Genomic DNA, 64432 nt, shown 5'->3' with positions numbered 1-64432 from the left:
TATTTATCTTTAAAATATTTTAAATTTAATTAATTATTTTTTATACTCTCCCGATTGATCGTGGTAACGGGAGATTGGGGTGTCTTCATATTCCTCATAGAAGATTCACAGGGAATCAATTCAATCTCTTTGTACATTGGAGAACACCCAAAAATCCTTTCTTTAAAAAAAAAACAAAAAAATATCCCTCTCCCAAAAGTTTTTTAGAACCCATAACTCCAGAGATTCTTAACCCCAAAAGAGAATACAGAAGGAATTTCTTGTGGTGGTGCCTTTCTTGGATTAATGTAAGTTTTGGAAGATTGGTTTTTCGTGGTTGTTCATGACCGAAGAGGGGATTTTGTAAAGGATGTGAGTTCTTCAAGGGTAAGTGATTTCTAAACCCTAATTCATTTTTTTTTCTCTCAGCATGCTATAAATTAGTTGATTTTTGGTCCTGTAAGTTTCTATTCTATGAAAATTAAAAAACTGGGACGATCCTACTTCCGCAATGGAACTTCACCATTCTTTCATCAAGCACACTCATCTCAAAAGTTGAGATTACCTCGACGTAGTGGGAGGGTTATGAACAAACCTGTTCACTACATGGGTTTAAGAAAAGCCCAAGACATCATATCTGATGATGGGGTTGTGGAACCTTTATCTTACAAGTAAGCAATGGAAGATGTTGATAAGGATGAATGGATCAAAGCCATGAATAAAAAAAATGAAGTCTATGTAATTCAATTCTATCTGAGAGTTTGTAGATCAACCTAATGGGGTAAAACCTATAAGTTGCAAATGGATCTACAAGAGAAAAAGAGGTGTAGATAGAAAGGTACATACCTTTAAAGCTATACTAGTGGCAAAGGGTTAGGTTAAGGAAGTGGACTATGAAGAAACTTTCTCACTTGTTGTCATGCTAAAGTCTATTCAAATTCTCTTGTCCATTGTCACATATTATGACTATGAGATATGGCAAATTGATGTCAGACTACCTTTTCTAATGGTAATCTTAAAAAGACCATTTACATGAATCAACCAGAGGGATTCATTGAGCAAGGTGAAAAGCAAAAGGTTTGCAAGCTTAATCAATCCATATATTGAAACAAACATCTCGGTCTCGGAATATTATATTTGATACAACGATAAAATCTTATGGCTTTGATCAGAATGTTGATGAACCTCGTGTTTGCAAGAAAATCATGAACAGTTCTTTAGTTTTCTTTATGTTATATGTGGATGATATCTTACTCATTGAAAATGATATAGGTTATGGTTAACCGCCCAGCTCCAAATGAAAGATTTGGGTGAGGTGCAACTTGTTTTAGGGATTCAGATCATCATAGATCATAAGAACAAAACACTAGTCTTGTCTCAAGCATCTTATATTGACAAAATGCTTGTCAAATATTCGATGCACAATTCCAAAAAGGGTTTATTACCTTTCAAGCATGAAATTATCTTATCTAGGGAACAGTGTCCTAAGATTCCTCAAGAAGTTACGAAAATGAGACGAATTCCCTATGCATCGACTTTTGGCAGCCTTATATATGCAATGTTATGTACTAGAACTAACATTTGCTATGTAGTAGGGATTTTTAGTAGATATCAATCCAATTCAAGATTAGATCACTAGACAACGGTAAAAACAATTCTTAAGTATCTACGAAGAACGATGGACTATATGCTTATGTATGAAGCTAAGGATTTAATCTTTTTAGGATATACAGACTTTGATTTTTAGACTTATAAGGATTCTAGGATATCCACATTAGGATCAGAATTCACTCTTAAGGAGGAACTATAGTCTGATGAATTATCAAGCAAGGATGCATCACAGATTTCACAATGGAAGCTGAATATGTAGCTGCTTGTAAAGCTATTAAAGAAGTTGTCTAGCTGAGGAAGTTCCTTATTGATTTGGAAGTCGTTCCAAATATATATTTGCCCATCACAATTTATTATGATAATAGTGGTGTTGTGGAAAAGTCAAAGAAACTTAGAAGACATAAAATAGGCAAATACATTAAGAGGAAATATCACTTCATCCGGGAGATTGTGCAACGAGGTGACGTGATAGTCATGAAGATAGCTTCGGAGCACAACGTTGTTGATCCGTTTACAAAGGCTCTTACGGCTAAAGTGTTTGAGGGTCATCTAGAAAGTCTAGATCTATGGGATATGCGACACATTTGTCTTGGGCAAGTGGGAGATGTTATTGGGTATAATGTATGCCCTAGTTTATTGTATTGTGTACTCTATTTGTATTGTACACTCCACTCCATTAACTTTAGAACAAGTGAGAGATTGTTGAGATTAGTGTCTTAAATCTCTGTATTCTTGTAGTTTGTAAACTTGTATAAATAAATTTTTATTATAAAATAAATGCTATTTTATATGTGCATCAACTCAATCCACTAAACTAAGATCCTAGGGTATTTTATGTAGTTTAAACATGTATGTGGTGACATACAGGTGGATCATGTTTAAGTAATAACCTAAATGGTCTGTAGTATATGGATAAGGTTGGGTGCCTTATCCTGGCGACACTACGGATACGACCCACTTTGTAATTGTTACAATTGTCGTAAAGTGTTACAAATGATCTGATCCCGATCAATCATGTGGAGACATGTGAGTCGAGACATCCTATACAAAGAGTTTGTATAAGACCAAACCACGAATATTAGTCTCTTTTTGTAACTTCGTTACTTGAAGAGACTTACATTTTACTAGGATGACCATAGGTGACTTGATCTTAATCCTAAATAAGTTGTGAACTCCTGCCTATGAAGGCAGTCCTTTGATTTGCATAATTGAGAATGGCCAGATTCATCAATTTAATATGCCTACTATTTTGGAGATTCATTTGAATGGGAGCTGAGAACTCAACTAAATAAGATGGAATTCACTCATTCTTATTGTTAGAGTAAGTAGATGAATTGCTCCCTTAAGGGTTAATTCTGAATCTTGAACAATGAGAGCCCTCACCCTCTCACTGGCTAGAGAGAGGTCTAGTTATAGTGAGACTATGAATAATTATTCATTAGAAGGATCAGTGGTACTTAAGGAGTTAGATGTAACTACAAAGGTAAAACGGTAATTTTGACGCAATTGTACTTACGAGCAATTTGTGAAGAGTCAACACACTATTGATTGGTTATATTTAATGGACACAAAAATATATCTATAGTACAAAAAGTGTAATTGTCGGTCTTTAGTGGAATGACCGACAGTTAATGAACGAGAATTAATTTAATTAAAGATTTTAATTGATTAATCTCGTATCATTCAATCTGTAGATCCATAAGGTCCCCTTGTTAACTCAATATGGATTAATGAGAATCAAACTAATCTTGGATTAATTTGAATTGTTCAAATTAATTAAAAGAAATTAATTGTATGAGATATAATTAATATAATGTATTTAATATATTATAATATAATGTTTAATGAAAGAAATAAATATTTGAATATGATTCAAATATCAATTATATGAATGTGATTCATATAAAAACCATAGGTTAAAATCAATATGAATATAATTCATATTAAAATTATAAATTATATGAGAGAAAATAAATTATAATTATAATATATGTGATATAATATAAACTATAAGTTATATATTATATTGGATATAATATAGTTTAGATTTAATTATACTAAATTTGTTAATATAATTAATATTAAAATTTTTAATTTTAAAATAACTCCCTTGGGAGTTATTTCACATTGGTGGAGGGGGTTATTCTACAGTTCCCTTCTATCTCTTATATGGTGGAAATTAGATAGAGGGAATACTTCACTTTTAAAAATAAATTTTAATTGGGGCAGAAAAAGTTCACTTTGAGCTTCATCTTTTTCCTCATTTTTTTCTCTCAAGGAGAACTCATTCACTTCACCGAAATTAAAAAGCAAGCTCACGAAACTCCGCAGTGATTCTCACCTTGAGAATAACAAGGTAATGTTGTGGTCATGTCCTCCTTGCCAAGTTTGTGATCTTGTTGTGGTGTTGTGTAGCTATGAACGGGAGAAGTAAAGGAGATATGTTCATGAACACTCATTGGAGAGGAAACGTGAAGAACGACTCTTCAAGGTTAAGTCCAATTTCATCCCTTTACTCTCTGTAATTTACCACATAAAGCATACTTAAAGGTGTAAGTTTCATCCATAGTTTTCGTCTCTCTGTTTAATTGAGTTTCATAAACGAATTTCTAAGATACTTGACGTTTTCACTCCGGAATTCCAAATCCCTTCACTAAGATGGGTACTTCGAGACCACCTGGGGCATATTCGTATAGCTGGTTTGAAGTTCGTCCCCCATTGCAAGGAGATGAAGAATCTGAAATTTAGAAATCAGATTGAAATTTGCAAGGATATGCTCTAGGCTTGAGAGTATTTCTTCTCTCTCGATCGTGAATATATTCGCTGAATCTGACTATTTGGAGATTTTCAATCTGATAATGATGGAGCTATTGATTTTTCTAAAGTTCCTTTTCGTGTTGCTCAGACAAAGGAGCGTGGTGATGCTTTATGGAGTGGCTGCCTTCTCTTATGTTTGTCGTTACCAAAATGTGTTACCTCATCATGTTGCACATATAGCTTTTGAGGTTCAGGAGTCTAGTGTTATCCAGTCTCCTTGTCCTAAGTGGTCTATACTACTTTTAGCTCAAGATGTATTCTTTTAGTCTGTTTGGGTTCATATAACAAAAAAAAAAAAAAAAGTGAGAAAGAGACCGAAAGAAGAAACTTTAATTTAAATAATATCATTTAATATAGGGTAATTGTTTTAAATGGTAAAACTGTTGGAAATATTTTCAAGTATAGCAAAATGTCACTGTCTATTAGTGATAGATCGTGATAGACATCTATCAATGGATGTAGGGATGGCTCGAGATCATATGAAGCCTTATGTAAAACTTTGATAGAAAGACCTTCATATATAAAATATTATCTAAAATTTATTTTTCTTGGTTTTTATGATGCAAAATTATATATTAACTTTTGATAATCTAAGCTCATTGATATATCCTTTTCAATGAATAATATGACCAATTTATTTAATCTTTCTTGCGACATTGTTGACCTTAAATAAAATCTAATTAATTTCAATTTTGAAAATCTTCTTCCAACAGAAGCAATCGTTACTGGTTTTATTAATAATATTCTATAAACAATATATGCATTTAGAAAAGCATTTACCCTTTTTTATATAATTTAATATTTTGATATGACAATTAATTTCATTTTGCATGACTTCTCTTAACATTTTTAATTAAAAAAATAAATCTAAACTGTTAATGTCAGAAAATGTATCATGCTTTAATGTATTTTCAAGATTAATACAATATCTTTTGAAATTATCATCATTTAATGATTTTAAAATTTTCATATCAAATAAGAAGTTAAATATATTTTCGTATACTTGAAATTGTTCAAATCTATTTTTAAGTGAAGAAACTGCTTGATCTATAATGTAGTAAAAACAATCAATTCTAAAATAATCTTTAGGTGATCGTTTTTCTTCAATGTTAGCATTCTCATCAATTTTTTTTTTCTTTGAGTCATTCTTTTTTCATGAAATATTGGTTGTGTTTCCATATCATTTGCAATTTCTTTAGCTGAAATCATAGCATATGTGAATCCATTTCTCTATATTTTTCTAAAAATTAAACTAAATTTTAATGTGATATAAAGCAATATCAATATGCATATCTTTATGTTGTAAGACTTTACTTACAGAACTCACAACAAATAAGATATCATACCATATAGTCATGCCTAACAAGAATTCAAAATTTTCAATTTCATAAGTAGCTAAACAATTAGCTTCACTTTTCACTTTAGGATCTTTATTAGTTTCTTCTAATTTTAATAAAGTGTCTCTTGTTTGAGGCACTTGAAAGCTTATTGTTGTAACACTTTCAATTTGACTTTTCCATTGTGTTTGTGACAATGGTTTGATAGTCAAGTTGGTTATCCGTTATGTGATCTAGCAAAAGTTTCTACCATTTGTAAATGAATAAAATAAAGAATAAATAACGTTGCACAACTCCAAAAAATGTCATAGCTCTATGACATGAGCTAGCCATGTTAGAAAGTACTAGATTGTGATTATGACAACCACAAGGTGTATAAAATGCTCTAGGATTTATTTCCAATAATTTTTTTTACACCTTGTTGTTTTCCTTTCATATTAGATCCATTGTCATATCCTTGTTTTCTTATATTCAATGTGTTTATAAGTACATCAAATAAATCTTTTCCAATAGTATCTTCAACTTTTAAAAATTCTAAAAAATATTTTTCCATTTTTATTGGACTTGTTGAAATGTGAACACACTTCAATATAAGAGATATTTATTCTTGATAACTTATATAAGGTGTACAACATAATGTAACCAAAAAATATTTTGCTTCTTTAATTTTTCAATAATTATATTATTTTATTCCAAGTCCTACTAATTGTATGAGTTCATTTTGTATATTATATCCAAGATAATGATAATGGATTTCTTTATTTTGAATACGATGAACATGTTCTTGCATTATTGGATCAAGTTAGACATTCATTTCAATTAACCTTAAAAATTTTCCATTATTTCTTGATAAGTTTTTCATTACTTCCTCAAAATTCTAAATTATTTTTAGCAAGATTTTTAACAACGACAATAATTCATGTTAACACTTTATTCCAACGTTTCTTTTCTTATTAATTAATTTTTGAACATCTTCATCAATTGTTTTATTTTTTTAACAATCTAATTTGTAAATCAACCCAAGCATTCATATTAGATATGTGTTCATTACTAGTTTCATGACTTTTAAGCCGAGAACTAAGATTTTTCCAATCATTAACTCCTTCATTAACTAATTGAACTATATTAGATCCAGTACTAAATAACTTACAACAAAAACAATAAACTTTATCAAAATCCTTTGAGTAAACTAGTCATTTTCTATTATATTTTTCATCATGAGATAATTTTTTACTATAATGAATATTAGAAAATTTTCTAGAATTTTCATCTTTTGGAAAAATTAAATGACTTTCTCTAATGGGACCTTTTTCTACCAATAGTCAATTAATTTAGAATCAATATTTTTCCATCTTATGAGATCATACATAATATTCAAAATGCACCATGCATGTCTCATTATCATTACTAATATCATCATTGTTTTCTTTTTTTTCACTTTCCTCCTCGCTCTCTATTTTTTTTTCCGTTCAAGTTTATTTGATTACGTGCTTCATTTTCAACCATATAATTATCTACTACTTTTGTTTCACCTTTCGATTTTTCTATACCTATCATTTGTTCTATTATTTCATCAGTCTTATTGCTTTTACTTTCAATAACAAATTTATCGAAAGCACCTTTTTGAGATTAATCAATTTTTCTACTTTTCTTTTCTTCTTGAGCTTTTCTTATCCAGATTCATATTTTCTAGTAGACATATTGATATTCTAAGTATGCAAATATAAACAAATCTTAGATGTTAAAGATATTGAACAATCAATAATATCAATACAAGAATGTGACTTCTCCCGACGTCACATTTCGTCAGAAAAGTGTGAAAAATTCGTCGGGAGAGCCTCTCCCGACGAATAAACGGTCGTCAGGAGTTTGATAAGGAGAAACCCGTCAGGAGAGGATCTCCCGATGCACTTCTAACGACGTCAGGAGTTATAGGGGAACTCCCGACGCACATGTAGTGCGTCGGGAGTTTCAAGAACTGCTGACGCCGACCCATAACTCCCGACGCTGTTCGGGCGTCAGGAGTTCTCCTATAGCCCTCGACGTCATTTGTGCGTCGGGAGTTCCACCATAACTCCCGACGTGGTTTTAAAGTGCGTCGGGAGATCCTATATGCGTGGGGAGTATTAAAATTTAATATATCGTTTGTAATGTTTTAAAATTACATCTGAAAACCTGTAAAACATATTAAACCAAATAAAAATTCACATAATTAAAAAACGAAAATGAATTCCATATTATAACAAGTAAATAAAAAATTATAATATCCACACGAAATCGATACTAGAAATTACAATATCCAAACGAAGTCGATAAACATTCATATCACAAATACATAAAAGAAGTAAAATCAAAACAACATCTAGAACACGTCTCAAACACAGCATCTTCAATAATTGTTCCAGCTCATCTCCGAATAGTATTCTACAATAAAACAAAAACATTGAAATGTTATATCGATAAACATCCACAACACGTTCAAACTTCAATACGGTACATCAAACTTCGTAAATATTCATAAATACACAAAATAGCCAAGTTCAAGGACAAGACGGGTGTAATGAAACTCTACCCACCCCCCACGACAAACATGGAACCTCCCGGACATAAAAAACACACAAAACGATGTGAAACATATGACACACATATAAAACTGAAATTCGTCCAAAAATGGTTTATCTCAACCCCTCCCCCCTCCCACAACAACATTAAACTTCATAAACTTCATAATACACAAGATAGTCAATTCGAAGGACAAGACGGGTGTAATGAAAACTCCACCCATCCCCTACGACAAACATGGAACCTCCTGAACATAAAAAACATAAAAACGCAGTAAACAAAAACCAACACACATTAAAACTCAAATTTGTCCCCAAAATGGTTTAACCCAATACTCAACCTCCCTCCCTCCCTCCCTCTCACAATACATTAAACTTCGTAAACATTCATAAATACACAAGATAGCCAACAAAAACACATTAAAATCCAGTTGTTTGGCACCATAACTGCAGGATAGCCAACAATTATTTAATTATCATAAAGCTACTTAATACATAATCAAACTTTGCTACCATAAACTGCAGGATAGCAACATATTAGACAACTAAATAATGTAAGTAATCATAACCTAATTTGATGGGTCTCCTCTATTTGATCGTATCATGTCTTCAATCAATATTTTTTCATTTCTTCCATTTGTCTTGCATGATCCTCTTGCATTTTTTTTCTGAACGTCTTCAAGTTCCTTAATCCTCGACTGAGACTGTTGGAAATTGGCTCTCAATTCCTCCATTCCCGCCTCTTTTCCTTGAGTAGATGACGAGCTTGATGAGATACTACTCCTTCTTGACTTTAGGCTTTAGGCCCCAACCTAGGCCTTTTAAATATCCAGGTCGTCTACCCCAAAATCGTCTCACATATTTCATCCCCTGTTAGTGGTTGAAAACCTTCTAGAGTGGGGCTGGATTGTAAACATTTGATGCTAGACATAATAATAATGGGTAAGAACAAGCGACTAAAGTTAAAAGTGAAAAAAAAAACACGATAGTAAAGCAAAAAAAATGTTACATGTGCATTTTCAGCTTCTTTCGTTCACAAACTTGTCACCTTTAGAGTGTGTTTTCCCTAAATAGGTCAACACGTCCTATTTCTCGACCCTCTTTTGCCTGCAACTCTGCCTGAATTTTCAGGAATGACTTCGATCCACCTACGTGGTCGAACGGTAATTTCTCTCTATTCTTCCTGTTCGTCACAGACATTTCCTACATTTGAAGAAAAAAAATATGTCAATAGTGTGATGTATTAGTAAATGCAGCAAATGGTACACGTCATAAATATTCTACCTGAAACGCTTCACTCTCGAAGCTGTCACACAAAAAGTACCAATCTTCTGGCCTATTTTTAAGCCAACTAGGCAAATTGGCATGTGCTTGCTTAGGACCTCCACATTTTCTGTAATGTCTGTGCAAATTTGCTTTAAATTCTTTGAAGGAATTTTGCATTTGATGTTCTATAAAACGGTTAAGTCGTTGACTGGACAGATCAAGTTCAAAATGAGCCTACAAAAGAGGGAGGGAAGAATTAGCATAGATGATGTTCATGACTGTAAAAGAATAAACTTATAATTACTTACCAATAATTGAATTTTATTCAATTCTATGAACTCGTTTGGAACCTCAGCAAAAGTACGACAACATACTGGAAATGTATATCTCACGGCGATGCCGATCGTATTACTAAATCGTATCGAATGTTGAGATTTCGGTTTCATCTCCCCCTCATTTATCACGATTGTAATTCTCCCGTGTTTTTGGACATATTTTTCCAACTCGATGTTCCGTGAATGCTCTCGCTTTTTCCAATTGGATGCTGAGCTACTATCGGAAGAATAAAAATTTTAAAACAGTTTATGATGTATTTCAGTTAACAGAAAATATTTCAAAATATATTAACCTGAAGTATCACCCACAGAAGATACCGTGTTGCCTAGATATATCTCCTGGAATTCTTCATCAGTCTCTTGTTGCCTATTAGGGGTTGACATCGTATCTATACAAACACAAAAAAGAGAAAACAATATTAAATTAACAATAAATACGTGTAAGCTAGAGAAAAAGAGAATTGAGTAGATACATCATTACTCATCATCGTAATCTAATTCAAATTATTCATCAACACTTAAACTGTTATTGAGAGATAATTATTCTTCATCATCGTTGTTTATGAAGTCATGATCGCCATGTACAATAATTGGTCTTTCCATAATTGTAGGATCAACGTCAATTCTGCATAAAATAACCTCCTTAATGGTTTCATCCACTCGGACACCACCAACAATTTCTAGTAAATCTAATTGTGCGTTTTCAACATCATCCACTTCCGGTACATCCTATATTCGTTTATTTTGGACTACTTGAACAACTTTCCAATTGCTACCATGTTTGATGTCATCAATGTAAAAGACTTGTTGTGCTTGGATAACAAAGATGAAAGGCTCATCGACATACCAAAAGTGTGATGTATTGATCAATTTGTATCCTAAATCCACATGTGTCCTATTACTTTTGTTGTTATCTGTGTCAAACTATCTACACTTCAACAAGAAAATGCGTCTTCTGTTCGCATATTGGAAATCTAATACTTCATCTACAACACCGTAGAAATTGTTATCCACACTTGTGTTCTCACTGATCTCCCCGGCCACTAGGACTCCACTATTTTGTGTAGCTCGGCAATTATCACGCTCTACAGTGTGAAACCGTACCCCATTAACAATGCATCCATTGTAAGAATGCACCTCAGACGAAGATCCCATTGCAAGTGAAAAGAATGAGATATCTTCTCTCTCGCGTCGTTGTAGAACCTATAATTAATTATACATTAAAAGTGACTACGAAAAATGAATCATCCCTCAACTGTTGCCTACAAAATGACTATGTATACCTGAGATTTGAACCAATCAGGAAATTTGCGTTGATGTTTTATATATAAGTCAGAGGTGCTTTGAGCTTCACGTCGAATTAACCTCAAATGTTGCCTACAAAATTGATCATTTTAACCTCTTCGAAATATTAAATCATGCATGCTTAGGCTCCAAATAACCAACATCATATGATATGTTTGTTATAAAATTACTCTAACAATTTCAGAGAATTATAAAACAAATATATTCTGCAAAAGTGACAGATATTAATGGGCATGATTTGTACAAAAAAAATCAGAGAAGATTTTAATGGACATGATATTAATGTGTATGATTTTAATGGGCATGATTTGTACAACAATTTCAGATATTTAACAAAAGTGAATACAATATTGAAACACATTTTAATGGGCATGATACTAATGGGCATAATTTGTACAACAATTTTTGAGTATTAACAAAAACGAATACAATATTGTTAATAGGCATGATTTGTACAAAAAAAAAGTGAAATAATGATTTAAATAAATATACAAGATAAATGAGAAGATTACCGGCGAGGAGATGGCGGCGGCGGGTAGTTGATTAGGGGAGCGGTGGAAAAGGCGGAGGAAAAATGGGGAAAAAATGAGAGAAAAATGGGAGAGGGAGGGTAAGGAGTTGGTGGAAAAACACTAAAGGGAGAAATGGGAGAAAAATGGGATGGAAAAAATAGGATGGGAAAAATGGAGAAAATGGGAGGTAAGGTGTAAAAGGATGGGAAAATGGGGAGAGGGAGGGAGAATGGTGAAGAAAAATGAGAAAAATGGGAGAAGGAGGGAAAAATTTGAGAGGGAGAGGAAGAAAAAACTTGGGGCACCGGTTAGGGGGGAGGGGGAATAGGGAAAAAATGCCACCCGACGGGCGGAGAACTCCCGACGATCCTTTACGGCGTCGGGAGAGACCGTCTCTTCCGACAACCTAACTCCCGACGCTCTATTTAGGCGTCGGGAGAACTCTTTTTTCTTGTAGTGTATGAAATGATTTTTTTTTTAAAAAAAAAAGTAAAAGAATTTGAAAGGAAAAAAACTTGGAACTTTAAAGCAATTGAATTAAGTTGAGGAAATGATTTTTGCCCTAGCAATTGATAATCAAACTTGGACTCGCGAGGCCACAAAGAATATCGATGAAAATCTGAGAGATTTAGAAAGTGAGGGAGAATTCAACTTAAAATAAATCTAACCTACCCTACATAATATATTTACGAGGGAACTAGAATGGTTTTAGTTTAAAAAAAAAAAAAGAAAAAAAATATGAAAGGTCTTCAACTCTTATGAGAGTTTTGAGAGAGTTATATTAATGATTGAGATTTAAAAAAAATTGAAAGGAATTATGAATAAAAAGATAAAAGGTTAATAAATTTGAAATGTCCAATCAAAATTAAGAGAGCTTATAAGCCCATTTGATTTTTTTTAGTAGTTTGTATTTTCAATATTATAATTTTTTTTATAAAAAGTAACAAGTATGTTATTTTATATTTTAAATTTAATTTCATTAAAAATTAAATTAAATAGATATCAATATAATATATATATGTGTGCGCACTCAAAATGTGAGGCTTTCTAAAATGGAGGCCTTAGGCGATCGCCTCACTCGCCTATAGCTTAAGTTAGTCATGAATAGACGATAGACATCAACTACACTTACAGATGTCTATTGCAGTCTATCATAAATAGATAATGACATTTTTCTATATTTATAAATAAATCGATTTTTTTAAAAAATTTAAGAATAGCCCTTAATTATCTCGTTTCATTTTTTTTTTCTCATGGAAAATCGATATTTCTATAAATAATAACAACAACAACGTCATTTAATATTGCCCTGCGTTAATTTTCAAAATGTTTGAAGATTAAGTTTCCAAGGAACAACAATGCGTCATTTTTACAAAAACCCAATATTAGTTTCCTCTCTCACACTTCCTATCGCTCCGAGGATGAAGAGGTTCTCCAAATGAATGGAGGCCAATATGCCGCTGTATGCCTCGTTTGCCGCCGGCTCTTCTGCATTGAAGTGCAAAGAAGCCACCAAATCTTTCATTCAAACCTCTTCTTATACAGTACAATTTCTCTATTCCCCTCTTTATCTCTCTGTTTGAATTACCAAGCATTCTACTTCGAAAATTCAAGAATGATCCCTTCTTTATTTCTATCTATTTGTGTTGATTTCTCGTTTTTGTTTGATGAAAGAAGCTTTAATGGAGTTATTTCAGTACTTCATATCCCTCTTGTTGAGTTCAGAGAGTGCAGTGGTTAAATTGCTTATGTTTGTTCAGTGCGTTTGTATTGGAAATTGTTCGGAATGCGTCTTTTTGTGTTTGAACTATTGCTCCTTTTATTGGATTATCTTATAATATCAGGTTTCAATGTTGATTATGATTCAATTTTGATATACTAATGACATTTGATTCTGCATACTTCTTTCTGTGTCTCGGTAATTGCTTACTGCAATCTCGTGAAAAAACCTTGGGGGTGTATAACTTAAGCTTTTTGGTCTGAAAGAAAAATAAAATAAAATAAAAATTTCTTTGAAGAGGTACTTCTAGCTGTTCAGTTAAGGAAAATGGTGTTTACCCTCATCGATCAACTCATCTGTGACCGTATTCTTGAATGTGAATTGCTGGTGCTTTATGTCAATGTATTCATGTTTCATATTTCCAGGTATTATCACAAGGAATTTCTTCAACACTTAGGAGAAGTTATATTTCTTCGTTTCGTTTTAGAGGGAGCTCTTCGGCAAAAGTATTTACTTTCTTGAGCGTCACACATTACTCTACTTATTTAAATGATGAATTCCTACCTTCCTCAAAGAGAAGGTCTAGAGGGCCCGTTATGGCAGCAAAAAAAGCATCTAAAGGTGCATAGCCTCGGCAATTATGTAGTACATTTCCCTTCAAACCCAAGCTTGTGATTTTAATGAATTTCACGATTTCGTGAATGAGTTTTTTTGTTTCTTCAATAAAGTTTTTGATTGCTAGGATTGTTTGGGTTTGTTTAGAGACAAATGAAGGAGATGGAAAATACAAGCATACTGTTGATCTGCCAAAGACTACATTTGGCATGAGAGCAAATTCTTTGGTTAGGGAGCCTGAAATTCAGAAGATTTGGGATGACCATCAAGTGTTCAATCGAGTTGTTGAAAGAAATACTGGAGTATGTTTCATAGTCTTCTTGGGATATCTTTCCTTTTTCTGTCCTATTTGCAAGAACTTATTTGCTGATATCTGGTCTCAGGAAAACTTCATTCTTCACGATGGTCCTCCATATGCCAATGGAGATCTTCACATGGGCCATGCTTTGAATAAGATTTTGAAGGATATAATTAACCGTTACAAGGTTAGAATATTATTCTTAGCCATACTTCGTTAAATCTAATAACATGCCAGAAAAGAAAAAGAAAAAAGAAAAGAAGAAAAAGCTGGAATATGTTGATATTGTTTGTCCGTATTCCTGGTAAATATCTTCAACACCTCTTACTGAAATTCAGTTGAGATTCAGTTGTAGTTTATTTACGGCCAGAATTTTTACATTTAATTACAACTCGTTACCCCTGTAACAGCTACTTAGTTTTTGGAAGAACAAACTCCTTGCTTTCCATTTAAAAAGTTTCTAACCTGTATTTCTTTTTCCTTTTATTTTCTTCTCTCAATAGCTTCTTCAAAACTATAAAGTTCGTTTTGTGCCTGGTTGGGACTGCCATGGTCTACCAATTGAGTTAAAAGGCAAGTATATTTTCCATTAGTTAGCCTCCATGATAACTTTTTGCTGAGGGAGCAGCGTCTCAGGTCTTTAGGGACAAGGATAAAGAAATTTAACTGTAATCTTGAGTTACTCAGTTCTGCAGTCATTGGATAAAGAAGCCAGGAAAGATCTTACCCCAATTAAGTTGAGAGACAAGGCAGCCAAGTTTGCTAAAGCTACGGTGAAAGCTCAGATGGCATCGTTTAAGGCAATTTCCTCATCACCTCAATTTTATTATTTCAATGCTAATTATTACTTGTGTCATGTTTAAGTGATTAATCTGTATATGATAATTTTAGTTCATCTCGACACTATTATCTATGCAAGAAAGCTCATCTTTGATATTTTCTGAGTACTGGGTTTAGTATGTCATGGGAGTTACTCTTCGTAGAAAATGTCATGACTCTCTTGTTTTAAATTTCTCTAAGTATACTGTTCAATTTTGCAGCGCTATGGCGTATGGGCAGATTGGAACAATCCATATCTAACTCTCAGTCCAGAATATGAAGCTGCCCAGGTAACTATTGCTTGCATTCTAGTGTTCTACTTTCTATGTGGTTCCCTTGCGCACTTTGTTCCAAAATTGAACTCAATAGTTTTGTGTTTGTATCTTTTGTATGTTAGATTGAGGTATTTGGTCAAATGGCCATTCAAGGATATATCTTTAGAGGGAGAAAGCCAGTTCACTGGAGCCCCTCATCACGAACTGCTCTTGCAGAGGCTGAATTGGAGGTAAATCAACTGTTGAAGCATGGGAACATGAACCAATTAGATAAACTTCAGTTGTGGAACGTAGCCTTATGGTTCATTGATTTTAGTGTCTTGTGGATCTTTTCCTTCCTGCCTCCACCTATTCTATTCTTGTGTATAGGAGCTAATTTTCTAGGTTCGGTTTTATTTTTTTATTTTTTTAAAAAAATGGATGTTTAAGAAACCTATTGCTTTTAAAAACATTATAAATCATACGGATAGTCATTTACCACTTTGTACACTAATCTATATTTCATGCTGCTTCCGATCATTTGCTCAAATTTGACAATATCTTCTTCTTTTCCTGCCCTACCTGTTTGATGATTGCATTCAGTACCCTGAGGGGCATACTTCAAGAAGCATATATGCTATTTTTAGATTGGTGAAGGAAGGTCCATCTTCAGGCGGTGTGTTACAAGAGTTTCTCCCAAACTTGTGCTTGGCCATATGGACTACAACTCCCTGGACTATTCCAGCCAATGCCGGTTAGTTTTTGTTTGTGTTACAGTGGGAGCAATGTGGTAGTGGAGTTGTAGACTTATTTCCGTATGTCTCTGAATTATATTATTATTTTTTTATTCTGATGATAAATATACTCCATTTAGAAAATGGAGAAAGGTTTACTGAAATAGAAAGGGGAACAGTTGGTTTATCAACAAATAAAGAAGTTAATGATAAAGATTTCTAATCCATTTGAATAAGAAATAAACTCATTTTTCTTGTTGTCCTAATCCCAAGAACAAAAAGTAATTTTTTTTTCATGTTTATAAGGCCCTCGAAGCCGTATGTTCCACTTTTACGTGTTTTTGTTTTAATTTTTTAAATATCTTTTTAGTGTCTGGCCTGGTTGTGTGCACCTTTGGCTATTCTCATAGGATAACCACATGATCCTACTCCATTTGGACTCTTACATGGTCTTTAAAATGATTTTTTTTTAGCTAAAAGTCATCCTCTTCGAGGACTTGAGCGGTCTATCTTTACGTTTATATGCATTTCTAACTTTTTCTCTCACTGTTTTGTGATTAGCTGTTGCTGTCAATGCCAAGCTTCACTATGCCATAGTTGAATTGCTGACACCATCGGAAGATGTCTCCTCTTTTACTGGAAATAAAAAGAAAAAACCTGGGAATATTCTGAAAGAGGAGAAAAGGCCTTTCCTTGTAGTAGCATCAGATCTGGTGCCAACTTTGGAAGCAAAATGGGGTGTGAAGCTAGTTGTCAAGAAGAAATTATTGGGTTCAGAACTTGAAAATTGCAGGTTTCATTCTTTCCCTAAACAATGAGAAGGAAAAGTGAAAACGAGAGTTTCCTTCTTATCAAGTGAATTTTCTTCCTAAAAAAACTTGTAGGTTTCTGATTCAATTGGAAGAAGTCTAAAAATGTGGTAAATTATTGTTTGTTGTTGTATGAATCCTATCTCTTAATAATTTACCCTAGTCAATTGACGTGAATGTGTGAACGAAGCATCAAATCTATTGTTTTCTTCAGATACATCCACCCAATTGATAAGAGGGAGTGCCAAGTTGTTATTGGAGGAGATTACATTACAACCGAGACAGGAACTGGGTTGGTCCATACGGCTCCTGGACATGGTCAGGAGGATTATGCGACTGGTTTGAAGTATGGACTCCCCATAATATCTCCTGTAGATGATGATGGGAAGTTCACTGAAGAAGCTGGCGAATTCAAAGGGCTTGATGTCCTTGGGGATGGCAATACTGCTGTTGTCAAATATTTGGATGACCAGTTCTCACTTATTTTGGAAGAAGCGTATGGTAAGGCATTCAACCCCCTCTAACCGCCCCAAAAGAAAAAAGAAAAGAAAACAACTCTCCCTACAAAAAGGAGAACAGAAGATGATTTTAATCCCTATCAGGGTTTTTTTTTTTTGTTAAACTATTTGGTTTCAACATGTCATCTCTTCATACAGAACATAAATATCCATATGATTGGCGAACGAAGAAACCAACAATTTTTAGGGCAACTGAGCAATGGTTTGCATCAGTGGAGGGATTTCGCCAGGCTGCTATGGATGCTATTGGTGAAGTGAAGTGGATACCTCCTCAGGTATTGATGTTAGAATTGCATTATTGTATACTCCTGGTGCTTGATTCAAATATTTACATCTCTTTAGTTAAAAAAGAGAGAGAGAGAACAATGTGTCTCCAGTTTGAATGTGGTTTTTCCATGCCATGATTTCAAAATTTGTTTTAACATTTAAATCACCGCAGATTGATGGTTCATATATGCGTGTCTGCTATAATTTTGAATAGGAAGTTCTTTCCTGTATTCTTTCTGTTTCTTCCCAACTCAATGCGCATTTAACTGGTGCCCCTATTCAATAATCAACCATCAATGTAAGCCATAATGCTTTTTAAGCTATCTGATTACTGATGCCTTGGGAGAATGGATGTCTAGGCTGAAAATAGAATCTCTGCAATGACCTCAAGCCGCTCTGATTGGTGCATATCTCGGCAAAGGACATGGGGTGTTCCAATACCAGTCTTTTATCATACAGAAACAAAAGAACCTCTTATGAATGATGACACTATAAACCACATCAAGTGTAAGATTTATAAGGACTTATTATGACTCAATTTCCTTCCTTTGACTATGTTTTTACTTCTAACAGCTCTATACTGTAATGCCACTGCCCATCATAAATTTTAATGTTTTATGCTGAACTGCTAGTTCAGTCACTGTTTGCTACCCTCTCACTTTGATCTACCAAGACAATTGAGTATTGCTACATCCTTGAATAGATATTTTCATGAAGTTTTATACGTATTGTTTGTTTGGCAGCAATAATAGCCAAAAAGGGTAGTGATGCTTGGTGGTATATGACAGTAGACGATCTTCTTCCTGATAAATATCGAGATATTGCATCTGAATATGAAAAGGGGACCGATACAATGGATGTATGGTTTGATTCAGGTATAATAGTGTCCCTGTTAATGAAATTATCAAATTTAAATGTTTCTAACATGTTTTGCAGTAGAGTCAACTATCATTTTTATCTCCATATACTTTTTCTTTATTGGATTTGGATTCTGAGGTCCACTTTATTATTTTAAAATAATTCTTTAAGATGAAAGGCCAGACAGCCTCTAAGAAAAAATAAAGTGAACAGTAATGTTACTAGTGACAGTTCCTGCTTACCTTGCAACAAATTTATCGATGCAAGTCAGTGGCATAATTTTAAGCCACTCAAGAAAAAATGCTCCAGCAGTTATTATAGTTAGATCTTTTTTTTCAAAAGTCATACCGGTGCTGTTAATTTGTTGCTGGATGCTATTGTAAAATTTCTCTCTTTATTTCAGGCTCCTCTTGGGCAGCAGTATTAGGGACAAGAGATGGATTTAGTTTCCCTGCTGATTTGTACCTTGAAGGTACAGATCAGCATCGTGGCTGGTTCCAAAGTTCTTTGTTGACAAGCATTGCCACAAAAGGTGTTGTGAATTATGAACGTCCTTTCTTTTTCTGCCTTGGAATAGTAATGCTGCTCTATACTCTTTTGTAGAAGTAATTTCGTGACCAATGCTGGTTATGCGATTCCTATCTAAATGATGTTTAGAAGTAACAAACATGACATTTTGCTGTACCTCTACCTTCCATTCTTGTCTAAATTCAGGTCAATCATGAAATTAGTCATCTTTTTTCATACAAGGAAACAAACATATTTGAGGTTATAAATATTTTGATGTGATCTTTTCAAGTTGGCCGGTCAATTGCTGTTATATATGAAAATCTTTTTCTTTCAACATTTATGCATAACAGAATCAAATCTATTTTGGAGCTAATCCGATTTACAAAATTTTGGATTTTCTTTGGAACAGGAAAGGCTCCATATTCCAGTGTCATTACTCACGGATTTGTTTTGGATGAGAAAGGTCTGAAAATGAGCAAATCTTTGGGTAATGTAGTTGACCCTAAGGCTGTGATTGAAGGAGGAAAGAATCAAAAGGTTCAAAATGTTGCACTGTGATATCTGGTTCCTCACTAACAGTGGCTAGACTAAATCCCTTGGATACCTTGTTTTTGTCTGTATCTGGCAGGAAGCCCCTGGCTATGGAGCAGATGTCCTGCGCCTTTGGGTTTCTAGTGTGGACTACACAGGTGATGTGATGATTGGTTCTCAAGTTCTCCGTCAAATGTCAGATATATATAGGAAACTGCGAGGAACATTAAGGTTCCTTCTAGGAAATCTGCATGATTGGACAGTAAGTTCATTCTAATCATATATGTTATTGTTATCCTTAGCTTATTAAGCCTTGTTGGAGAGAGAGGATGCCTTGTAGGAGAGAGAGGACTTATGGTCCATTCTTTCGTTTTTCTTTTATCCCTTTCCTGAAAGCATCATTTAGATTAGAAATTCTTTCTTCTCCTCTCTTTCTGTATCAACGTAATAATAATCACGTTTCTATTTCCCCTGACTCCCCCTTTAGCATCAGATCAGAGGAAATTGATTGGCCTAGCACTTCAGAAGTTCAAAATGAGTCAATTCTGGAAGAAACCATACTTGCTGACCTAAATACCCTGTTTCAAACAGGGGAGGAACCTGCTGCCGAGAATAATTTCTCCAACCCTGCCCTTCCAGCCCTTAATTCAGCCCCTTCTGACCTCCCACCACACCTTCTGAGCTTAGTCACTGAATGCAGCTTGTTATTGGACTAACATTTGGTTGAAATTGTATTTGATCTCGAAAAGATGAAGATTGTTTCATGGAACACTAGAAGACTCAAAGACATTAATAAAAGATTGGCCCTTAAACGATTCTTAAAGAAAATTAACCCTTCAATTGTGTTAATTCAAGAATCCAAGAAAGAAAATTTTGATGCAAGCTTCATTAAATCTTTATGGAGTCCTAAAGAAGTTGATTGGGAATTTGTTGAATCTTTTTGGTGCTTCGGGTGGGCTGTTAACAATGTGGGACACAAGCCTAATTTCAGTAATAGAAACCCTCAAAGGCGGTTACTCTCTCTCAATTAAGTGCAACACTAATTGCAAAAAGACTTGTTGGGTTACTAATGTATATGGGCCAGCCGATTATAAAGAAAGAAAGTTTGTGTGGGAAGAACTTCTATCCTTGGTAGCTTATTGTGAAGATGCATGGTGTATGGGTGGCGATTTTAATATCACAAGATGGGCACATGAAAGATTTCCCTTGGATGCCGCCCGTCGTCAAGCCTTCAGCTACATTATGCTTTTTGTTTTCCAAATAGCCTCCTCCTGGTGCCTCCTCTCCGATCCTTTCCATGCCTACAGCCTTTCAGACTTCAACCTCAATTGGGAGGCCTGTATCTCAACCCCTCCCAACGGACAGCACTAAAATCCTCCAGATTTCCAGACTCCAGCAACGCATATTGAACTTTTTATACATTTTTATTATTTTCAGGTCACTGTTTTGGCTTCATCCTTAGTTTTTTCACTTTTGTTGTCTCTTTAGGCTTTGTCCTCTTTTTGTAACCTTGTTCTCTTATCTCTCAGTCATGGGATAGAATTGGATATGATGAGGATGCTAAGGGAGTGTCAACCTAGTTGAGACGTCCGGGTGCATCTCCTGATCCTTTCACAAGCACTTGTATTCTCACTTTGCTCTTTATATAACTCTCTTGTACTTAGAGCTTTCGTTCATCTTTATTTATTAATACAATGAATCGTTTCCTTTAAAAAAAAAAAAATAATCACGTTTCTATTGACAGGAGGAAAATGCTGTACAATATCAGGATCTTCCAAGAATTGACCAGCATGCTTTGTTTCAGCTTGAAAATGTCATTAATAACATCAGTGAAAGCTATGAAAGCTATCAGTTCTTTAAGATTTTTCAGGTGACTTTTTTTTTTCTGATGGCCTTATTATTTTATTCATCGACTTCTAGTTATTATCAGCCATAATTTGGTGGCAAGTGTTGTGAGAATAACTCAAATGGCCATGTTTTGGAAATAAACCTGACAGTATATGCAAGATTATATTAACTTTAGAAACCAATCTATTCATAAAGCTCTACCTCCTAGCTGCTGTAACTTTATGGAAAAGTTGAATTCTTATCCCCATGTTTGGGCTTACATTTAATAATTGTCACGGATATCCTGGAAAAGTGTCATCCAATGGAAGCTTAGATTCAGCCTCTGGTTCCTAAAGGCTTGATCTATATTTGAGGTCTCTTCCGGCTTATCAATGACATTAATGGCATTTTCGACATGATTCTGTGAGGACTTATACATGGGGAATGCCACCCAACGAAATATCTGAAAAAAAAAAAAGAGTTTAATTATGACTTGTTGCTTCATTATCAATGGTGTAAAAGTTTTGTGGTCTTCTGAAATCTATTTTGCTTTCTAGAGCTAAAGGTCGAATCCTGGGTAATTTGTATATTTTGTGGAAATTTGACCATGGGACTTCTCAAATTTTCAGATCATACAACGGTTTGTAATTGTCGATCTATCAAATTTCTACTTTGATGTTGCTAAAGATCGGTTGTATATTGGGTAAGTTTTCTCGTACCTTAAAAGCCGACTCTCTCTTCTTTCCAATTGATTATTAGAACTTTTTACATGTTGATGCTTTCCTTGTGAAGTCATAGTAAGTTTCGACTGTTTATTGTTCATGGTCATGGAAACCAACTGAAGTTAGAGCGTCATGGCACTTTTGCTTGCAGAACTGTAGTTCTCCATCAAATTTTAGTGTAGCTGCAACTGCATACTGTCCCTATAAATTGATTACAAGTGTCCCTTTTTATCTTATTTAGTACATATGCAAGGGGTTCTTTTCTTTAAGCAAATGCTCATCTTGTCGACAATTTCAGGGGATCCACGAGTTTTACTAGGAGAAGTTGTCAGACAGTTCTAGCAGGGCATATCGTTTCCATAACAAGAATAATTGCTCCAATATTGCCTCATTTGGCTGAGGATGTGTGGCAGAATCTACCCTTCCAACATACAAACGATGATGGTTCTGTTGCCAGATTTGTCTTCGAATCAAGGTGGCCAAGCTTAAATAAGACTAGTCTCTCTCTTCCCAAAGAAGAAATTGAATTCTGGGCAAATATTCTCGAGGTATTTAATTGCTTTACGGTTATAGAAGTTTTGATAACAGATTTATAAACAAGGTTCATGGTGACTGTATGTTTACGAATATGAAAACTAATTTGTAGAACCTCAGATTTGGAGGTTGCTAACCATTTAGCACTTTGATCACAGCTAAGAACCGAGGTGAATAAAGTCTTGGAGGCTGCTCGAACTGGAAAGTTGATTGGTTCAAGCTTAGAGGCAAAAGTCCATCTCCATACCCCAGGAGATGATCTGGCTTCTAAGTTATGTGAAATGTGTGAATCCAACCATGATGCAGACACTTTGCAAAGAATATTTATTACATCTCAGGTATCCTAATAGTGTTTTTCTTTTACCGAAGGTGTAAACTGTAGCTTATTTGGTTCTGCATTTTAAGTGCAATGATTCAATTGTATTATTCTCCCTTGCATTGAGTTGAAGGACGTGCATTTCATTGTATATCGATATCATGTTGTTCTAGCCTCTGACTTTGTGGTTGTTTCTTCCGATTATCCTTTTGCTGAAAGATTATGAATAGATTTTGTGTCCCCGTCCAGTTTTTATAATCTTCAGCCTTAGCAGAACATTGTGATAGTCATGTTTTTCGGAAATGGCATATACAGGTTGAGGTTCATCGATCCATAGAGAATGAACAGATAGAAAACATACCATACGCTGGAGAGTGCCTCATTGAAGGCAGCAAAGTCCGGATTGGTGTGTCCCGTGCTGAAGGTTCTAAGTGTGAAAGATGTTGGAACTTTTCGCTACAAGTAGGATCTTTCCCAGAACATCCAACTCTCTGCAAGCGGTGTTTCGATGTCGTTGCTAACCGCTCAGAACCAGCTATGGCAGCAGTCAGCTGAGATTCCTGACGACATAGGTCTGACCGTATATTGATTTTGACAAGAGTGCCATTCTTCACCCGGTGCTTACCCTCGCTAACGATGAGAAGATACAATGATGGAAATGTATATTATTTTCCATTAAATTGTATTGATGACATTAAATTATGATGCATTTTTTGAGTAGGCCCAGACTTTAATTATACAGCTTAGCTTTAGCCCTTGTGATGTGCTATGGACCACAGCAAATGATTTTCAGCTGAAGAATTTAGCAAAGGCAAAGAGAAGTAGAAATAAATAAACGAATGCTCTTTAACCTCGTGTTTTTATTTATTCATTTTTTTTAATAACTCCTTAATCTTTGGCTGTGGTAAATTTAATATCAGGACGTTGAAATGAAATATTTTATTCTCTCGTTAAATTCTAAAAAGCTAGGTTTCTATATTAATCAATTATTTGTTAAATCATGTCAATTCAATTGAAATTTATATACCAAATACATTACTAGGATTAACTAACCTAATGTTTAAATCATTATTATTTCGTGAAAAAATCAACCTATACCAATGAACTAATAATTGTATCATATAAATCTTAATCTTATCGAAGTATCAAGAGAAATTATTATCGTAAATTTTTTAAAGATAGAGAAGATGACAAGATAAAAAAAATAATTGAAATTTACTGAAAAATTCAAATTTTATTCATTAAAACCTGTTTTATTTAGATCGGAAAAAATGCAATATTTGATTCTGTATTCTTCTCTAATTTACATTACTTATAACCAAAACTTTAATATATGGTTAAAAAAAATATTAAAAAAATGATTTAGATATGAAAATTTAAAGTTTAAATTATAATACCATAGTTGATTTAAAATTTTAATTGATAGCCTCAAAGTTTAGGGGGGTAAGCTAGGAATTATATTTATAAATCAGCTCAAAAGTGCCATTATTTAATCTCTTTTTTATCATTCAAAACTGAGGTTTCTAACATATAAGCTCTTCAATTAGTCTCTAATAATCATGAACATTGAGATAATAGGCAATTGCAATTATTACCACGAATAAAGTTAACAACAAAAAGACAGAGCTGGCTTTTATTGTTTTCATTATTAAAGATGTATGGTAATGAATTTTTATTATACAAATAGATAATATAAATTTTTATTTTACCAAGTTTGGTGTCTTTCAACTACTTGATTTTGTGCCTACGTTTGAATATTCTTGTCCTTGGATTTGGGCATTTCATTAAAGTAATTTTTGAATCTTTTATCAGTTAAATTTTGTATAATCCATTTGTAATAATTGCAACACATGTGGATGAAATTGAAAATTTGAAAAGATAAATGAGGTGATGGGTAAAAAATGAAATCCCACTCCCTAAACAGAAATCTGAAGCAATAATATAACAATCAATACTGAAAGCTACCACTAGAGGTGGTTGAGAAGACAATGAAATATTATTGATGAACAGATTTCTTCATGAACTCTCCATATCATTCATTACTCTTTTCATAATCTCTCAGATTTTCCATTACATAAGTGTTGACCTAAGAAAGAAAGCCCTTCTAAAAATCAATGAAATTTAGACATTAATAACACAGTTTTTGTTTTTTAACCCCAAAAAAAAACAAGTTTACAAATCTCCAATATTATCGGTAACTGATAAATAAATACCAAAACCATACAATTTTGAACACTGTATTACACCTTTTCAAAGAACAAGCAACAGCCCCCAACCCCACCAAAAGGCAACTCTATATTGCATTTAAAACAACCATCCAACCATCCCTTGTAAATTTTCAAGCATTTCCATGGCTATCAAGAAGTTGTTGATGATACCTTTACAGCTTTGAATGCTGGATGAAGCAACCCGAGTTCATCCTTCACCTCCAATGGATTGCTCGTATCGTTTCGAACTCGCTTCACTCTCCTGCTAGCCAGTGACTTGTGTGTAAAGCCATAGATTTGTAGAATCTGGTTATCTCCAAAGTTGAATGCTCTGTCCATCTGTTTCAGGCATCTTTCAACCGGGTAATCTCCGAACTTCCCACACGGTTTGCACCCGACGAAATGGGTTACGAGAGGCCACCGGTGATCGCCGAGACCTGGATGATGATTCTCGATCATCTCCTCATACCGGTCCACCAAAATGCCCCAATATCCGTGCAAATAGTATGCATTCTCAAGGTATACCTTCTCCCCCCATTGATCCCTCTGTGTTGCCAGCAAATACACCATAGCTGACTGATCATCAGCTTCGAAAACCGGCCTGTCCTTCAGCTCTCTGGTCAAGATCTTCCCAGCTTCATCTCTAACCTTCCCTTTGGGCCCCATCGGTGCCCAAGCGTCGAGAATGTCGAGCGACCACTGGCAATTCCTCAGAAGAAAACTTCCAGTATTCAACCCAATCCAATTTTTCTGATCATAAACCATCTCATTCCATCCGTGCATCACAAAGTTATGATCCTTATACCTTTCCCATGGAACCTCAAAAGCCATATCAGTGAACATAGCATCACTGTCCATCCACCATAAGAACTCAATCTCCGGGTGGGATAGCAAAAGCTTCCTAATCAATGGAAGCTTAGCCCAGAAACCGGCCATTTCAGCATCAAGAAGCGCAAAATTGTAAAAAATCTCAATCCCATGAAGCCTACAGTAATCGATCTTGTTCTTAATCGATTTCAAAAGGTAATGATCACCAACAGGATTCTCACAGGGCTTTGGGGAGGACCCAGTAACCAAAAGAACTCTAGGCTTATTAGGTCGAATGAAATTAGGAAAATCAGGGTTGTTCTTCAACCATTCAGCTCGTTGTTGATCCCAATCAGAGATTTTAGGGCCAAGACTGTAGGGTCTACTCGGATCGGGCTTCTCATCCTCACCTTCATCCACCAAAATCTTCGAAATATCAAATGTAGCGTAATTATTGGACTGGTCGGCCGGCTTGGTGGTAGTTTCCGGCTGAGCCTCTTCCAGAACGCGCCGAGGTTCAACGCGGCGGCCGCGAGAGGAGAAATGATTGCGGATCTCGTTGAAGTCCTGCTCGGGAGTGCCGAACTTGCCAGCGCCGACAGTGCCACGGAGGACAACGACGGTTAGGAAGAGACATAGAACGGTGACGGCGCTGTGGCGGAAGGCCCTCTGGATCCGGCGGAGGCGGGTGGGGCCGAGAATACGCTCAATCATGGTTCTGAGAGTCCGGCGAGGGGGATTGAGGGGGAGGAGAGCCTTGAACGGAAAGGGAAGAAGGGATGAAAACGAAGAAGGAGCGGCAATGGAGAATTGAAAATTGGATCTGGAAGGTGGAATCGACAGAGAAGAGGGTTTTGCGGAGTCGGTGGAAGAAGGCGAAGAGAAGAGAAGAGAAGGATCTGAAAGAGCAATAAAATCGATTTACAAAGAAAGCGCTTCCTTGTATTCAGACAAATACTTTTTTTCGCCTTCTTTTTTTCTTTTCTTGTCGTATATCGCTATATCTAATTTCGTAATTAAATTAAGGATTTTTTTGCCTATCGCCAACGGGACCCACCTTTTTTTTTTTTTTTTAAAAAAAAATTATTATTATTGTTTTCTTTACTTTTCCTTTTCCTTTTTTATCCTTTTATTTTATCATTATTTTTCTCTTTTTTCTATTCATCTCCCTTTTCTTGAGTTATCATTTTCTCCCTTTACGTATGATATTCAATGGACTATTAAATTTTATTGGTAAATATAACTTTTGGTTGGTTCTAAAGTTTTAAAATATTACATTTTTTACTTCCAATTTTGAATTTTGAATTTCAAAAGTTACTATCTTACACTTTAGATTTTAGTTTTATTTTAATTTGGTCTCTAAATTTCAAGATTTACACTTTTAAGTTTGATTTATCACTAAATATTCACTTTTCATGTATTAATATTATTAATTAATCTTAGAAATTAATAGAATTATAACTAATTAAGTTTCACTATTTTTTTATCATTATTAAAATTAAATGTAAAATTTAACTTCAAATTTATTTTAAATTAGGTTGAAGTGAGTGTGTATTGAAAAATCGAGATTTGAAATGTAAAATTTGAAACATAAGGATCAAATTGAAATAAACTCAAATCTCACAAATAAAATTGTAACATTTTAAAATTTAGAGACTAAGATGAAATCAAACTCAAAACTTAATGACCGAAGTCATATTTGATAAGGTTTCTCATCATATCTTACAATGATTTGCATCATTCTAAAAACAAAAACAAATTTTTAAAAGTTTTTTTTTTTAGTTTTCAAAATTTGGTTTGGTTTTTTAAAACCAATGGTAAAAAAGTAGATAACTAAAAAAGATATTTAGAACTAGAAGTAATGTCTTGACTTAATTATAAAAAAAATATATAAAAAATTAAATGGTTACTCAACGAGACTTAAATGCGTAATATTTTGAAACTTAGACTAAATGAAAATTATACCAAAAACTTAAAAACCAAAAAATGTTTATTATCGAAGTGATTATTGAATTTAAATAGATATTTTAAAAGTTTTAAGATTCACTAATTAAACAAAATTAAGAATTTAAAAATTAAAATAGAATCAACTCTATATATATGTATATAAAATATGCATATATACGTGCAACACATGCAGTCAACTATTAGTTTTTCATTCTTTATTTAACATAAATATAAATTTTACATTGAAATTCAACTTTTATCAAATAATTTCAAATGAAATAAAAATGTCAATGAGATTTTTTTTTTTGGGAAATTTCATATTCAATTTTGTAATGGTTGAATTGAAAAGGAATAAAGATAAATATTAGAGAAAATATCAATTTATATCCCTAACCTTGAGATTATATCGGTTTAAATCATAACTAATAATTGTATCAATTTAAATAATAATTTTTGGTGTTTTATTAATTTAAATTATGAACTTTATGAGTTGTATCAATTCAAATTCCAAACTAATAAGTATATTAATTTAAACCATGAATTTTCATAAATATATTAATTTAAGCTTTGATCATAAGTGTATCTAAATAAACATAATGATTCGTTTAAATTGATATAATTATAAAAGTTCAATGTTTAAATTGATATATTTTATGAAAGTTTAAGATTTAAATTAATACAATTATTAATTTAAAGTTTAAATTGATACAACACATCAAATTTTGAATTTAAATTGATATAATTATTAATTTAAAATTTAAATAGTTAAAACTCCTAAAATTTAGAAATATAAATTGATATTCATAAAAAAGAAAAGAAAATAATATGGAATGTCGGAGTAAATCAAATAAAATAAATTCCTAAAAACTTTTTACATTTTCAAAAAGCAAATAATAATAAACAAGAAATTAATTTGTTTTCTTAAGGTAAGAAAAAGAAACATAGCATATGGTTAAGGGGCCCACATGAGGTGATATTATATGGGACACATTAATTAAATTCATATTTTTTATGTGGCAAATAACCTTAGTGAGGCCAGCTATAAATATGTGGGATCCAACTAAAGTCAAAGTCAAGTGGTCGATTGCTTCACCATTAACGCGGCATTTGGCACCTCATTATTACTTTTATATATTATTTTTTTTACTTAGATCATGCTTACAATTCTCCAAATCACGATCTATAAAATAAAATTTATATTTATATTACAATTGAAATTGTAATGAAGAGTAGTACCCTAATTTTATAATTTTTTTTATATAGGCAATTTAAACATCTAATTTTTAATCGAAAATATATATTTAAACATTTGACTAATTATTGATAATTAACAACAAATTCGTCAAATCAAAACTTATAGTAACACAATTATAAATATACCATATTTATTTGTATTTGGTTTTTGTTTTAAAATTTTGAGATTTGTATTTATTTGATCTCTAAATTTTTAAAATCGATGTTTTAAAATTTACATATTTACTAGATATAATATTAAAGTAATGAAAGTAAATTTATAGTTTAAATAAAATAAAATAAAATAAATAAAAGAGTGGGATAAAAGAGTAAATTAGGGAGGCATTTACTCATAGAACGTAGGGATTGAGGTTTAGTTTGGTAAAAAAAAATCACGAGGTTGATAGTATAAATATTATGCCAATTGAGCTATGCTCTTGTTGCCAATAATATTAGATTTTTCCCACAAGTAAAATCTAAAATTTTGAAGTCACTTTGGTCAAATACGGGGGATAATTCAATGGTATACAAGTCAAATCTTACAAATATATATAAAGTCAAATAAAATAAAACTAACAATAATTATTTATTAAAAAAAACTTGCACACAAAATCTCTTCCCACCGGTTTGGAAAATGTTCTCATTTCCATTTTTTTCATTTTAATTTTAAATAATATTCTCGAAATGATTTTTGGACTTAGGTCCATAACAAAAGTTAAAAGAAAAGACTAACGAAAAAAATAATGAATTTTAACTTTTATTTGTAAAAATAACAAATCATCATTTCATTCATAAAAATATCAAAATAAAATATAAATGAATTTATAAAAGTCTAAACTATCTCAGCTATACAAATGAGATTGCAATTGACTTATTAAGAAATATTTGTAATTACATTGTAATTAAAACAAACTTCTACAGACTATCAGTTTGACTAGGCACTTCTACAGACTATCAATTTGACTAGGCTCTGAGCACTGAGCACTGCACCAGTCTCTTTTTCAACCAAGTTGCCACCATTTTATGCTTGGTCTACCTTGTCACAATGGCTCGTTAGGAATCACTTTGGAAAAAAGAAACTTTGCGAGTTGAACTCTTGGTCGATGGTCGATTAAGTCGAGTTTTTCATCCATGCACCAATAGATTTAATAGATTTGATTGGTTAAGTCAAACCTCCAAAATAGATTTGTCGTCGATTGAGAACAAAAAAATAAAATCATTAAGAAATAGATAAAAACTGAAAAATTAGATAAAATAAAATTTGAAATTGAAGATAAGATCAAATATGATATTTGAAAAAACAATTATATTCGATTTTTAAAAAAGATTACATTCAATTTTTAAAATTCAAAAGTGTAAGGAGATAATTTAGGAGAAAATATTTATGCTAAAAAATCTGCCAATGATATAATTAGTTGTAGCATAACTGAAAATTTAGATGGGGCATTTTAGGGTTAAATAAAAATTAACTACACTGTAAAAATTAATTACGCTGTAATTCTAGGTTTTTGTTGTCATCAAGGATCTTTTGAAAGTTTTTTGCTATACTTTGTGATGAGATATTTATGTTACCTACAATTAGTTTCCAAACTACACTCAACAAATACAATAAACTTAAAAACAATTACACTGCAATTGAAAATCACTTAACCAAATCACTTAACCAAATAATCTACATCGCTTCTAAACTTACCCAAAATTCTGTAACAATACTTTTTCTTGGTTCTAGACCAAAATATTAGTTTAGAAAGTGAGGGCTGGATTGATAGAAACTTTATCTAAATAAATGCATTCATGAAGAAATAATCTGATTTAGATTGGAGTATGAAAATCCCAATTAAAAAACGTTAATTGAAATTACTAACCAATCATGATTGTGGAGTTGATATCAATTGTGGAGATCTCACGAATATCAACCGTGGAGATCTCATGAATAGAAGAGAAACAAACAATGTCGAGCCTTTCATCCTACACAAGTGGATTTGATCGGTTAAGTCAAGTCTCCAAAGTAGACTTGTCATCGATTGAAAACAAAATATAAAATCGGTAAGAAAATGATGAAAAAGAAAAATAGTAAAATCGGTAAGAAAATGATGAAAAAGAAAAATAGGAAAACGTGTGACACTATATTTGTTATAAATTTGATTGAAATTTTTGTTTTGCTATTCTTCCCAATGGAATCTTTAAAATAGAAAATAATATGATTCAATTTTTTTTTTTAAAAAAAGACTAATTAAAAAAAATGAGATTCTTTTTATATCCCACGTTTAAAACAAATTTATAATAAAGATAATCACAAAAATAATTTAAAAAACGTATGATTTAATTATGATTAAGAGAAATCTACTATAAATATAAAAAATTATTAGAAAACTAATATAATACAAGATTTAAAAATCCAAAATAAGATAACCATATAAACAATTTAAAAATAAGATACTATGATATTTTAAATTTCAAACTCAGATTTGAAAATTAGTTGTTGTATAAGATCAAAATATTCAAACTAACTACTGTTAAATCAAGAGATTTATGAATTGGTGTTGAAAGTGAATATATAGTTGAGCAATTAATTACAGTCTCATTAATACATATATTGAATTAATTACATTGCAATTAAAATTGATGATAAAGGCATTTTAGAACTTCAAAAAGTTGGACTCACGTGATATCCATGCATTTGTTATAATTCAAGAGTACTCCACCTTTTGTTATTTTTCCAAATGATAGTGTAATTACTGCTATATACATTATTCATAAAATAGGAGAATATTGTTTCACATTGGAGAATTAAGTAATGCCGGGTATGAATACCAAGGCATGCTAGAGTTGATTCTAAAGTGATGTGTTAGTAGAAGTATAATATTTTCAGCACATGTTTGCATCGCTGTTGTCATTTGTTCGATTGGATGAATTCGAGTTTGGGTAACAACACTTAAAAAGAAAGATTTTTTTATTACTTATCTTTTAAATTTTTTTAAATCGATTTTATTAAAAAATTAAACGTTTGAATATTAAGTGAGATATATTATGTCTGTTTTCTTCCCGTTTTTTTGTTTTTTGTTATTTTCTTCATAAACCTAGAGCAACATATCTATTTGTACACACCTGAAAATTGGAAGTTGTGGTTGTGCCGAAATTGTTTTCATGCCGTGGTTATTCCACGACGCAACAACTTATCTAACATTCTGAAAGAAATTTAAGAGATTTATTTTATTGAACGTGGAGAGATCTAGGCAGATATAGATGGAGATTCAATGAATCTGAAGGCATTGAACGAACTTAATGTGGATCTAAAGCCATTTGATGAATCTGTACTTCAACTGACGTTTAGGCTGACTATGGTTGAGATACAAAGTTCTGAAAGATGAGAGATCTAGGTTGGTATCGACGAAGAGGGAAGCTGATGTACTATTTATAAAGATCTGAAAGACGGTGCCAGATCTGGGTCGTGTGAGTTTGTGGTAGACATATCTTGGGACAGTTATTTACTTTAGCGCTACTTCTCTCCCTGCAAAACTACACTTGCTCACATGGGTGTCAAACATTGTGGTGGAGGCGTTATTGGGTTGGTGAATTCCAAAGGCATCAGAGGATAAAAACAATAAGATCCATGGAAGGAGGGTTGTGTTCAATTCCTCCAATGAGCTTCAAAGCTGAAGTTTGATGGAAGTGCTGAAAACTTAAATTGGTCAGAAACATTATTCTCGATCTCTTCACTTTCTCTTGTGCCATCATTTGACATCGTTGAAATTGCTAGCTATTCAATTCTTCCTTATCAAAGATTTAATCTCATATTTCTTCGTAAATATTTTATTTTGATCTTAATTGTTGATGGGAAGAAATTTTGATAGAGATTATATTTTGATTCTCTATTTTTTGAATTTGTTAAAAGTTGATTTAAAATTAGGGAAGATTTTCATTCTAAATTGAAAAGTTAAATTAGAAAAAATGAAAAGTAGATAGAGAATTTGTCATATGTTCTGTGATAAAGAATTTGAATTTCTCTTATGATTTTGGTGGTGTATTCCACAACCAATTTTTATTTTTTTCAAATTACTATAAATTTGAATAATGTTGACAGTAATATTTTCTTTGTTTTTGCTACTAATTTGTTTCACTAATATAACTTAAATGGTTCAACTTTCTCTGGCTAATTTTGAATAAGTTTTAATATAGGTTGGTTCTCCTATATATTTAAGCTTAATGATATTTCAAATTTTTTATATATGGTATGTGGATTTGAAAATTTTATTTAATTGCTATATTAGAGCATGATATTCAATATATATATATTTAAATATTTTATAAATAGCAAATTGTCCCATTGACAAATGCAATAAGAGAATAATATTGTTATTATTCTTGTATTGTCTTTCATATTTTAAATGAAATACTATTGTGATCTACTTGAGCATGTCTATTAGCAGATTAGCATAAATGAAAACAATATTCCATGTGTATCATATTTGACAATATTTATGTTGGATTTTATACCCTAAAACTTGTAGATAGTAAATATAATTAATTGTCTGTAATTATTAAAGAGATATCAATGTTATTTCAATAAATGTTATTGATTGTGTTGTATTCTATTTTGTCTTAATAACGGTAAATTCAATAAACTAACATCCTAGGCTGTCTTATGAATCTTGAACTGTATGTGGAGACATACATGAATTAATGTTCCAAATACAACCTAAAGGGTCTATAGTATAGAGATAAGGTTGGATACCTTATCTTGGTGACATGGATATGACCCACTTTCCATTTGATACAAACACAATGATTCAATACGTTCATCTAGGTGACATGCGAGTGGGGATATCATATGCAATGAGTTTGCATAAGATCAAACGACAAAATAGTAACCACTAGATGTAACATTGTTGACTAGTTAGGTTTCTATTTCAATAGGATGATCTAGACAACTTAGTCTTAACCCTGAGTGTATTATGAACTCCTGTTCACGAGGGATTGTTCTTTGATTTGTATGGATGAGAGTGGTTAGCTTGCTAACTTAATAAGCCTACCATTTCGGGGACAAGACCGAGTGGGGAGTTGGGAACATAATAATATAAGATGGATTCCACTCATCCAGGACTTGAACAAATGGCCCTACCCTCTCGCATAGCCAGGGTGGTTTCTATTTAATGGTTGGACCATAAACAAGTTGTTCATTGGAGAAGCACTTGTACTTAAGGATAGAGAGTTAACCCAAGGGTAAAACAGTAATTTGGCCCATTTGGTGTTACAAACACTCGTGACGGACTAACTTGCAGTTGTTGGTCTATATCCGGACATAGAAATATATCTGCAGTGAGAAGAGTGCAACTATGGGTCTTTAGTAGAGTGTACCCACGGTTAACAAATATTTATTAATTTGGTTAATGAGTTTAGCCAATTAATCTCAGTCCACCAGATCCCCTGGTTAGCTATATTGATAATGAATGAATTCAAATCATTTGAGGAAATTGTATATTAATGTGATTAATAATTAATTATAGATGTGATCTATAATTCAAATTATGTTAGAGAGAAATATTTGAATGACATTCAAATATTTAATTCATGTGAATTAGATTCATGAAGAATTAATTAATTATAATGTTAAAGAGGTGGAAACATATAAACATGTGATGTTTATATATTAATTAATTAATTAAATAAAAGGTTATTTAATTAATTAGCATCAGAAGTGAAAAAGAAAATACTTGGAGAAGGGGTCATATAAATTCATCCTATTAGCCCAATTAGGAAAAATATTCACATGTGCAAAAATATATCCTAGCGTCCAAGATAATTCCTCTCTACACTCTCTTTGCAATCTCTCTACCATTTTCTCTCTCAAGTGCTAGAGACCACTCATCCAATTGTTGGAATCCTAGAGAATAACAAATTTATTTTTGTGGTGGTATCGATGATCGTTGAGAAGACGTTCGTGTGAAGAACAAGAGGAATTTTGAGAAGTTTGGAAATCTACGAAAGTAAGAATCTTTTATCCCTTTTGTTTCTCTTTTATAATGCATGCTTATTATGATGTTTATCCTTTTCTATTATGTTCTAGTTTGTTGTATTTTATTCCTTTAAAATCAAATTTTGAAATGCAAGGCGTTTTCACGCTTTCGCAAGGGATTCCATCTCAAAAATTGATATCAGAGTCAATTTCTTGCATTTTTGTTCTTCGTATTTTTTAAATAAAAAAATTTGTGTAGAAAGGTGGGTTTTAATCTGTGTTTTGAATGTCAGATTTGCAATATTAGATGTCTATATTTTTTAGCATTTAGATTTACGTTTTAATCCGATTAAAATGTAAGAGTCCATTGTTTTTTGGGCATTTAAGTTTTGCTATCGAGTCTGTAAGTCTGTGTCGATCGTGGAGCGAGTTGCTAAAGAGATCAGTGAAAAACGGAGGTTTTCAGTCAAATTTCGAAGCAAAACGCAACAAAAGGGAGGTTTTTGGACTGTACTATCGAAGCGTTGAGACACTGGGAGGTCAAGGAAGACGGACAATATCTGTAGCGTTGTAATGCTATCCCCCGGTGTTGCAACGCTCCGAACTTCATAGGGGCTCGTGAAAAGTCTGACGATCGTGAGTTCGAGCCTCCTCTTCAATATTTGCAGCTGTTTTTCTTGTTTTGTGTAATTTTATATATTTATATTAATTTAATTGATATAAATTAGTTATATTAATTTAATTAATTTTTTTGGGTGCCAAAATTTGGTTCAATATTTGCTGTTTAGTTTATTATGCATTTGATGTATCTATAAATTAATAGATGAATTTATATTACATATTTGCTTTTAGTTTATTATGCATTTGATCAACATCATTAGATGAAAAATATAGGTTTTAATATGACATTAAAATATAAGTTTTATATGTTTAGTGGGATAGATTAAAATCTAGGGAAATTGCATTGTATGACAAATACATTTTAAGAAACCAAAACCATCACTTCAACTTTTTTCTAATTGCAAGTGTGGTAATCACATAGTAATCACATAAAAATTAGATAGCAATCACATAACAATCATATAGAAATTAAATAATCAAATTTTCAGGCAGAAGTTTTTTGACTTGTTTGCAAAAAAGCAAAACCGAGGGACACGCACCTAAATTTCATTTTTTTAAATTAAAGTTGTAATTGATAGGATATACAAGCATGCAGCAGAAGCAAACAGAATCAATAAGCACTCTAATTACATTTAATTTGAGTTCTAAAAGCATGCTTTGACAAAGAGTTTCTTATGAACATACCTTTGATGAATTCTCCCAACTTCATGCTGCTCTTCACGTGATTCCAGCTCCAATTCAGTAGTGAACCACCAAGAAATCTTCTCTACTATTCTCAATCTTGAATTTGAGTGGTGGAACTCTAATTAGAGTGAATTTGTGAAGGGTGTTTGTGTGGGTTTTTGGTCAAGACGAATTTTTATAGCAGTCTTCTAAAGAACTCCGAAATTCACCTCTTCAATCTCCAATATCAGAGCTTTTATACACAAAGTGCATGCAAGCATTCAAACTCAGCTCAATGCCAACAACAACTTCATGAAAAAGTGGGATTTGTGTGTAAATTTGGGAGGAACACCTCCTACTTGGTGTAAATGTGGGGAAAACCCACTCAAACTAAGATTTCAATTTCAAATTTTAATCAATTCCAAAATTAATTAAAATGTGATTTAATTAATTCATAATTAATTAAATCTAAAATACTAAAATTCAATTTCTTAAATTGAATTGAAATTGAAAATTAATTTGATTTTTAATTAATTAAATAATTTAATATCAAATATTAAATTAATCACACCCAATTTAAAACATGAATCATATTCATGTAATTAATATTTAAATCAATATTTAAATATTATAAGCTCTCCAATTTCGTTTAATTTCAATAAATTGAATGTTAATTATATTGAATATAATTATACAAACTTTAATTCGAATTTGAACTTATTCAAATTCAACCCCTAATTTCAATTTGAACATTTTCAAATTGAAGTTCAATTTGAACAATTCAAATTGTATCATTCCAAATTCACTCAATTTATTAATTTAAGGTGTTCATATTTTACAATCTAGTAGAAGGACCTTATGGACCTATAGATCATGAGCTCCAAAGATTAATTGGCTAAAACTCTTTAGACCAGATTAATCAACATTTGTTAATTATCAAGTCACACCATTATAGCTCAATAGTTGCACCCTTCTCATTGTAGATATATTTGTGTCCACTTGATTTATCCATAATCAGTAAGTCGACCCTTCATAGATTGTTCGTAATAATGACTGGGTCAATATGCTGTTTTACCTCCAATATTACATCTTGCTCCTTAAGTTTCCACTGATCCTTTAATGAACAATTGGTTTGTGATCCAATCACTAAATCAGATCACTCAGGCCAATGAGAGGGTGGGACCCCTTGTTCAAGACCTTGATTCAGTACTTAAAGAACAACCTTTCTTCTATCCTTAAACTGGGTAGGCGTGATCCTTATTGCACCCTATGTCCCTAGCTATCTACCCGGTCTTACCCCTGAAATGGGAGGTTTATTAAGCGGGCGCTATTGAGCCAACCTTCACTTATACAAATCTAAGAATAATCCCGAATAAACAGGAGTTCATAGTTAGCTCAGGATTAAGATCGAGTCACCTAGGTCATCTACACGAAATAGTTAGTCTTAAACAGTAAATAACGTTATAAAGTAAGAGTGACTTATTTCTTGGTCCGATCTTACGCAAACTCATTGCATAGAATGCCCCTACTTCTCATGTCAATACATGAACGAATCAAGATCACTTCGTTTGTAGCACCTTTATAACAAATTGTAACAATTACAGAGTGGGCCGCATCCAATAGTGTTACCAGAATAAGACACCCAACCTTATTCGTATACTATAGACCGTTTTAGCTATTTACTCGAACTTGATCCATCTTTATGTCTCTACATAAAATTCAAGTATTCATATAATAGCCATGGATCTTAGTTTATTGGATTTAGACTTTACAAATGCAATTTATAGATTCAATAACAACTTTATTGAAGAAATGTTGAATAACATCTTTATTGATAATATAATATGTTTAATTTTACAAACTGTAAGTTTTAGTGCACACAACCCAATAGCAATTGCCCCTAAAATCTATAATCAAGAGTTGCATGCAAACATAGATCCAAATTAATTTTCAATAGTTTAAAATTAATTCACTAAACTTATGTTGTAAGTGTTTATTGTGAGATTAGAAATAGGTTAATCTTTTAATTTATTTTAATAGGATTAAAATGAATTCTACTAAAAGATTAAACTTATAAAATAAATGCCTATAAGGGATCTTTGTCTTAGGAATGTTTTGTCTAGGTCAGAGGTATTTAAGCGGACAAAAACGGAATACCTCCACCTGGGAACCTACTTAGAAGGTGAATTGGGCAAATATTTTATAAGCATGCAATAGATGATAAATTTTATTAAAAAGTGTAATAAATGAAATCAAATATTGTTAAAACATTCAAATATTATATTGAGTAAATTAAGAAGGACTTAGATAAATTCATTAGCTAGAATTTAACTAAGTATGGTAAAACCATAAAATAGTATAATACTGTAGTGGAAAAAAATTGGTATATGGGATATATCAATTTTTAGCTCTCACTGTTGGGGTCAATGCCCTAAATCTCATGGGTTCTATAGTTTATAATTGTATTGTACAAACAATTTATTTATTTAATAAAATATGAGGTATTTTATTCGACATTTAGTAATATTAACCCACAAAACCAATAAACAAACATCCAAGGTTATCTTCGTTAACTTAAATATGTATGTGGAGACATACAAGTGGATTATGTTTAAATGATAACCTGAAGGGTCTGTAGTAGATGGATAAGGTTAGATACCTTACTCTGGTGACACTACGGATACGACCCGCTTTATAGATGTTATAATTGTTGTAATGTTCTACAAATGATCTAATACTGATCATTCATGTAGAGACATGTAAGCGGGGGTATTCTATATAAAAGGGTTTGTATAAGACCAGATCACAAAATGAATAGTCTCATTATATAACACCTTTAATAGCAGAGATTTACATTTCACCAGGATGACTATAAGTGACATGACTTGAATTCTGAGTGAGTTGTGAACTCCTAACTATGAAGGCGAACTTTGATTTGCATGGGTGACCAGTTCGTCGACTCAATATGCCTACCATTTTAGGGATTTGTCTGATTAGGGAGCTAGGAACACGGAATTCACCCATTTCCTAATGTCAGTGTAAGTAGATAAATTGCTCCCTTAAGGGCTGATTTTGGGGTTGAACAATGTGGTGTCACACCATCTCTTGGCCCGAGAGGAGTCTGGTCATAGTTGGACTATGACTTATTGTTCATCAGAGGGATCAGTGGTACTTAAGGAGTTAGATGTAACTATAGGGCAAAACGGTAACTTCAGCCTAGTTGTACTTACGAGCAATTTGTGAAGGGTCGTCGTGTTGTTGATTGGTTATATCTAATGGATACATAAATATATTTGTAGTGTGAAGAGTGCAACTATTGCTCTTTAGTAGAGTGACCGATAGTTAATGAAGTTGATAATTTAATCAAAGGAGTTTACTTAATTATCCAAGTACCATTGGAGCTTCAACCTACAGGTTCGTAAGGTCCCTCTGTAACTCAACTGAGATAATTGAGAATCAATTTAATTTTGAATTAATTTGAATTGTTCAAATTGATGGTTGGATTAATTATATATGATATAATTAATTTAAATTAATTATATATGATATAATTAACATAAAGTATTTGATACATTACAATATAAAGTTTATGTGAGAGGATAAAAATATTTGAATATGATTCAAATATAATTATATGAATTGGATTCATATATTTAATATAAATTTGATTTATATTAAATTTCATATATTACTGAGTGAATTCTAGCTATAGGATATAAAACTATAGGTTATGTGCTATATTATAACATATAATTTAATGTATAATATATGATAAGCTGGTTATCATATATGTATATTAAATGTTATTTTATTTTATTTAATTTTATGAATTAAAATTAAATAAGGGAGTTTTGAAAAAACTCTCTCCCTATTTTATTTTTAAATCCATCGTGGGAAAGATGGAAGTTATCGTTTTTTTTCATCTTCTTCCCAACAAATATATAGAGGGTCTGTGATATTCCAGCGAAGTTCTCTCCCAGTGTAAATCCCTCTCTTCAAAATTTCTCCCTCTCTTCCAAAATTTAGAACACAGAACTCACACACTCTTGTGATTTTTAACCCCTAAGGAGAATACAAAAGATTCTTTTGTGATGGTGACCATATTAGATATTGCTTCTATTCCTATTCCAAGGTGGGTTCGTGACCAATCAAAAAGGAAATTCATGAAGATTCTTTTGGTTTCAAGGGTTAGTAAATCTAAACCCTATTTTCTTCCTCTCTATTGTGTTCTTGTGCATGTTGTAATTTATCTTTGTAGAATGCATAATAGGGTGAATTTTATTTTTCTGTGTAAATTTGAAATTGGGACATGATCCGACTTCCGCTTTGGACTTCACAGTCCCTTCAAATTGATATCAACGTTGTTTGGTTCCAAATTTTTAAATTTTCAGAATTAAAATTCGTTTTATGGTGGGTACTGCACATATTTATGCATTTATGTTGATGAATGTATTGGTTTTACAATTATGGATGTTTCGGGATTGGATTGTTTACATTTTATTGAGTTTTCTTTACAAATTGATTTGTAAGGCCCAGTGTTTTGGGCATAAACATGCAATAGAATTTGTAATTCATTGTCCTGTGACGATTGTGAATTTTTTGGCGAACATCTAGAGAAAAAGAGGCCTAAATAGAAGCAAAATCAGAGAGGATTGCCACTGTACAGTAGGCGACTATACAGCAGCATTGCAATGCTACGAAGAGACGAACAAAAGAATTTTTCTATAGCGTTGCAACACTAGGTCACAACGTTGCAATGCTCCAAGACGGAAAACTCATGCGGTTCAGTCGCGGTTTGGTTAGTTCGCGTGCAGTCCGGTTCGCTTAGTTCGAGTGGTTCACGGTTTGGTTCGTGACATTGGTCCGGTTCAAACTATTTTGAAGCTTTATTTGATGTAATAATTAGTTTTCTAATTAATTAAATCAATATAAAAGTTATATTAATTTAATGAATTATTTCGGAGTCCAATCCTGGTCCATTAATTGCTCTTTAAATTATGCATTTGATGTATGGTTTAATTTTTTTATATATGTCATAATGTATGCCATATAGAAAATTCCACCATAGGTTATGCATTTAATCATGCATCATAAGTATTATAAATGTTATAATATGATTGCATGATTTAATATTATAGCATGCTCATGTATCATATCTTATAAATGTTATAATATGGTTGCATGATTTAATATTATAGCATGCTCATGCATCATATCTTATAAATGTTATAATATATGTTTGTATGCATTAATAACGTAGTCATGAATCATTTATATTATATGGGTTATTGTTAGAGTATATTAATGTGTAGCAGAGGAAAATAGAATCAATAAGCACTTAATCATACTTACTTTGAGTTTAAACATGCTTCAAAGTAACTTTTACAGAAGAGGTTTGTTGAACACAATACTTTTGAAGTATCATTTTCAAGTCTAGCCGAGTTCCACATGAAAAGAGCTTCAATTTTCAAGTAGACAACCCATTAAGATCTTCTCTACTATTCTCTTTCAAGGATTGTGTAGTGGAAACACTAAATTGAGCTGAAAGTATATAACATATGAAGAGGGTTTGATAATTTATGTAGAGTTTCTATTGAAGTTCTTAGTAAGCATGAATAATTATTCATTTCAGCACTTCACCATACAAAGAAGTTCATTGTATAGTGGAGATTTCCAACATTTTGGAAATCTCCACTTTGAAAAATAATTTTCAAAAATATTTCCAAAATCAAATTTTGTAAATTAAACTTATTTAGTTTTATTTATTAGTTTTATAAAATTAATTCAATTAATTAATTTCTAAATAAAACTAAATAATTAAACCTTTTAATTAAAATTAATTTAATATCTAATATTAAATCAATAAAAACCAATTCCATCAAAATGAAATTAATTTAATTAATATTTAAATCATATTTAAACATTAATCGTTTCTCCAATTTCGTTTAATTTCGATAAAATTAAACTTTTTAATTGTATCAAATACAATAAATAGAAACCCTAATTGAATTTGAACATTTCAAATTTTAAACCCTAATTTCAAATGTTATCAAGATTACTCAATTTACTAATCCAAATTATGAGCTAGTAGAGAGACCTTATAGATCTACAAATTATGAGCTCCAATGACTTGTAATTAATTGGGTTAAACTCTTTGAATCGAATTAATTACTATTCGTTAACTGCCAAGACATTCCACTATAGCTTGATCACTGTAGATATATTTCTATCCATTTTAACCATAATTGGTAAGTCAATCATTCACAGGTCGTTTGCATTTACAGCTGGGTCAAAGATTACCAATTTACCCTTATAAATACATCTTGCTCCTTAAGCTCCCACTGATCCTCCGTTGAACAATTGATTTATAGTCCAACTTATAAATCATAATCCTCTCTTCCAAGAGAGGGCGGTGCCCCGTTATTCAAGACAAGACATCAACACTTAAGAGAACAATCCATCTGCTAACCCTAAATCGGGTAGGAGTGAATTCCATATTGCAAGGCTGTCCTCAGCTACCTATTGATGCGTTATTTTATGTGATGAAATTATGGAATGGGATGCGGTGATGGAAATGCATTGAGTAATAAGTTTTCTCAACGAAATCCAAGTATAAATTCCATTGAGTTTTCTGGTAAGTTCAGGGTTGAACTCAGGGACTAGGAAAAACAGTATGCGGTGATAATTTCTAAGAAGACTTTGCGGTGACCAAATAAATCAAATAGCTGTTTGGGTTGTTGTTTGTGGTATAAAAATCAATGTATGCGGCAGATTTGAGAAAAGTTTGATTATGCGTGATACACTGAGTATGCGGAGAAATGGGTTGAGAAGGTCTTTAGCTAGCGTTTCCTGGGAATGCGTCAAACTATGTGATCATGCTATACTCATGCGACAGCAAATCATTTTCCAATGAAAATGCGGTACTCCTAATTCTAGGGCGCATGTGTTTAATGCAATAATGTCCATAGAGCTTATTCCTAAGCCTCTACTCTTTTCCTATGCGATGATGCAAGATGCACACAAAGACAAGGTGACCACATACAATCATATCCTATCTCTAGGATGCATGCGATGCGTTAATAGCAAACAGTGCTTATTCCTAAGCTTCTATCTCTTGATTATGCGTTCTAATCTGACTCTTCCGAGCCTAGATTCTAACCTGACTTTTCCAAACCTAGATCCTGTCCTTAGACTACCCTCCCAAGTATCTCTAATGGACGAATGAACATACATAATACAAGATAATCACATAGAATGAAGATCCCCAGTTATGCTAACTAAGTGCTTCTCAACCCATTCGACAGATTTAACTACTCATGCGTAATAAACAGTGAGTGAACAGATATCAAGAAGTAAATTCCATTTCAATAGATAAGTTTGAGTACAAAATGACAATGGAAGATAAGGATAGAGAGTCGGGGAGAAATCCCTTGCTACCCAAGGCCTTTACACTGTCGACTCAATTCTGTTCAAAAGAAATTCCTGCTTCTGTAGGAGCTGGCCCTCTCTCTACTTTCGACGCTTCCGACACTCTCCCAAGTTCATCGGAACGATCTCTCGGCACAATCTCACTTATCTCGCTTCCGCCTTAAACAAAAGAAAATCTAAGAACAAGGCTAATCTATCTAAGGGAAAATTATCTAAGTATTCGAACTCCTTTGTTGAAGGATGCCTTCAGTATTTATAGAGCTTCGGGGTGAAAGACGGCTTCTCTCTTATGATATGGGATGGCTTTAATTCTCTGATTGATGCGCCGAATATTTGTCACTGAAAAGTTGAGTGTACTTGCTACAGTAGACCGTTAGCGGCTTGTCAACCTAATTCAGACTCGACCGTTATCAGCTTTCTGCCCCATCATGATTATTTATGCTTTTCACCCAGATGCGCCTACCAAGTTGCACCAGCTCTATGCGGCAATCCTTCTTGAGCAGATGTTTGCGAACATAAATCACCTCAAAGTCTTGCAGTAACGCTGCGCTCGACCGTTGATTTCTTGTGATTACACTTTCCGCCTTGCATCAACGCATATTCTGCATAAAAATACCAAAGTTAACTATTTTTATGCGATGAACGCATGCGACCACAATGTCATGAACTTAATGCTTTTTTGACGCAATCTAACATTTTATCAACACAAACTTTCATTGTTTAATAACTTAGCACTGTAATAACGTTCATTTATGCTCATTATCACTTATCTGGTCTTATCCTCAAAATGGGAGGCTTATTGAGGTAGTGTTGTTGGACTACTCTCACCTATGCAGATCAAAGAATAGTCCCGAATAAACAAGAGCTCATAGTTAGCTCAGGATTAAGATTGAGTTACCCTAGGTCATTCAGTTTGAGATAGTTAGTTTTAACAGTAAACAGTTATTATAAAGAAAAGTGACTATTTTGAGATCAGGTCTTGTGAAAATCATTGCATAGGATGCCCCCACTCACATGTCTCTACATGAATGAGTTTTGGATCACATCATTTGTATCAATATACAAAATGGGTCGCATCCAATAGTATCACCAAGATGAGGTACCCAATTTCATTCGTATACTTATAGACGATTTAAGCTACATACTAAAACTTGATCCATTTTTATGTCACTACATAAAGTATTCAGGTTATAGCTTTGGATTCGTTTATTGGATTTTCATAGAAGAATGCAATATCAATAGTAATTTATTGAATAAAAACTCAATAACATTTTTATTGATAAATAGAATATGTTAACAACATTTACGAAGTGCGAGTTTAAGCCATTCCTAACAATTATAATATATAGTTTGAATGTATGGATGTATGTATGTTATTAATAATTTCATTACTTATTAGTATGATTAAGTAATGAAAATTAAAATTGAGATTGCATAAAGCATGACACTACTTTAGGTAATTTTATAAATGTTATAATTTTACTTAGTACGTCATTATATGAAATGTATGGTTTTAATTTATTTCATTTGATTTTATAAATGTTATAAGTTAGAAGTTAAAATCAATAATAAAGAATTGCATGTAAACTTAGGTTAAAACTATTTTTTAAAATAGTTTAAAATATGATATACATATACCTAACTTCACAATATTTCTAATATGATTAGAAATTAGTTTAATAGGATTAAATTGGTTTTAATAAAATATTTAAATTATAGCAAATGTATCTATAAGGGACCCTTATCTAAGACTAGTTCTGTCTAGGCTGAGGTACTTAAGCTGATGAAAACGGAACATCTCTACTTGGGAACTAACCTAGAAGGTGAATTAGACAGATTTGCTATAAGCATGCAATTGTTAATTAAAGTTTATTAAAATATTTAATGATAGTAAAAATAAGTAGCCGTATTTTTCCTAAGTTAAATTAACCGTAGGTAAAATACTTAGTGGGAGGAAAATAGGGTATATGATACTTCATTGTTCTTTTCATGTATTTCCCTCATAGTTCACACCGTGAGACCTATACTCGGCCTTGAGACACCTTTGCTTGTGTCCCCCTACGGATGGTATTTGTATAGGTCAATACCAAGGTGAATGGAGAGAATATTTATAGTAAGTGGGAGCGGGACGTATGTCATCACATCCCATGGTCTCGCTCATTAGTTTGTAGTAAATTTTCATGGTCGGTCTCGAAGCACTTTTGCTTGTGTCCCCCTACGGATGACATTTACATGACTTTTTACTCAAACTCCAGAAATGGATAGGGTTGCTTTAGTTTTTTCCCCAATTGGTTTTTTTCCTACGGTTGCCTCATTGGGACAAAACTTTAGAATCTAAAATGAGGGGTTACACTTACAAGAAAATGTTAAGCTAGTTAACAATTCTAGACCGAATAATGGTGACTAATATTTACAAGAACAAAGAGTTGTTTTGTATAATAGTTGAGATGGTCTCATTTTAGTGAAAGAGTACCTGATCACCCTATGGTGACTTTTACTTTACATCATTGAAACATCATTGCAAAATAGATATCACATAGGGTGCATTAAATTATTTTGATATGATCGATATTTCAAAATAGGTAATGCATGGTTTACTAATATAAATGAATTGTATGTTTGAAAAATATTAACAATATGACTTCTGTGACTCCAAATATGCTCGTTGCTGACAAATTAACTGGCGATAGTTACATCGCATGAAAAAACACAATCAATGCAATTCTGATCATCGATGACTTACGATTTTTCCTGGTGGAGGAATGTCTTCCAGTCTCACCCCAAAATGCCACTCGAAAAGTTCAGGAGGCATATGAGCATTGGGTATGGGAAAATGAAAAGGCCCGAGCATATATCTTGGCAAGACTTTCTGAAGACTTGGCCAAAAAGCATGAGCTCATGCTCACTACCTATGAGATCATGGAGTTCCTGCGAGGAATGTTTGGACAACCGTCTGTTCAGCTCAGGCATGACGCTCTTAAATTCATCTTTAATGCCCATATTCAAGAAGGGGCCTCTATTCAAGAACATGTTCTGAATATGATGGTTCACTTTAATGTAGCTGAGATGAACATGCTTTTCATTGATGAGGCTAGTCAGGTTAGCTTCATCCTGGAAACTTTACCTGAAAGTTTCCTACAGTTCCGTAGCAATGCTATTATGAATAGGGTTGACTACCACCTGTCCACCTTGATCAATGAGCTACAGACTTTCCAGTCCTAGATGAAAGTCAAGGGATAAAAGGGTGAGACAAATGTTGCCTAGTCCTCCAAAAGGTTCTTCAAAGGTTCGACTTTGGAACTAATTCTGTGCTTTCTCTTCCAGCACCAAAAAGTGGAAGAAGAAGAAAGATGGAAAGGGAAAGGCTAACCCACCAGCTGCTTCCCAGAAGGGCAAGAATGTCAAGATTGCAAAGGGAATATGTTTTCATTGCAACTAGGAGTGATATTGGAGAAGGAATTGTCCCAAATACTTGGCAAAAAAGATAAAGACTAAGCAAGGTAAATGTGATTTACTTGTATTGGAGACTTGTTTAGTGATGAGTGATGATTTGATCTGGATAATAGATTCAAGCACCACTAACCACATTTGTTTTTTATTTTAGAGAATTGATTCCTGGCGGCAACTGACATTTGGTGGGATGATGATGCATGTAGGAACTGAGCACGTTGTCTCTGCAGGGGCAATGAGAGGACTCTGGCTTACTTTACAGAAAAATTATATTTCGTTAGAAAATTTATATGTAGTTTTTGACTTGAAAAGTAACTTAATTTCTATAAAGTGTTTAATTGAACAACTCTATTCTATACATTTTTCTTTGAATAAAACATTTATTCCTAATAATGGTATAGAACTTTGTTATGCTAAACTAGAAGTTAATCTTTCTATGCTAAGACCGTAAGCAACTAAAGCTGATAACTTGTAGAAATACAAGTAATTGTCTCTTAAAAGTTGGAACAATTAGGATCTTTATTGATAAAAACGCATCCATTCTAAGGAAAAATGCATAGAATTCATTACACATAGTTAACTTATTCAAAAGTAACATTTTAGTTAAGATCTACTTCACTAACGCACCTCAATGCAGGATTGAAGAAATTTCACTAAGTGTTGCAGACCAGGCTTATGCAAGGGCTATGCGTCCAAAGATGTTCGACGCAGAAAGGATACATTGGATCATTCTTTTTTTGTCAAATCATCACTTGCAGGTATGGGCATCTGACTGGCAGCGTTTGAATGTCTCAAAGATGGTAGGTGGCTGACTCAGGGTATAGAGATTAATGCAAGTCCCGTCAACAAGTTACTTGGAGTTGCCTATAAAAGGGGAAGTTAGCTGCTGAAGAAAGAGTTAGTTAGTCATAGAATAAACATTTTAGATACTTAGACCTGCAAGAAGGAGATAGGATGGAAGACCCATTTTCATCGTTGATCAAGAGGAGTTGTTGGAGATAAAACTTGAGAGAGGAGTCTTCATCACTAAGTTGGTTGAACAAGCAATAAAATGGAGCCAAAGAGAACAAGAAAATGGACTTTGCGGTTTGACTTCTTCGTTTTATATCTCATTTCCATCGTTCATTTCATTATGTCAAGTTGAAATTATTGTACAAGCATTTGCTAATCTTTAAGTCAATCATTGATCATTCACACTTATTCATTTGTTTACATTCAAATTTGTTTGTGTTTGCTAGTTTTCTGACTTGATGAATGTTTGAATTCCATGCTTCAATCATCCTGATCAGTTGATTGAAGTTACCAAGTAGTTAAACCACTTGAGAGAGGCATTTAACTATAGAACGCATCAAGTTGGAACGCATTGTAGGTTTAAAAATAAAGTTACTTATGTCTTTATTTTGTTCTTTGTAATCAACGCATACACTCTAGAGATAGGAATACATGTGGCATTCACATTGAGAAATGTTGAACTAAATCTGAACTAAGGAACAGAAACACCAATGCATAACATGAACACTTAGTTTGTAAACCAGTATCCATACTATTTTCATCTCGCTTTCATCGTACTCACAAGCTTGTTACTTCCGCTGGGATCAACGCATATCATCAGTACTAAGAACCATTCATCTTATTGTATGTGTGCATTTAGGTTAGTGTACATAATCCACACTTAAGAAAATTTAGGCACTCTCTACATTAGGTTAAAATAGAATCTGCGTTAGACTACTTTAGAATCCCTGCATTCGACCCTAGACTTACCAGGAAATCTAAGTTAGATTTATACTTAGATTTGATTTAAGAAAGGTTGTATGCATTTCACAAGGTGTTCTTATATTCATTTCGATGCATCGCCTACTTTTCTCAAAGAGAAGTTAATCCATCATCCATCTCCACTCATCGTATCCACTCATTACCATTATTCATCTTCACTCATAGCACTTTGATCAAATCACGAGGCGAACAAAAACTCTCCTAAATATTGAACTGTTTAAAACTACGGTAACTCACAATAAAAGACATAAAATTTCTCCTAAAGAAAATGCCCATCTTTGGCACCTAATATTAGGACACATAAATCTCAATAAGATTGAGAGACTGGTTAAGAATGAACTTTTAAGCGAGTTAGAAAAATTCTTTACTTGTATATGAGTCATGCCTTAAAGAAAAAATGACTAAAAGTTCTTTTACTGGAAAAGGTCACATGGCCAAAGAACCCTTGGAGCTTGTACAGCAAGATCTCTATGGTCCGATGAATGTTCAGACAAGAGAAACGTTTGAATATTTCATCACTTTTACTGATGATTATTCTAGATATGGGTATGTTTATTTAATGCAACATAAGTCTGAAGTCCTTGAAAAGTTCAAGAAGTACAAGGCTGAAGTTGAAAATCTATTAAATAAAACAATTAAAAATTTTTAATCTCATCAAGGTGGAGAGTATATGGATATGAAATTCCAAGACTATTTAATAAAACATAAAATTGTATCCTAACTCTCAGTACGTAGTACACCTCAGCAGAATGGTGTATCAGGAAGGAGAAATCGAACCCTGTTGGACATAATTTGGTCTATGATGAGTTACGCTTCCTTACTTGACTCATTTTGAGGATATATAGTGTAGATTACAACTTACATTTTGAACTTCGTTCCATTCAAAAGTGTTACTGGAATACCTTTCGAGTTATGGAATGGTCGTAAAGGTATTTTACGTCATTTCAGAATTTGGGCTTGCGTAGCACATGTGCTTGAGGAAAATCCAAAGAAATTATGTTCAAAATTTTGCCTATGTGTAGGTTACCCCAAAGTCACAAGAGGTGGTTAATTCTACAATCCTAAAGATAATAAAGTGTTTGTGTCAACAAACGCTACTTTTTTTTAGAAAAGGAACACATAAGGAAGCATAAGCTCCATAGTAAGATAGTGTTAAGTGAACTTTTCAGTGAAACTATTGAATCTTCAACAAGAGTTGTTGAAGTTAGTTCATCTAATAGGCCACATCCACCTTAAATGCTGAGGGGGCCTTGACAAAGTGTGTGTGTGTGTGTGGGGGGGGGGGGGGGTGGGGTTGCAAACCCGCCCATTCATTATATGAGTTTAACAAAAATCCTAGTTCTCGTAGTTGACGGTGATGTTGAGGATTCATTGTCTTACAAGAAGACAATGGAGGATGTTGACAGAGATGAGTGGATCAAAGCTATAGATTTTGAAATGGAGTCTATGTACTTCAATTTAGTTTGAGATCTTGTAGATCAACTTGATGGGGTCAAACCTATAGGTTGCAAATGGATCTACAAGAAAAAATGGGATGTTGATGGAAAGGTGCAAACCTTCAAGGCTAGACTTGTGGCAAAGGGTTATACCCAAGTTGAGGAAGTTGACTATGAGGAGACTTTCTCATATGTTGCTATGTTGAAGTCTATCCGAATACTCCTGTTTATTGCCTCATTTTATGACTTTGAGATTTGGTAAATGGACATCAAGACTACTTTTCTAAATGGAAATCTTGAAGATACCATATATATGGAGAAGCTCGAGGGATTCATAACCCAGGTTAAGAGAAAAAGGTTTGTAAACTTAAAGATCAATTTATAAATTGAAACAAGCTTCTCGATCTTGGAATATAAGATTTGATACTGTGATCAAATTTTATGTCTTTAGTCAGAATGTTGACGGGCTTTGTGTTTACAAGAAAATCATCAACATTTCAATAGCTTTTCTTGTGCTATATGTAAATGAGATCCTACTAATTGAGAATGATGTTGGTCTACTGACTGAAATTAAAAATTGTCCAGTGACTCAATTCCAAATGAAAGATTTGGGAGAGAAGCGGTTTGTTCTAGGCGTTCAGATCTTTAGGGATCGAAAGAACAAAATGTTAGCCCTGTCTCAGACATCATATATTGACAAGATGCTTGTCAAGTTTTCAATGTAGAACTGCAAGAGAGGTTTGCTCCCTTTCAGGCATGGAGTTATTTTGTCTAAAGAACAGTGTCCTAAGACACATCAAGAGGTTAAGGAAATGAGACAGATCCCCTATGCATCGACTGTCGGTAGTCTGATGTATGCGATGTTATGTATTTGACTTGATATCTGCTATGCAGTGGGGATAGTGAATAGATATCAATCTAATCCAGGATTTGATCACTAGACCGCTGTTAAGAACATTCTTAAGTATCTTCAGGAACAAGGGACTATATGCTCGTGTATGGTTATAAAGATTTGATCTTTATAGGATATACAAACTTTGATTTTCAAACTGATAAGGATTCTAGGAAATCCAATTTAGGATCAGTGTCCACTTTTAATGGAGGGGCTGTAGTCTAGAGGAGCACCAAACAGGGGTGCATTGCTAACTCCACTATGGAGGTTGAGTATGTAGTAGCTTGTGAAGCTACCAAGGAAGCTGTGTGGCTTAAGAAATTTTTGACTGATCTGGAAGTGGTTCCATACATGTCAAAGCCTATCACCCTTTATTATGATAATAGTAGTGTTTTGGTTAATTCCCGAGAGCCTAGGAGTCATAAACATGGGAAGCACATAGAGCGGAAGTATCATCTCATTTAAGAGATTGTGCATCGAGGGACGTGATTGTCATGTAGATAGCTTCGACGCACAACGTTTCTTATCCATTTATGAAGGCCCTCACTACTAAAGTGTTTAAGGGTCACCTACAGAGTATGAGTCTATGGGACATGCCACATCTACTCTAGGGCAAGTGGGAGATTTTGTATTAGGTGCATATTATGCCCCAGTTTCTTGTTTTGTGTACTTTTATATTAGTATGACTTTTATGATGTACACCCTACTAGCTTTAGGACAAGTAGGAGATTATTGGGGTTGATGCCCTAAATCTCGTGGGTTCTGTAATTTATAATTGTATTGTACAAACAATTATTTATTTAATAAAATCTGAGGTATGTTATTCAACAATTAGTAGCATTAACTAACAAAACCAATAAACAAACATCTAAGGTTATCTTCTTTAACTTAAACATGTATGTGGGGATATACAGGTAGATTTTGTTTAACTCATAACTTGAAGGGTCTGTAGTAGATAGAAATGGTTGGGTACCTTATCTTGGTGACATTACGAATATAACCCACTTTGTAGATGTTATAATTGTTGTAAAGTTCTATAAATTATCTGATCCTGATCATTCATGTAGAGACATGTGAGCAACGGTGCTCTATACAAAAGGGTTTACATAAGACCGGACCATGAAGTTAATAGTTTCATTATATAACACCGTTAATAGTAGAGACTTACATTTCACCAGAATTACCTGAATCTTGAGTGTGTTGTGAAATTCTGCCTATGAAGATGGTCCTTTGATTTGCATAGGTGAGAGTGGCCATTTCGCCGACTCAATATGCTTATCATTTTGGGAATTCGTCTGAATGGGGAGCTGGGAACACAACTACTAAGACAAAATTCACTCTTTCCCTAATGTTGGGGTAAGTAGATAAATTGCTCCCTTAAGGGCTGATTCTAGGGCTTGAACTATATGGCACCACACTCTCTCTTGGTCCGAGAGGGGTTTGGTCATATTTGGACTATGATTTATTATTCATTAGAGGGATCGGTACTTAAGGAGTTAGACGTAACTATAGGGGCAAAAGGGTAATTTTGGCCCAGCTGTACTTACAAGCAATTTGTAAAAGGTCATCACGCTGTTAATTAGTTATATCCAATGGACACAGATATATCTGTAGTGTGATGAGTGTAGCTGTCGGTCTTTAGTGGAATGACCAACAATTAATGAAAGTTGGGTAATTTTATTAAATGAGTTTAGTTAATTATCCAAGTGCCAATAGAGCTTTAATCTATAAGTTCATAAGGTCCCCTCTATAGCTCAATTGGGATAATTGAGAATCAATTTAATTTTGGATTAATTTTGGGTATTGCTTCTATTTGTTTTCCAAGGTGGTTTCATGACTAACTAAGAAGGAAATTCATGAAGATTCATTTGGCTTCAAGGGTTAGTAAATCTAAACTCTATTTTCTTCCTCTCTGTTTTGTTCTTTGAAGGAACTTTAATGGGAGAGAACCTTAAGTGGAGGCGGATCGACCAAATTCCATTTTCATTGAATGTAAATTTATAGTAAACAATTAAACAAGATACACATTTGTTTCTAAATTACAACATGCTTTAGAAAGAATTAAAGAGATTCAAGAAACCTCACCTTTGAAGAACTTTTCTTCACGTTTTTTCTCGAACAAATCACGAACTCTTTGAAAACCTTCTTCAAGATTAACCTCGAACAAAACCGGACACTACCACAAAAGTTACCTTGGTATTCTCAGGGTGAGGATCCAGGAGTGGTGAACTCTGACTATTTTGGTTAAGAGGGAAAACTTAATGTTGAGGAGGAAGATTGAGAACTCTAAAAAACCCAAGAAAAAACATACATAACACTTTTGTGTTTTTCTTACTCAATTGTCCAATCAACCTTAGAAGAAGAAGAAGAAAAAATTTTTCTTTTATAAATATAAATATGATAACTAACCACCACCCACTTACGTGAGTGAAGAGAAAAGAATGGGAAGGGAGTTGTAATTCCTTTCCTTATTATTAAATAATAATAATAATATAAATATAAATATGATAAGTTATATGTATATATATATATATATGTTATATCAAATATAACATATAAGATATAGTTTTAATATTGTATCACATACAATATAAACTATAGTTTCTTTTCTCTATTATATGGCATTTAATATAAATCATATTTATATTAAATTTAACAACTATGAATCCAATTCATAGAAACTATATTTGAATCTCATTCAAATATTTATTTCCTCCCATTAAACTATAATGTATCAAATATATTATGAAAATTATATCACATATAATTGAAACAACTTAATTATATCATATATAATTAAATCCTTCTATTAGTTTAAACAATTTAAATTAATCCACACTGATAAATCCTATTGAGCTACCAAGGGGACCTCATGGGCCTATAGTTTGAAGCTCTAACTGTACATGAATAATTAATTAAACTCTTTAATTACATTATTCACCATTCATTAACTGTCAGACACCCCATTAAAGACCGACAGTTGCACTCTTCGCACTACAGATATATTTCTGTGTCCATTGGATATAACCAATCAACAGTACAATGACCCTTCATAAATTGCTCGTAAGTATATCTAGGCCAAATTGGCCAAATTAACGTTTTGTCCCTGTAGTTACATCTAACTCCTTAAGTACCATTGATTTCTCTAATGAATAATAGATCATAGTCCAACTATGCCTAAACCCCTCTCGAGCCAAGAGAGGGTATGACATCACATTGTTCAAGACCCAGAATCAGCCTTTGGGGGAGCAATTTATCTTCTTACCCTTGCCTCGGGGAATGAGTGAATTCCATCTTGTGTAGCTGTGTTCCCAGCTCCCTAATCAAATGAATCCCAAATTGGTAGGCTTGTTGAGTCGACAATCTGGCCACTCTCACCCATATAAATCAAAGGACCGCCCTCATAGGCAAGAGTTTACAACTCACTCAGGATTCAGGTCATATTACCTATGGTCATCCTGGTGAAATGTAAGTCTCTATTATGAACGACATTATATAATGAGACTAAATATTTCGTAGTTTGGTCTTATATAAACTCCTTTATATAGAATATCGCCGCTCACATATCTATACATGAATGGTCAGGATCAAATCATTTGTAGTACTTTACAACAATTGTAACACCTACAAAGTGGGCCATACTCATAGTGTCACCAAGATAAGGTACGTAGTCTTATCCATCTACTACAGGCCATTTAGATTATCACTTAAACATGATCCACCCGTATGTCTCTACATACATGTTTAAGTTACAAAGATAACCTTGGATGTTAGTTAATTAGTTTGTAGTTAATGCAACTAAAATATAATATGTTTTATAAATAATGAATAAAATATCATATATTTTATTAAATACATAATGAGTTTGTTCGACAATGTTTACAAACTATAGGATCCTACGAGATTTAGGGCATCAACCCCAACATTCTTGTACATGCTGTAATTTATCTTTGTAGAATGCATAATAGGGTGAATTTTATTTTTCTGTGTAAATTTAAAATTAGGTCATGGTCCCACTTCCACTTCAGACTTCATAGTCCCTTCACTCATGTCCCTGAGAGTTCACACCGTGATATCCATGCTCGGCTTCTTGTCGCCTTGGGCACAACCTCCCTTCAAAAAGTATATGCATGGGTCAATACTAAGGTGAATAGGGAAAGTGTTCATAATAAGTGAGAGAAGGACGTGTGTCAACATATCCTATGGTCTCCTTCATTAGGTTGCAACGTGAGATTCTTATGGTCCGCTTGTGTGTCGCTCGGGAGAGACCATCCCTTTAGAGGGCTTAATGATAGGATTCAGAACAACGCAAGCTCCAGTAATGGATAGGGTTTCTTAGGTTAATCTTCAACAGTTGTTTTTCCTTACGGTAGCTTGTTGTAGCATACATTTGGGATACGAAAATGGTAGGGTCACACTTACGTGATGAATTAAGCTAATTAATGAATCATTGATAAAAAAACGGTAGCTAAGAACTATAGAAATAAAAGTTATTTTAATATTAGTAATTAGCTGAGATTGTATCAATTTAGGGGAGGGGTAGCTAATCACCCTTTGATGGCTGTTGCTCTAAACCTCTAAAGTATCGTTGCAAAAACTAAATCAATAGTTCAACTAAGGTTTTTTGATTATTTATTTTTGTTCAACTGATTAGATACTTGTTTTTTTTAATGGGTTAAGAAAAATATAAGTAATAACGGTAAATTATTTGTTATTTGTTTCAAGATGTCTTCCACAATAATTTCCTTACTTAAGAACGAAAAACTAACTAGTGAAAATTATTCAACATGGAAATCTAACTTGAATACAATTCTAGTTATAGATTATTGACGGTTTGTCTTAATGGAGGAATGTCCTCCAATCCCCGCTCATAATGCATCTTAAGCATTAAAGGATGTTTATGACTACTGGACGAAGGCCAATGACAAGGCCTGAGTCTATATCTTGGCAAGTCTGTGTTGGACTGGTAGCAACACACATTGAAAGACTTCAGAATTGATAAGCACTCTAATTCATTAATTTTACCATAAATAGAAACATGTTTAAACAAAGTTTAATGGGTTTCAAGGACATACCTTTAAAGAACCGTTGAAATCTTGATTTCCAGCTGTAAAATCCTCCAAATCTTTGTGCAGACCACCACAAGATCTTCCTTACTATTCTCTTGGTTCTCTAGATTGAGTTGTGGGACTCAAAATATGCTGGAATCAAAGGAAATTTGGAGATAGCTCATTGCAACAACCCAAAATGAACAACACCTTCTTCATCTGAATTTTTCAGAAAAATTCAATCGGTTCATCACTTCAACTTCACTTCAATCTCTTCAATATATCATCGACTATCATGCAAAGAGATTTGCTGCATGGGATGCAACTCATGCTTGGAGTAAATGAAGGTTGAAGAGGTGGGTTTCATTGTGAGCTACTTTTTAAGATGAAGATGAAAAACCATTTTCATTTTTTTGTGTAATTTTTAATTTCCAAAATCTATTTTAATTTTAAAATCACATTTTATTTCTAAAATCAAAATTTATTAATTTTACAAATTCATTTCATAAATTAATTTTTCTAATAAAATCAATAAATAATTATTTAAACAATTTAAATAATTCTAATTAATTTAATATCCAATATTAAATTAAATTTTACACAAATTGATCTTCATATATTTAAATCATATTTAAATATATATTCTCCAATTTCATTTGATTCTAATTTGAACGTTTCAAATTAACTTATCACGCTACACTAGAGCTAATCCATTTCCGAGCTAATAAGGGGACCTCGTGGACCTACAGATCAAGGGCTCCAACGATCCGAGATTAATCAGCTAAACTCATTGGACCGATCTAACCCCCATTTGTTAACTAATGAGTCACTCCACTAAAGCCCATAGTTGAACTCCCCTCACTGTAGATATATTATGTCTACTTGATATAACCATAATTAGTAAGTCAACCCTTCATAGGTTGTTCGTAATAATGACTGGGTCAAATCTCTATTTTACCCCCGAAATTACCTCTTGTACCTTAAGTCCCCACTGATCCCCTAATGAATAATTGTTTTGTGATCCAATTAACAAAACCGAGTCCCTATTGGGCCAATAAGAGGGTGGGGCCCCTCATTCAAGACTTAGAATCAACATTTAAAGGAACAACCTCTCTACTATCCCTAAAGCGGGTAGGAGTGAATTCCCTCTTGCACTCTATGTCCCCAGCTATCTATCCAGTCTTACCCCTGAAATGGGAGTCTTATTGAGTTGGCGTTGTTGAGCCAACCCCTACTTATGCAAATTTAAGGATAATCCCAAATAAACAGGAGTTCATAGTTAGCTTAGGATTAAGGTCAAGTTACTTAGGTCATCACTTTGAAATAGTCAGTCTTAAACAGTAAACAACATTATAAAGTACGAGTGACTCATTTCATGGTCCGATCTTGTACAAACCCTTTTGCATAAGGACAACCCCACTTCTCATGTCAAACATGAACGAATTAGGATCACTTCGTTTGTAGCACTTTACAACTCCTTGTAACAACTACAAAGCAGGCCACATCCAATAGTGTTACCAGAATAAGATACCTAACTTTACTCATATACTATAGATCATTTTGACTATTTACTCGAACCTTATCCACCTTTATGTCTCCACATAAAGTTCTAGTACTCATCCAATAGTCAAGGGGCTTTCAATTTTATTGGATTTCTATTCAAGCAATAGATCTATTCAATAACACCTTTATTAAATTTTCAGAATAAGTTCCATTATTTACATATCACGAGTTTTAGGACATAAAACCCAACAATCTGTCTGATGTTCTTACCAAGAAAAACGAGACCATGATCATTGACAAACCATGGAGTCCCTCAAGGAGATGTTTGAATAAGCGTCCTCTCAGATCCGGTAAAAGGCCTTAAAGTACATTTATAATGCATGTATAAAGGAAGGCTAATCAGTTAGAGAATATGTTCTCGATTTGATGGTCCAGTTCAATGTTGCCGAGACGAATGGTATGGTCATCAACGAATAAAGTCAGGTGTCTTTTATTCTAAAATATCTTTCGAAAAGTTTCCTTCAATTCTACAGCAATGCGGTTATGAATAAAATAGAATACACCATAACTACCCTCCTGCATGATTTACAAACTTGTTGGTCTCTTATGAAAAGTAAGGGACCAGTAGAAGAAGAGGAAAATGTTGCTAATTCCAAGAAGTTCCACAAGGGTTCATCCTCGGGAACTAAGTCTGTTCCCTCATCTTCTAGTTCTAAGAAGATCCAAAAAAATAAAGGAGGGAAGGGGAAGGCTCCCATTATTGGGAAAGGCAAGGCCAAGGCCAAGGTGGACGAAAAGGGCAAGTGCTTCCACTGCAATTTGGATGGTCACTGGAAACGCAATTGCCCCAAGTACCTTATCGAGAAGAAGAAAGAGAAGGAAGGTAAATATGATTTACTGGTTCTAGAAACTTGTTTAGTGAAAAATGACCATAATGCCTAGATACTTGATTCGGGAGCCACTGGTTTCCTTTGTTATTCTTTACAGGGAATTAGTTCCTTCTAGCAGCTTAAGAAGGGTGAAATGACGCTCAAGGTTGGAACAGAAGACGCCATTTCAGCTCGTGCAGTGGGAGTTGCTATAAAATATATGATATTTTAGTTGCATCAACCACAAACTAATAAACTAACATACATGTTTATCCTTGTAACGTAAACATGTATGTAGAGATATATGGGTGGATCATGTTTAAATGATAACCTAAATGGTCTGTAGTAGATGGATAAGGCTGAGTACCTTATCCTAGTGACACTACAAGTATAACCCATTTTGTAGATGTTTTGTAAAGTGCTACAAATGATCTTATCCTAATCATTCATGTATAGACATGCAAACGGGAATATTCTAGACAAAAGAGTTTGTATAAGACCGGACCACGAAATGTTTAGTCTCATTATATAACATCATTCATAATAGAGACTTACATTTCACCAGGATGACCATAGGTAACATGACCTGAATCTTGAGTGAGTTGTGAACTCCTGCCCATGAGGACGATCCTTTTATTTGTATGGGTGAGGGTGGCCAGATCGCCGACTCAACAAGCCTTACCATTTTGGGGATTCGTCTGATTGGAAAGTTGGGAACATAGCTACACAAGATGGAATTCACTCCTTCTCTGAGGCAGGGGTAAGTAGATAAATTGCTCCCTTAAGGGCTAATTTTGGGTCTTGAACAATGTGGCCACACCCTCTCTTCGCTCCGAGAGGGATTTAGTCATAGTTGGACTATGATCTATTGTTCATTAGAGGAATCAGTGGTACTTAAAGAGTTAAATGTAACTAGAGGGGCAAAAGGGTAATTTGACCTAGCTGTACTTACGAGCAATTTGTGAAGGGTCACCGTACTGTTGATTTGTTATATCCAATGACACATAAATATATCTATAGTGCGAAGAGTGCAGTTGTTGGTATTTAGTGGAGTGCTCGACAGTTAATGGATGATGAATAATGTAATTAAAGAGTTTAATTAATTAATGTACTGTTAAAGCTTCAAGCTATAAGTCCATTAGATCATCTTGGTAGCTTAATATGATTAGTTGAGAATCAGTTTTTGGATGAATTTGAATTGTTCAAATTAATAGAAGGATTTAATTATATATGATATAATTAAGTTGTTTCAACTATATGTGATATAATTGTCATAATGTATTTAATACATTATAGCTTAATGGGAAGAAATAAATATTTGAATGAGATTCAAATATAGTTTCTATGAATTGGATTGATAGTTGTTAAATTTAATATAAATATGATTTATCTTAAATGCCATATAAAAGAGAAAAGAAACTATAGTGTATATTGTATGTGATACAATATTAAAATAATAGAAGTGTTCTGTGATGTTTGAGTTTTTGAGAGAGTTCTCAATCTTTCCTCATCTCCATTAAGTTTTCCCTCATAACCAAAATAACCAGTGGCCCACCATTCTTGGGTTCTCACTCTGAGAATACCAAGGAAATATTCGTGGTAGTGTTTGTTAGTGTTCAAGGTTAATCTTGAAGAAAGTCTTCGAGTTGTTCGTGAACTATTCGAGGGAAAATGTGAAGAAAGGTCTTCAAATGTGAGGTTTCCTGAAACCCTTTCTAAAGTATGCTGTAATTTATAATTAAATGCATATCTTGTTTATTGTTTACTTTAAACTTTGTATTTAACGAAAATGGAATTTGGTCGATCCGCTTCCTCTCAAGGTTCTCTCCCTAAAAGAAATCCTTGACTGACAAGCACTTTGTCAATATAGGATGCATGAAACAAGGCTAGTGATTTGTTCTTTCGGTCCCTTATAATTTGGATCCCTAGAGAAAATTGTGCGTCACTCAAATCTTTCATTTGAAATTGAGCAACTTTCATTTCTTTAATGGTAGTCAGCTAACCTACATCATTTCTTTAATGGTAGTCAGCTAACATACAACACAAGAAAAGCTACTAGACAATTGATGATCTTCTTGTGAACATAAGATGCTCATCAACATTTTCATCAAAGTCATAAGATTTAACTGCAGCATAAACCTTATAATCCAAGATCAAGATGCTTGTTTCAGTCCATAAATGGACCGATTAAGCTTGCAAACCTTTTACTCTTGACCTTGGTTAATGAATCCCTCTAGTTGGGTTATGTAGATGGTTTCGTCAAGATTACCATTCAAAAAGATAGTCTTGACATCCATTTTTCATATCTCGAAGTCATAATATGTGGTAATAGATAAGAGAATCCAAATAGACTTAATCATAGCAACATGTGAGAAAGTTGAAGGAAATCAAACAAGAGGATTTCCATGAGTAGCGAAAGGATCATTCCAAATTCCATTCGAAATTGAACATAAACAATTACAGTACAAGAACGGAAACTAATAGGTCATGCACAACAAGAAATTACAGCATGTTTTAAGAGAGCATCAAGGGATAAAGTATGTGTACCTTTGAATAACCATTCTTCAAACTCCCTCGATCAATCTCCAAGTGTCCAAGAACAGCAACGCTCGAACACAACGACCGGTACAACAGCACGTTCAACGACAAACACCACACGAACAATACGAACAACCAAAAGCTCCTCGAACATAATCAAGTTGAGTGAGGACACCACCATAATGGTTACCTTGGTATTCTCAATGTAAGAATCCAGGAGTTGTGGGCTCTGTATGAACTTGGCTTGAGGAAGAGACTAGAGGACAACAATCATATAGACGATCGAGCAAGTGGGAGATAGGAAGCTATCTATCGTATAGACGATATGCTCGATGATGTAGTAAATGGCAGCCTATCGTATAGGCAAAGCCACGCGATCGTTTAGCTACGACTAGCTGAATGAACTATCAGAAAGTCAAACTCCACGATTGTTTAGTCTCTCTATAGCTATCACTCAGTGAAACACTTTCATTTGATAGCTTTCTCCATGAGTTATTTTCGAAAGTAGCAACTCTCTAAATTTAGGAAAACCATTTTCCTTTTATGTCACGGTTACCATAAAACCATCAATAACCTCCCACTTAATTGGTTATTAGAGAAAAAAAATTTAATTATCAAATAATTAATATTATTATAAATAAATATGATAACCAACTTATCATATTATATTTATAACCTATAGTTTTAATATTTCATCTCATGAAATATACAAACCATAATTCTTTTTCTATTATATAGTACTTAATGTAAATCATATTTACATTAATCCTCCACTTGATGTATCTTATACATCACACAAATTATATCATATATAATTGAATTTCCTCATGTTAATTTGAACACTTCAAATCAACCCCAAGAACTGATTCTCAACTTGAATCCATTGAGCTACCAAGGGGACCTTATGGACCTGTAGCTTGAAGCTCCAACGGTACGTGAATAACTAACTAAACGCTTTAGTCACGGGATCCACCATTTATTAACTGTTGGGCAATCCACTAAAGACCGACAGCTGCACTCTTCTCACTACAAATATATTTCTGTGTCCATATCAACCAATCAATAGTGCGATAACACTTCACAGATCGCTCGTAAGTACAGCTGGGCCAATTTACTGTTTTGTCTCTAAAGTTACATCTAACTCCTTAAGTACTACTGATTCCTCTAATGAACATAAATAATAGTCCTACTATGATTGAGTCCTCTCTTCCTAAGAAAGGATGTGGCCACTATGTTCAAGACTTTGAATCAGCCCTAAAGGGTGCAATCTATCTACTTACCCTTGCTTCGGGAAAAGAGTGAATTCCGTCTTGTAACTGAGTTTCCAGCTCTCTAATCAGACAAATCCTCGAATAGGTAGGCTTGTTGAGTTGGCAATCTGGCCACCACACCCATACTAATTAAAGGACCGCCCTCAAAGGCAGAAGTTCCTAAAACACTCAGGATTAAGGTCATGTCACCTATGGTTGTTTAGGTGAGATGTAAGTCTCAAGTATCAACGACGTTATATAAAGAGACGAATCATCTCGTGGTCCGGTCTTATACAAACTCTTTGTACAGGACACCCCCGCTTGCATGTCTCCACATGAATGGTCAGGATCAGATCATTTATAGTAGTTCACAACACTTGTAAACTTCTATAAAGTTGGCTGTTTCAGTAGTGTCACTAGGATAAGGTATCCCTCCTTTATCTTTATACTACAGACCTTTTTAGGTTATTCCTTAAGGCATGATCCACTTGTATATCTCATATACATGCTTAAGTTTGCATACAATAAACACGGATCTTTTTTTTTATTGGATAGGAGTAAATACAAAATAAAATAACTTTTATTTTATTCATAACAATGTGTACAATGTTTACAAATTACGAGACTCCGGGAGAATTAGGACACCAATCCCAACAATCTCCCACTTGTTCTAATGCCTCGGGAGACTAATGTAAAATGCATGAAAAATAAGTACAATATATAATAAATTAGGGCATACTTTACACCCCAGTATCATCTCCCACTTTCCTAGACAAGATGCCGCATGTCCTGTAGACCCAGACTCTCCAGATGACCCTCGAACACTTTAGCCGTGAGAGTCTTTGTAAACGGATCAACAAAGTTGTGCTCTGATGCGATCTTCGTTACTATCACATCACCGCGACGCACAATCTCCCTGATCAAGTGATATTTCCATTCTATATGCTTACCTCTACAATGAATCCGAGGTTCCTTCAAATTTGCTACAGTCCCGCTGTTATCACAATAGAGAGTGATCGACAAAAACATATTTGGGAAAACTTCCAAATCTGTAAGGAATTTCCTCAGACAAACAACCTTCTGAGCTTCTTCACAAGCGGCTACGTATTCGGCTTCCATAATGGAGTTCGCGATGTATCCTTACTTGATGCTTCGCCACACTACAACCCCTCCATTCAGAGTGAACATTGACCCTGATGTCGATTTACGAGAATCTCTATCAGTTTGAAAGTCTGAGTTTGTGTATCTTGTAAGGATCACCCTCGTTCTCCGAAGATACTTGAGGATCGTTTTGACCATCATCCAGTGATCTAATCCTGGATTGGACTGATAACGACTGACAATCCCTACTACATCACAAATGTTAGGTCTAGTACATAACATTGCATACATTAAGCTTCCAATAGCTGAAACATAGGGAATTCGTCTCATCTCCTCAACCTCTTAAGTGTCTTAGGACATTGATCCTTAGACAAAATGATTCCATGCCTAAAGTTAATAAACCCCTCTTGGAATCATGCATCCTGTACCTGATCAACATTTGATCGATGTACGATTCCTAAGACAAGGCTAACCTCTTGTTCTTACGATCCCAAATGATCTGGATCCCTAGAACATACTACACCTCACCCAAATCATTCATTTGGAATTGGGTGGCTAGCCACTTTTTAATGTCAGTCAGAAAGCCTAGAGTAGGATATCATCCACATACAGTACCAGAAAAGCTATTGACCTTTTAATGATCTTCTTGTAAACA

At 33.5% G+C, this 64432-nt stretch overlaps 3 protein-coding genes and 1 long non-coding RNA gene across 7 annotated transcripts; 2 read left to right on the top strand and 2 right to left on the bottom strand.

Annotated features, from left to right (window-relative positions):
- Positions 1-3804: 3804 nt before the first annotated feature.
- On the top strand, positions 3805-4749 carry LOC120093037. The gene is made up of 2 exons (XR_005486254.1): positions 3805-4081; positions 4205-4749. It is a non-coding gene; the product is annotated as an uncharacterized LOC120093037 (long non-coding RNA).
- Positions 4750-10717: 5968 nt separating this feature from the next.
- On the bottom strand, positions 10718-13090 carry LOC120076190. Its single transcript, XM_039029958.1, has 4 exons — positions 13081-13090; positions 11724-12018; positions 11190-11283; positions 10718-11109 (listed from the first exon to the last, which is right to left on the bottom strand). Exons 1-4 carry the CDS (start codon positions 13088-13090, stop codon positions 10831-10833), a joined length of 678 nt encoding a protein of 225 aa, XP_038885886.1. The 3' UTR covers positions 10718-10830.
- Positions 13080-23910, top strand: LOC120082070 (isoleucine--tRNA ligase, chloroplastic/mitochondrial). Of its 4 annotated transcripts, XM_039037295.1 has the most exons (22): positions 13080-13267; positions 13869-14064; positions 14206-14360; positions 14442-14543; positions 14860-14929; positions 15044-15156; positions 15397-15465; positions 15573-15680; positions 16033-16183; positions 16725-16956; positions 17187-17473; positions 17629-17765; positions 18117-18264; positions 18501-18632; positions 19019-19147; positions 19535-19662; positions 19754-19918; positions 21401-21526; positions 22113-22186; positions 22504-22753; positions 22898-23077; positions 23371-23910. In XM_039037295.1, the coding sequence occupies exons 1-22, from the start codon at positions 13166-13168 to the stop codon at positions 23608-23610; spliced, it is 3294 nt and encodes a 1097-aa protein (XP_038893223.1). In that variant the 5' UTR covers positions 13080-13165; the 3' UTR covers positions 23611-23910. The 4 variants fall into 4 exon arrangements, with proteins under 4 accessions (XP_038893223.1, XP_038893243.1, XP_038893237.1 ...); XM_039037315.1 differs by lacking the exon at positions 13080-13267 and having other exon boundaries at positions 13945-14064; positions 14186-14360; XM_039037309.1 differs by lacking the exon at positions 13080-13267 and having other exon boundaries at positions 13957-14088.
- Positions 23911-25066: 1156 nt separating this feature from the next.
- LOC120087797 (xyloglucan 6-xylosyltransferase 2-like) lies at positions 25067-27036 on the bottom strand. The gene has a single exon (XM_039044706.1). The coding sequence runs from the start codon at positions 26781-26783 to the stop codon at positions 25413-25415; it is 1371 nt and encodes a 456-aa protein (XP_038900634.1). The 5' UTR covers positions 26784-27036; the 3' UTR covers positions 25067-25412.
- Between the last annotated feature and the right edge of the window lie 37396 nt (positions 27037-64432).

The sequence above is a fragment of the Benincasa hispida genome, chromosome 1, assembly GCF_009727055.1.
Source record: "Benincasa hispida cultivar B227 chromosome 1, ASM972705v1, whole genome shotgun sequence".
Lineage (NCBI taxonomy): Eukaryota > Viridiplantae > Streptophyta > Magnoliopsida > Cucurbitales > Cucurbitaceae > Benincasa > Benincasa hispida.
The sequence above is the reverse complement of the archived record's forward strand: the minus strand, read 5'-3'. Positions and strand labels throughout refer to the sequence as shown.

Bases quoted from the DNA above. Each gene is read 5' to 3' on its own strand.
- LOC120076190 (XM_039029958.1), bottom strand. The intron at 11,284-11,723 runs GTAATCTTCTCA...TCAATTTTGTAG, and splicing joins CCGCCGCCATCTCCTCGCCG to GCAACATTTGAGGTTAATTC. The intron at 11,110-11,189 runs GTATACATAGTC...AATTAATTATAG, and splicing joins CTGATTGGTTCAAATCTCAG to GTTCTACAACGACGCGAGAG.
- LOC120087797 (XM_039044706.1), bottom strand. From the start codon at position 26,783: ATGATTGAGCGTATTCTCGGCCCCACCCGCCTCCGCCGGATCCAGAGG.
- LOC120082070 (XM_039037295.1), top strand. From the start codon at position 13,166: ATGGAGGCCAATATGCCGCTGTATGCCTCGTTTGCCGCCGGCTCTTCT. The intron at 18,265-18,500 runs GTAAGATTTATA...TTTGTTTGGCAG, and splicing joins CACTATAAACCACATCAAGT to CAATAATAGCCAAAAAGGGT. The intron at 23,078-23,370 runs GTATCCTAATAG...TGGCATATACAG, and splicing joins GAATATTTATTACATCTCAG to GTTGAGGTTCATCGATCCAT.